The sequence below is a fragment of the Galendromus occidentalis genome, unplaced genomic scaffold (genome assembly GCF_000255335.2).
Source record: "Galendromus occidentalis unplaced genomic scaffold, Mocc_1.1 scf7180000077470, whole genome shotgun sequence".
Classification (NCBI taxonomy): Eukaryota; Metazoa; Arthropoda; class Arachnida; order Mesostigmata; family Phytoseiidae; genus Galendromus; species Galendromus occidentalis.
In genome coordinates this window covers 34,845-105,791 of record NW_003805458.1, presented here as the reverse complement: position 1 = coordinate 105,791, position 70,947 = coordinate 34,845, and the positions used below count along the sequence as shown (strand labels likewise).

Here is a 70,947-nt window from a genome sequence, read left to right as displayed (position 1 = left end):
TCACCAAGTGTGGTCGAAAATTCTAGCTCCGCTAGCCCGAGGGAAATAGGCACTCTTTGTCGCTGGGAAGGTTCCCCAAAAGATTGCGGGATAACTGCCCGCTTCGAGAGACAGAGAGTGGACTAAACGTCAGCCATCATTAGATGGGTAGGCGAGGGGGCTCAAACACACTTTGTCGTATGACAGTCGGGCCGCGGGTCTTCTCGTTAGTCCAGACTAACGACTCGGAACAGTCTTGCCGTCTCCGCGGAGCACTTTATCCATAAACGACAGCTCAGAGCTCAATCTTCAGCCAAGAACGAGCGCAATGCATTCTTCTCTCCTCATAGCGTTTGTCTCGTTATTGCATTTTGATGCCCAACTCGAGGCACACGGGCTGCAGTAGGCTTTCGAAGCGTGGCCGCGTGAAACTCGGAACTTCCATTCGCCTCAGAGTTCTGCCGTCACTTACGGAGACGTGAAGGAGAAGGGATGTTCGCGCCGGAAAACCTTGTTTCCGGTCTAACGGAGTTGGTCGGAGACAAAGGTAACCTGCCAGCACGGGTCTAAGTAAGAGGTTTTTGTCGTCTGCATCTTTTCACCAAGAGAAAAAAACACGAAACTGTCGGGAAGACACGGTGGGACGGAGTTTACCAGATTTGGAATGCAGATAAATAAGCTGCAAGGTCCTGCGGTCGGTCAGGATGTCCCAGCAGAGTCGGTGTGTTGTGATGGGAGACGCCTCATGGTTAGGAAATAATAGATCCTTTTATCCTGAGTCGCACTTCGTACATTATCCGGCTTCCGTTCGTATTGAATTTGTGACCGCCACCGCCACGTGCGGGAACTTAGCCCACCCCGATATGCCCCGGGAGGGGAATTCCTTCTGGCTATCTATGGCGTTCTATCCCTCCATGAGAGTTCGAAAACAGACCAGAACAGCACTTCGCAGTTGACCCACAACGGCGGATAGGTCAGTCGGTGCGCACTTGCGGTAGACCGCTCGAGAGTCGGACGGATGCCCGTAAATGAACTCCCCGATGAGAGGATAATGAATTAATAGATAAGATTAGGCAGCAGCTACATGAATTTTTCTGGCGGCATATAGTCCTACAGCATCACGGAATTACGCACTCTTGTGTGCTGAGGGATTTAGGGGCCTCTTCGATGACGATGCTCCATGGGTGAATCGCCACAAGGGGATTCACAGAGCGAAGTCGAACACGCGCACTTGTCCTCCGCCGCTCATACTGTTTGTTCGCCGGCTCCTGGGGCGCGCACCGTTCATGATAATAATAAAGTTTTCGGCGAGAAAGAATATGTATTCTCGTATAGCGTATTTATGTGCCGACTACAAAAAGCACGGTCCGACGAATCAGCGGAAGGTTGGCGAGCCGGCCCAGCAGCAAGAACTCGAGCGAATCGCAACGGTAATCATACTCATAAACATAAGCTGGGCGAGTCGGCACACGGTGTTTATAGCAAATAGTTCCGTTCAGGTTAATTCACACCGAGATACGGCGGAAGTGGAGTTCCCAGCCGAGACGGAGAAGCTGAGCAGAGGAGCGAGGGAATGTGAGAACTTTAGTGCTCGGCGGGCTCTATACTCCTTGTTCTCGAGCTCAGACGCTTTCTTGTTTACTGCAATGCTTGTCGCTTCCTCGCTTTCTCCAGAGCGTCGTAGAGAAAGTCAGCTGTGAGAGAGCTCCTCAGCCTGATGGAGGTCCTTTTGTTACTGTGACCGAACAGGGCCGCTGCGGCCCTTCGCTTTCTTCACGGATCCCTTACCTGCCCTCACCGAACGCTCCTTCTGCGTGTCCTGGTTTTGCCTCCCGCTCATATACGTCGAAATATATATAGTCCGACGATTCCGCGATAAGAGTCCGTCGTCGACATGAGCGAGCGGAGAACAAGCCACAGTGGTCTGGGCAGATCCGATAAGGTTGGAACGGACGCTCAGCAGCTCACCAATTCGTTTACTGACCCTTACTCTATTTCTACGACTCCCTGGCTCACCACACTTGGATCAGCAGGCCAAGATGATTTAGTGCCATGCGTCGACTTCTTCAGTGAACAACTTCTGCATCAGATAAGCCCGGAGCAAGAATCACACGGTTTTCAGCGAGAGAGCGTCCGCCCCTTCGTCCGGGGGATTCTATCCAATCGGAATTCGATCTGAGGGCTGTGAGGAGTCAGAAACCACCTCCGTGGATGGACTGGGAATCAGAACATTCAGATCCGGGCTTCTCCGACGGTCGATCGTTCATATGGCTCTATCTGGCCTCCGGCCCGAAATCGACAGCGGACGTCCAAGATTTCTCCATGCTCGACACACCGGAGCCGGGCAGGCTCTGATCTTATCATGAGCAATGCACGGAACCGTTCGCAACGTATCGACATATCTGTCACTCACTCAGCCGTAGGGGGAGAATAAGAATGATTATTATCTCAGAAGGATCGGCTTCCCGATGCAACTCGCCTCCGCAGCTCCTGTTCAGGGCGTTGGAGAGGGAAGACTCAAGGAGGAAGAGCCGGAGAATTCACTGATTAGATTTTCTCACCGGATTCATCTCGTTTGTTGCTTCGCATTCGATTCGCGAGAACTTCGCTGCATAATATGTCGATTACCCGATGCCCCCGCGGCAACAATTGGATCGCCGGGACCCCTTAATCATCCATACCAGAATAGTTGCAGGGAGACTTCTGGAAGACATTCGGTCTCAATTACCTCAATTCTCCGTTCTCTTTCTCTTGGTCTCTTCGGGGACTCGCCAAATGAACAGGGATCCCGACCCAAATAAGTTAGACTCGAAGAGGTAGACTCGACCCGAGCTTGAAGCAGGCAATTTTCGTGGGCCCTAGCTTGCAGGGCCCTTTGTGCTGGGACGACTTCTGATAGAGGTTTCCCCAGCGATATCCAAGCACTAAGCACCGAATGGGAAGTTCGCGAGATCAAAGCGATTCGCCGCAGAGCACAACTCCGAAGTCATAGCAGTCGGAGGAACAACTTCGATAAAATGCAAATTCCCTGAGGCTTCATCCAACTCATACGCTAGACGGTGGGCTACAAAGGAAAGTACCTTCAAAAAATTGTAAATGTGAGCAAAGTTCAGCGTTTCGAGTCGCGCGGGCTTCGATTTTGATTCGTCGCGATATTGGAAATGGTGCCGGCGCGGCGAAAGCCGCGAGAACAGCGACTGGCGGAATTCTTCTCCGATACATAAACGGATCCCTGGAAAATACAGCTGGTGCGAGTTTGCGTCCGTGATGACAGTCTGATCTCCGTGTTCTCCGGGGAATTATTCTCGAATGTGGAGAAAAAGATCAGAGAGAACTTACGGAAGTTTGAGCCGACAAACCAAGAGGGAATACGAGCGGATCGATTACAGCGAATACAGCACTGACGCCACGCCGCTGTCTCCATCCAGCAATCGACAGCTGTGAGACGTGGTAGTGCGGGATCTTAGACCGCTGACTCGGAACTTCGATCTGCCGTAATTCTGCGGAATCCGATCCTTGGAAATCACTCTGACGAGGGTGTCCGTCTGAGGAATGGAGTCGATTCTTCGTAGTTCCCCCAGGTTTCTCCTTACGAAAACTCATCTGAAGCATGCTCTCTGTAGTATCCCTGAAATCAGAAACCTCCGAGTTTCTGGAAACTGTGAAGGTCTGTCTCAAGTGACCCCAGAGGAGCACTCAGAGAATAAACTACGCAACGAATATGGAGATCTCTGGGCTCTTATTCCGGATCCATTGACTGGGGAGACGACGAGCAGAGGTCGAATCAGCGTTTGAGGTATTTGCCCGCCGACCATGCGAAGCCAGAATTCTCCCCAGACTCGAGCTGACGTTGCGTATTATGCAAATGCGTACAATCTGTTGTCTTTGTCTTCCCGGTTGTACTGCTTGATGGTTCCGAGAGTCTGCATGGAGTCTCATCCCCGTTCCGTGAGTCCGCCCCGAGCTCAACTACCTCGACTCTTGATCATTAATCATTACTGAGGAGATTCCGTGTTTCTCGCGGAGATTCAGAGTCCTCCTTCGCGCTGCTTGACGGGCAGGATAAGCTGCAGTGAATAAGAGGCTCTCGGGTTTCACCCGAGAGTGTCAGGGCCCCGGATTCATGCAATCGTCCAAATAGGAGCATGGAGCGTGATTCTGCGAAATGCGCAGTCTAGCTTCGGAAACCCTGGAGCAACAGGTCATTCTTGCTCCGATCGAGGAAGCCCTTGGATACGCCTGAGCGGAGTCGAGCTGTCAGACCATTTGGACTCGGGCCGAGAATTGCTCAACGGCCGACGTGACTCAGAGAACTACTGTCGTCAACTGCGAAAGCTGTTCGGCTAATATAGCAATCCGTCGATGCAGCTATCCGTCCTCGACGAGTGTTTGCTCGCGACATAACTCAGCTGGATCCGGAGAGGACTCGAGTCCGCGCCTCCAGTCTTGGTCAAGTGTCAGATGTACGATCTATGTACGTCCGAACTCTTCCAGAGCAACTCGGTCAGAATGCCCAGAATAATTGGATGCCCAAATACAATGAGCCTGTCTCGTGGGGGCCGCTCGACGAGCTGTCAAACAGCCGCTTTGGGCACATGCAAGATGGAGCCGGTCGGTTCGTCCGTGCCCCCCGCTGGGGATTCGAAGAGGTATATTTGAACGACTGACAAACGATCCACGTCCAGCTGTCAGGAAGCCCGTTCCTGCTGAAATAGAGAGCCAATGTTCCGAGCGTTAGCACAGAGAATTCGACGGAGTGAAATGCCGGCAAGCTCTTTACCAAAAGCTCATTGCTTCTATCGCGTTCGTTGCTGGGATAATCTGACGCTCTGATTTTCAGTTTGCTGATGATAATGTCGTTCTGAATTTCCGCTTCCGCAATAAATAAGCGAGAGTGATGTCAGGGGTGCGACTTCCGGAAGGATCTCGGGACTGGCTAGCGGACATCATAACGGCCAGCTCGGGGATGTTTCGAGGATCGGCTTGCCGAACCGAATGGTCCCTCGTAGCTTCCGACATTCTGTTCCTGTCGGAGAGGCTCGGCGGTTGTCCTCGACGATTCTCGGCAGCAGTGGCGCGGCGGACCCGGGGACTGGAAATCGGCCGATCGGCCTTCCTCATGGCTTTTCCATTTCCCAAGAGCTCCCATGTTGGAGGAGCACGTAGAGAACTATTCGCCCCCTGCCTCCTGAGGGATCCTAGATCCTCGATGCTGTGCCCTGCTTCGTTCTTCCCCTTGCCTCTCCAGGTCCGTCTCGTTCTCGTTGGGACTGCCAACATCTCCCTACTCGGAAGTCCTCTGCCGCGGCCTCGAAATGTAGGCTACAGATGTTGTCTATCTTTGATGTAGTCGTGAGCACAAACTCAATGACTTGCGGTGCGGTGTGGGGTAAAAGGACAGCCTTCACGCAGAGAGGGACTTTACAACGGAACTGAGCTCCCCCAGACCGCAGGAGAAAAGTTCCGCACAACAAAAGACATCAACCAAAGGACCAGCCAACGGCGTCTACGCTCCCCCCGACAGCGCACGACTGGCTTGAGTCAGCAAGAAGGAGACGCTGTGAGGAGAGGAAATAGGAAAAAACGATTTGCGACTCGGAACGATTTTAGCTGAGGCCAGAGGAAGACGAGACTCGTGAGGAAATTAGATCGTACAAAAAATTGCGTTCTGGGAAGATTGACTTTCTATCCGACACCAGCCGCGTCGGTTCTACGATAGGTCTCTTCCCGATCTCCTATGGACAAGCGACAGTTTTGCGTCGTCACCACGGCCGTCATCGGAATCGTTAGTCTGCCTCCCTAGTGGCTTGTTTGTGTTCGTGGTTATCCACTTCTCGAGTGTGTTCGGCTGGAACGTGGAGCCCGATACAATCGAAATCGGCTCGAGAGCGGGCGGAAAAGGGAAAGGGCAGGGGGGAGGCTCAAGGAGCACTGCTCGACTCCTTACAGGGAACATTCAAGATACGAGAGTTCCTACGTGGTCCATTCAGCGAGTGCCTATCATATTCGGACTACATGGTCCGAACAAAGATACCTGACCATTCCACAACCTTCGACCTTTGGAATAATGGTCAATCAGAGGCCGAAGGTTGCCGCTAGTGCGTCAAAGCCCTGGCTCGACTCACTTCATGCTAGTTCGAGGATGCGGGCACCGAGCTCTTTCCAGAAACGCGGACAACAAGGCTTCTACGTCATGAGGGCTACAATTCTATTTCTGATGTTGGGAGGCGCTTGAGCCGTCGAGGCATTTCTCGTCACGTTTCGGAAGTTTACTCGCGCCGCATTCCGGCATTAATTCCGAATTCCTCTCGGCGTGATATCAAGTCTGAGCCTCCCCGTCCCCCGATAATATTGATGATTACGAGCCGACGCTCTTGCCGTCATTCGGGGAAACATGGAATCTGAATTTATTATCATCGATCCTCCGTCTCCTCCGATGAATCAATAAAAATTCTCCGAGAGAACGCGTCGTATCCCGCGCCCGCCTGCCACAAAAACTCAATGGAGAGACAGCGGCAACGTGACAGCGATTCAACTGATTTCTAGGGGAAATTGCTCCGTACCAGATCAGATGAGAGGAGGGAGGCGAATGAATCTCACGCGACTGTCTGCACATTCGAGTATCACTTTGTTCGAGAGCGTTGCGATGATATCAATCATTCCATGTATGAAGAACAGGTGAGCCGTACGCTTGATGTTTAGGGGCGGAGACTAAAAAGCTCTCAAATCAATTATCCCTCCCGACTCTTGTTCCACGGCAGCGTTCCAATACGGAAGAACTCTTCCGCTGGGAATTAGTTTACGGGGAGGGATCGACCCTCGTTACCACTGCTCGTCGGCAGTATTGTCATTACGCAAAGCCCATCCGGGAGACCGCGTGATCGATATCTGTAAATACGAACGCAAACAAAACAGCTCAACTTTCCTCGGCGCAATTGTTCAGTGGCTGTCGAGTCTCACGACGAATACTCACAACAACGCCAAGCAATGCATGGGTATTTCGAGAGATCAGTATTCAACGAGAATCGAATGAGCGATTGGTCCCCAGACTCCCCGGATATCCGAACTTCTTCCACACCGATCGTACGCAGCTCCACAGATCGTAGAGAGACATTCTCCCTCTCGAGAATTCACCGTCTCGATGGATATCTGCGGCCGGTGACAAATGTTGACAGGAGCAAGAGACGCGACCGCTTACCAGGATAGTACATTGAAGCTACCCTTCCGAAGCACCACGAGACGCTCTGTAACGTTGTGTTCACGTAACGTGAAGCCCTCGCTGAACAATGCCACTCCGATCGGAGGCTTTAGGCGTCCGTCCGCGTTTTCGACTTACCGCTTACCCTGATGGGCGGGTGAACACTCGGATCAGCATACAAATGAACGAGAGTAAGAACATACGAATGCACAAATGAACGAACGACGTTTGCCGCTTCGGCCGCCTGGGAACCAACATCGGTGCTGGCCAGCTCGGCCAAGTCCTGTTTACGAGTTTACTCAGCGAGATCGTGTCAACACAAGCGGCACGACGATTAGAACAAGCGTCGCTCATTTGTTTCACGATGTTTGCCTGATCAGCCATCAAACATCGGATTCAGCGTCGTTCCGATCACGCTAGAGTGTCGCGAATCGTCCAATGGTCGCCGGGAATTTCCGCTCAGTCATACGACACTGTCAGAGCGTAATGGCCCGAGCTTTCGCACCGGAATGAAAGAAAAAACTGATCGGGATCCGACGCGGAGCACCGAGCCGGAAAAATGGGATCCATATGGCCTTAAATTGAAATTCGTCGCTCCGACTCCAGAATAAGGGACGAAACGGAATTTTCTCGCGAAAAGCCAGCTCTCGGAAGGCGCATTCAAATATCGGATTATGCTGTAACGGAAAGCTTGCTTGACACTGAATGTTTTTATTTGTTCGCGAGAAGGAACAGAACCAAGATGAGAAGCAAACGAAAACAGGATTTAGGGATTCATCTCGGACTGGGAACGATTCTATCGCAGCTTCCGGCTCATGAGCACGCAGCCCTTTCGCATCTGAAGAGTCCGGTGGTCGTTGAATATCTGCTCTCGAACGAATATGTAAAACCATTTCTCTGCAAAAAAAGGCTGCGGCGCTCTAGCTCCAAGACTAACTAAGTCGAGTGCTCCTGCGGGAGGGCGCCGCGAGTCCGAACCGAATACCTACAAATAGTTCTCCAAATCTCAGTCAGAGATGAGAGCCCTCATAGAGTTCATCACAGACTGAGTGACGAAGAGATCTCGGAAACAGCGCAGGAGAAGAAAGCGTTTCGGCCATCCCAGCGCGGACCACGCTGAGGTTCAAGGACGAGCGGATGTCCTAGCTAGCACGGGTCTCGAGAGCTTTGCACACTTTCCAACATGAACGAGTCGACCCTCCCCTCCGTGTTGAAAGACCCCATCGACTCCGCTGAAAGCGAAAAACGTAGAGGACCCAATATAGCGCGCCGTTGCTAGGAAAGAACTCTTCGTCGGTCGCTGAGAAATCCCTATAGTTGAGAGCGAGCCGGCAGCGGGGTCCCTGAAAATCACGATCAATGTGTACGAAACAATTTTCCCTATGGACGGAGGAGGGAAAGCCCACCAAGTGTTCACTGAGTTGCTCGGATCGAAGTGATTCGGGACGCACATTGTCCGCGTCTGTGGAGAGAAACCCCCGGATTTGAATGAATGGGAGTTGCTCGTGAGATCACGAAACGTTCTGTCGAGCGGGAAAACTGTCGCTGCGATTCCACCGAATGAGCATTCTTCAGGTCGGAGCGATGCGAGGCCGACGCCCCAATCATTTCATGCGGAGGATTTTCCGTCAAGGAACAATCGCTCCAGATTGTCGCGATTCCAGACTTCGGCGTCGCAACGCTTCCGATCGACGAGACTCGATGATGGAACCCTTCTCTTTTTCCACGGAGTTCGTAGCGAAGCGCCGTACACTCATGCCGCTGCTCATCGAAAACCCAGAGCGACGATTTCGACAACCTAACGCTATCGAGGACCGATTACTGTCCTCGGAAGCAGAAGCTATCGAGCGTCGACCCGAATCTCTTCAACTCGCACCCCTCACGGGACGACTTGTGGTGAGGCCCGGACAGCTCTTGGCTGAATTCGGAGCCTGAGTCAGAGTCCAAATTGATTCCCATCGGGAGAATCCCCAAAGAGTATCGACGTAAATCTTCATTAAGCATGAACTTGATCTCCGCTGTCTTCATCCAAGTCTGTGGAGAGTCTTTCCACGCCGTATCGATGTCCGAGGTCGTCGTTCCAATGGAGGATGATATAACGCTAAATCAAAGGAAATCATCCGCCTATGCACTCACAATGGGAGATCTCATCCCGAATATGAAAAAATCGAGTAGCCTTGAGGAACGAGACGGATGAGCATTGAGGGAAACGATGCACATCTCATTCTTTCTCAGAGGCTTTCATTACCCGGTACTTCCACAAGCCCCCTGGTTACCCGGCTGGTTTTCTGCTTCGAAGTCGGAGTCATTGTCCGTCCGAAGTCCATTTCCTCCCGATAATGGTCTCGATTCGGTGCGTCTGGAAAAACGAGGACTCGGTGCTCGCGAATCATTCCCCGTCAGGGGCCAACGAAACAAGCTATGTCTGAGATTCCGTAGGTCCCTCCCCGATGAAACCGCTTCCGAGGGCGCATTCTGATCGCTCGATTAGAATGATCGATTTGTTCTCCGGAGAGAAATCCAGTCATACTCTACACCCGAATGACATCCTTCGGAAACGCTATGGAAATCTCGTATATGGTCGCGAGCAAGGCTTCTGAGCCGACGTCAGTTTTAAGCCTACGGCTCCGCGAGAGAAAGCGACGCATCGATCAAGGCCTCCGTCATGTTGGTCACGTTCAGAATAATTCGGACTCTGGGTTGCGTAGAGCAATAATTTGAGCGTCAGTCGTCGAGGACTGAAATATAAACTAGAGCTAGAGGCGGACTGGTCCGCCATCCTGGAGCAGACCAATGCTGGGATTTACTCTCTCGAGGTCGCCTCGGCTTTGTCCTCCAACAAATAGATCAACTCTCACCAAACACTGAACTCCGGATCCTATAGAGAGAATACACATTCCGCTGTCTCTGGAAACGAGTGGAGCTTGCTTCTACCTCTTCTGTGGCACAACTTCTTCAGAAAACTTCAAGCACCGGCGAGTCCTTGAGCGCCAAGATTAACTTTTGGTTCCCTTCGGAGCCGTCTTCCTCAGCTGGATGGAGGCCGCCTCGGAGGTGAAATACCGGACGAGTATCGAATCAAGGAAAACCCCACGTTCCATGGGAGGTGTTCGGTGGGTCCATCAGTCATTATTAGTTGATACGATACGCTTGGCCCCTCTCTCCTCGTCCCGTCTGATTGGATTTTTGCAGTATAAGTCGCCTAATTATTATTGATGCGATTAGTGTTGATTCCATTCGATGATTGGTCGGGCGGCGGATCCGGTGAGACCCGAATGATAAGGAGGGAATGTCGCCGGAGACCTAGGAAGGTACGATGGGAATGAAGGCGGCTGGGAAAAATAGACCCGGTCCATGAGACAGAAGATGAATCTGTCCACCACCCGAAGAAGAGAGAGGTGGACAAACCCTCGCTTGGCTCTGAGGTGTGGCCAGGGAGAGCAGAGTCAATCTTGCGAACACCTCTTTCGTCTTCTCTTTTCTTCTCGCGAAGCTCAGGGATTCAACAGCTGTCCGGATCCCACGCTTCGGTTTCAGCTCTACCGCGAGTTGCTGCCACTTGTTCACATATAACTCTTTCGTTGCTATGCCTCATTTGCGATGGGAGTCGGAAGAAACTTCGACTCGACTGATTCCCTCCATTACTTGCCGAACTCTCCGCGCGTGTCTGTTCGCTCGTTCGACTCGCTTGCGATGTTTCCTTGACCTTTTTGCCGCGAGTCGACTTTCACTGCTAGCCGAGCTCAATTTTGTGTATTCCAGAACTTTTGTTCTAGACCATTACAACGAGGATTGCAGTTCTTTGCAAATGACGCCCGTGCCACTCTCCGGACGCGAACCCTGCTCTTGAACTCCCTGCTCCCTCCGGTAGTTCTTGACGGAGAGCGAGGGGCTGCTCTGGCCCTGATGCTCGGAGCTGGGAAATCCGGCGGAACGATCGGCTTCCGATGACAGGTGTGAAATTCAATTTTGAGACTATCGAAGACTTTGTCGGATTCGCCGTGGGCGTCTCCACAGTTTTAAGAGACCCACCCCGTCGTGCGGAAGATCGTGTCCGAGTTGAAAGCTCAATCCGATGAGGTCTGATGGTATCCGTATCATCTAGCGGATTCTTTGGGGAGCCATGCTGCGGCGGGAGCGAGGATCATTTTCGCCTCAACGATCTTTCTGCCCGTCTTATGATCATGAGTCTATGAGAGAGGAGTCTTGGGATCGATTCTCGATCTTTCGTCGTAAAAACACGGATGACTGCACGTTGTGCCCTCGGAAGAAGGAAAAGTCGCGTTCTCTGGATATTGCAGCAGTTCTTTAAGATTTTATTTCATACTTCACAGATTTTCACATTCTCGGAGCACGTATGAACATATTCAGGATCTACACCCGAAAATTTCCGATCCTGCGTTTGATATCACGGTCCCCTTCCTCCAGAATCTGCAGCGAGCTTGGCTACGATTCTCGGAAACCATTCCTCGCGACTCCTGCATTCACTCTTTATCAAACCCGTACAGCAACTCGCCAAATATATATCTGTAGCTTTTCCCACTCTCGTTCCAGCCCACAGATTCTCTATGTCGCGAAAATCCCCTCGGATTATGTACACTCGGTCGGAGAGCCAGCATCCCGAAATCGATTCTCCCTCGAGCGAGGCGGAAGAACGAACTTCGCCAGCCGAGAATTTTTCTTACATGTATAGAACTATTATTTACAGTAAGGTAATCATTTGCGCGAGACAGTTGTCGTCGACGATACAACGGGTGATAAACTTCGGAAGCAATGTCGCTCTCAATTATTACGTTCGGCCAGCCGATCCTCGAAGACTTCCAGTCAGTCGGTCCGTCGATCCGTCGGTGCGCTGTTCGGTCTTTTCCCTCTCGGGTGGTAGGCCCAGTTAATCCCCGAGGGAAATCCATGGATCATTCCTGATATTTTTACAGATGAACCGCCAACAAGCCAACTGACCAACGGGACGGCCGGATCTTGCGATTTAGAGCTGTTCGTAGCCGGAATCAACTTTCTCTCTCTGAGACATACCCGGATCATCACGCTCACTGCCGAAGGGGATTCGCTCCAGCAGATAGCTCCGAGCAAATAGGAACGGTAATCGAGGAGATCCGTGTCGGTAGAAGCGGAGCAAAGCGCCATCGAGGATCCAAGTTGAGAGCGGCGATAGGGAGGAAAGTCTCGATGAAGAGAAACATGTTGTTTGGGACCGGCTATTGGGAAGGAATTCAGTCGTGGAGCTTCCGTGAGATAATGGCGTTGATTTACATTGTTTCAGGAGTGTACATTTCAACAGGATGCATAAAATATCTTATATCTTCTTCGTCAACCGTACATATTCCACCATTTTTATCTCTTGAAACCTATGCCCTGCGATCTTTTATGATCCCCTTGATTCAACGACCTCGGTGTGTGTCTCTCAGCAAACACCCATCCTTCATGACGATTGGAGCCTTGATTCCATGGAAGAAAGACCGATTCGACCATTTTCCTCCAGCTATAGCGGAGACAATCATCTCTTCCAGATCAATCGAGAATTACCGCCCTCCAATCGATCCGATGATAGATTCCGAGGCTCAATCTTCGACTTTTCCTCAACTCCGAAGTCCCCCTGGCAATCCGTTGCCCGCAGCAATCCCTTCACTGGGGTGAATCGGAGTCTGTTTGCGCGCTTTTATACACCGTATCATCCGAACAAAAGGTCTCTGCGTTCACCGTCTGGAACTTCTCTAAACTCAACATTCCGGGAAACGATCCCAACAGCGAACCTAGCATTTCGTAAACAAACTCACAGACATTCGTAATACATGATTTGTTGATATTCACACAGGACTCCCGTCACTGTGCTCAATGGCTGGCACCGAGGAAACTTTTGGCTTTGAGTCGGGCGAGGTCACGTCTTGGACGAGGGCCGTGTTCACTTTACTTATCTGATCCTTTCGCATCCTTGTGTCGTCGGTTGTCGTGTTCCGAACGGCACTCTGCATCTTGTGGCTCCCGAAACATTTCCCGAGAATTTCCTTGAATTCTTTACGGAAATTGTCGTTTAGCCAGCCGTAGAGGAACGGATTCGAACAGGCGGAGCTCATACCGCACATATGGCAGCACGCGAACAGTATCCTGAAAGCAATTTGATAATTATCGCTCAATTGGTGGTCTCCAGCTTGGGTGAATCTCTCTCTCCGCCCTTGGGTGATCAATAGTTTGCTATCTTCTATAGTCCTATAGCCTGTAGGATGACAGCGTCGGCCAGAAGCGGCTTCCGAGGTGCAGAAGACCTCCAACCGCATCCTTCGATACGGAAGGGCAGGTGGCAGGCTCTCGTTCGAGTGTATGAGTTCTCGGGGGAATATTTGCGTGTATGGAATATGGATCCCGCGCCGCCAGAAATGCTCCGATAGAGACTGAGAAAAAGTTCCAAGAGCTGCGACGAAGAAGAGTCGGCGAACGTTCAGGACTCATCTACCGTATTCGGACGCTTTTGCACACCGCGAGGCGGGATGTACAGCCGCGTACGAGAGAAGTAGACCTTGGATCGAGTGTGCTGACGTCGAACCACCTCGATACTTTTAATAGAACATGGAATATGAGTCGGAAGACGGGAATTATTCAGGCCGATAATAGTCCGCTCACACGGCTCAGGGACCGATGAACACGAGCCTTGTACTGCAGAAAATGAAATTTCCGCAAGAATAGAAATGATGCAGGATGCCTACTTGTGGGACAGACGATCTCTGCGGTTCAATGACAAACCGCTCTCGGCTCGCAGCATATCCCGACATGAGTCCATTCCCACGCAAAACGATTGGTTCTATTTGGTCATAGCTTCGTGTACACCTCCCCCGTGATTAATTCTCATCAGGACACCGCGGGGAGCGCTTCTTTTCCGTGTCGCTTTCGCGCCTGCTCCCTCGAACGGATTAGCAAGAAGCATTTCTATCCGAGCGCGTTCGTTCTTCAGGGATTCTGCAGACGGGGATCAGCGGCGGCGACTCTGCCTGGGTTGGCCAGCGAGTCACGCCATGCTGGACAGCGTCGTGAGCGTTTAACCGATCCGGATAGCCGGAAGATGCCGCGACCCATTTCCTCGAGACCCATCCTTTCTCTCTATCGCCACTCGCCACGCAAGTCCGGCCTGGTATGTGGGAGGCAAATTCTCCAGTTATGGGGCTTTCATGCCAATGAGTCTTGTGAGCCATTATACGCAAGGCTCATCTGCTTCTTATACGTATAATATCTCCGTGTACCTTTGTTATGCCTGAGTTGTATTCACGCACGACCGACGCACGTGATTCCGCCATGGAGGGGGCTCATGAGCTTGTATCACTATCATTACCACTTGTTCTCAAAGGCTCGTGGTCTCGCTGGGTAAATACATCCATTCACGCACAAAGATCAAGCTTACTTGTTCGAGGCTGGGTCGCTCTCGGTCACAAAATAGTCGAGGTACGCATTCAGAGTATTGAGTGGCAACCAGCTCAAGATGTAGATGACCGTGATCGATATGAGCAGTTTATTGGTGCGCTGAACCCGTTTCTGCTCCTGCAGAAGTTTCTCCTCGAGCTTGGTGCCTTTACTCAGCATGCGAGAGTGAAGTTTCTTACAGATACGTGCGTACGCCCAGCTGACGATTACGATGGGTAGCACGTATTGAATCACGAGTACGAAGATCGAATAGTAGAACCTGTCAATTTGGAGACAAAATTCAAATTACACTGTGAGCCGTGGAAAATGCGGATTATTCCGATTCGGGGATCGAGCGAATCAAGTCGTGGGATACTGAGCGGAGATCGAACTTCTCCACGACGAGTCTGAGACACAGAATAGTCGAGCGCAGTGGAGCACGCAGCGAGTTCGGGGAGAAGATCCACACGGGATTTTTCCCAGACGGGATTAGGCTGATCCCTGACGGGCCGAGCTCCCGGATGAGAACATCCGACACAATCGAGAGAGCAATGGGAACGAAAGACACGAACCTTCCTCGGGGATGATCCCAATTTTCCACGCAGTAATCGAAGGACGTCATTTCGCTCTGGAAGCCGTGCTGACGTAGGATGTTGCGCGTGTTCGCTGGGATCACTTTGTGTTCGACGTCCTTCGAATAGAACAGAGGGATGGCGAGCACCAGTGCGAAAAGCCATATCGACGAAATCGTCAAGAACAACACTTTTGGTCTGAATTGCTCACGTGACGGATGAACGATAACTTGATATCTGTCGATCGCTATGGCTGTGATCGATATGGTAGACACAAAAATACTGATCGCTTCTAGGCCCGCCACCAGCTTGCATGTACTCTTTCCTAAGGGCCAAAAGCGCAACACTATCTCGACAAGAGTGAAGGGCATCGTGAACAAGCACAGGATGAGATCGCTAACTGCCAGATTGATGATATAAACGTTGCGTGCTGTGCGCATTGCCGCCTTCCGAAAGACCGCCAAACAGACGAGCCCGTTGCCACAGGCACCGGTCATGATGAGAATCGAGTATGCGACCAGTAGGCAGATGAGCGAGCTTTCGTCGATGGCAACAATATTCATCTTCAGAAGGATATTGTTCAGAAGTTCCTGCTGTCGTGCCGTCAACTCGATCGGATGATTGGTGTCGTTCGTCGGGAACGTCTCGTTCTGATCCACGGAGGAGAAGGTCGGCAGCAGAGCGACATGTTGCTGTTCGCCGACAGGATCGTAAGGCGAGATCTGGAATAGAAAACTGAAACCTGAGTGATCCGAAGACCCACGGTCGAGCCGCCGTAAGGTATCGTCCAGCGAGCACCGCGACTACGCCGCTTCGCAGGAGTCTTACATATGAACGGTGATAGATTCGAAATGGCGCCCTATTCGCGTTGAACTTTGTCTCCAGTGAATTTGGACGCATGGGTGTATTCCATTGGAAATGTGACATATGGAAATTCCAGATTGCGCCGTGTCTATGGGTCGATTCGTCAAGATCAATTATTGTGAATCGGGAACCCGCCTCTCCCATTTTAAAGTTGAGCCATAATCAGAGGTCTTAAACGGCGATCAAATCCCGAGATCATTGAATGATTCCCGGGGCATTTTGATTCGATTCCGGTATCCGAACTCCAAGTGAGGTTTTGCGACAGCTGTGGGAGCCCCTTGGAAAAAGCGACTGTACTTCATTCTAGGGAAAGGTAGTCGATTCGCCGCGCAGGATGACCGCAGGTGTCGCCGCCATCAAAACAACGCTCGGGACTCGCTGCTCCCGAAACACGCGCGTTTTCCCTTCTTGCGTCGCCGCCAAAGGGCTCGCAAGGACTCACCAATCTAGCGGGCGGACCAAGATCTGGAATCTCGTCCCTTTTCCACCTCTCCTTGGAAAAAAGAACGCGTGAAGCAGGCTCTCGGAGCTGCGGCGGAAGGAGGCGAGGTGGCGGAAGCAACTGAACGGAGAGTGCAGAGCAGCGGGGAAAGGAACTTCAGAAACAATAAGAGCATCTGGGCAAACAACCGGGGAGCTAGCGAACGCGCAATAACGACAACAAGTTCCTCCAAGGGTCAACGCTTCTGCTCCGGAGAGTGGAGGCGCAGGCCATCGCTCAATTTCATTCCCATCATAGTTGCAGGCGGGACGAAGATTAGTTTCACCCATGTCGACGTATTACACACAACCGGAAAGTCCTGTTCCCCCTTTAGCGAGGGGGAAATTAAAGTCAGATTCGAGTCGGCGAGACGGCAAGCATTACACATGTTGCAGACGAAGTTGAACACAAAAAGCTCCCCGACTCGACCTACTAAAACAACCCACGGTTACGCTGATCGTCGACAGCGGGGAACGGCCGCGCCTAATTTCCTTCCCACGCGATTTAGCGTTGTTTTCCGAACGGAAGCTTCCCGAGAGAGGAAGAAGGTGGTCGGAGCTAGCTGCGCACAGATGCGGACACTGTCGGCCTGTGTCCGCTTACAGAGTGTATTTACCCGAAGCTCTCGCGGACCTACGCTCGATTCAGGGTCGAGTGAACATCGATGGCCGAGCGACTGGAATATCCGAGCCGCCACGAGTAGTCCTTGATACAATCAATCATCCTGTCGAGTGACTCGCGTATCTAATTATCTGACCGGAGTCGGCTCACTACACGCATCCGTCCTACCTTTCGACGCTATTCCCCTCATCAGGAATTCAGGGTACTTCCATCGGAAAAGCGAAATCAGATCCCGCGGAATCGCTTCCAGTGGCCCGAGAGAATTTTCGAGAAAACGAATTCACGGCACCGTGGCAGTCGACGAATCAAATGCAGCAGACATTCGAGGCTATGGATTCTTCGCGAACGATTCCACGCGTGATTCGCGGGCTCTAGTGTATCTCGACGAGGAATCGCTCCGGAAGGAATTCCGGATCGTACGAAAGCCGCATCGTTCAAGCAAGATTTGATATCTCTCTAGCCGACGGTCGTGGGGATTGCAGTGCATAGAATTCTATCCCGACATCCCCTTCCCGGCACCCTCGGAAACATCAGAAAATTCTACAGCTAGATATGTACGTGCTCACTGAGTGGCCCGATGGGTGTGAAATACTCAGACTCCACTAGACCATGGCACTGTAGGAGCATTCCTGCTCCCAAGTATCGCATTAGGGTTATCTTTGACCTTTATCACAGAACAGACGGGGGAATCGAGTCCGCCCGGGAGAATCCTTCAATCCAGATTTTCTGCTGATCTGCACCGTATCATCGCGACTCTCGACACACTGAGTGAGCTAGGTCAACATCGAGGAGCAGAACGCATCGCCGGATGACGCGCGTGCGGAACTGATAGCAAATGAACAACCTCTCGGAAGCCAGTAGGATAGTATTGGAATGCCGTCACTCGCAATCGCTGACGCGCTGAGTGTGCAATGTCTACACCCATCGATGTCATGGTGAACAGGGACAGGTGGTACATCGAGAAATCGCGAATAGGCGACACGGAACCGTGGTGTTACAAGCCGACTCAATAGCTCTTCCCCGATCTTCGGGATCGTCGTCACCTGTGATCAGATAGAGCGAATCCCCCGCAGCGGATTGTATTCGTCTGCTGATGGAAGGAATCTCGGATCCGGAAAGAGCAGCAAGCTCCGAGTCGGGCCCGCTGTTTCACCGGAACTCGTGCGCCTGCTCAACGAGATGCGGAGATCCGATTGTAATCCGAGGCACGTTTAGCAAGCCCTGTGAACCTGCACGATAAGGACACTTTTTCCTGGACTGGCCCACTGATTTCGACATTTGGGTCGCGAGTGCGCGAACGTACCCCCACAAAAAGCGAATTCGGATGTGATCAAAGCCGGGGCTTGCGGCTCTTCGCGGCAGCTCACATCGGAAACTCCTCCAGAATTTCCTCCTGAGACCCATTCCAGGACCATTTCGAAATTTCATCCGAAAACTCCCACGGGAAGCCCGACAGGAACTTCGACGAGAAGCCCGGTCGGGAGTCCCGACTAGGGATTCGAAGCTCTCGTTTAAGAGGGTCATTGTATCGGGTCTGGAGGGTCGAGTATCTAAGTCAGTTGGGAGTGATTTCCGTGCGATCAGGTTTTTGAAATAGCTTCGACTCGTCAAGGATGCGACTCGAAGCTGCGCCGACTGCTCTGCTGAAGTAAGTCCCCGCTGGACTAAAGCATGATGCTGTCAATTAGTATATACAGTACCTATTATTATGAGTTATGAGCTACATACAACGAGAAGGCAAGAGATGAAATTCCTATGGAATGAGCACGATCACGGCTCCGAGCTCGGAAGTATTCCCATTTGAGTCGACGCCGACGAATTCTCGAGGGAAGTCAAGGGCAGTTCGCTGTCATCGATGTACCTATGTGCCTATGTAAAGAGAATACGAGGATATCGAGAAAAAATTCTTTTAGCGAAACAGAGGCCCCTCTTAAGAGGGAGTTCAACCAGAGCAGGGATATCGACTCGGATGGATCACTGTCGGTGGAGACCGAAAGACGGCCTTTGTCAGAATGCGCGAAGGACTCCCTACAAAGGACGTCGACGGAAGCACCCCAATCCACTCGAGACATTCGGAAGAGTGTAGCGAAACATATTGTGAATCGAGTCCTAGAAAAGGTTCCACGTCGGAACGACAATTTGAAAACACGTCAAGTGCCTGAAATCTAGGCAACTCCACAATGAGAGAAGTCTTCTGCTTCTCCATGCTCCATGTCGTGAGCATGTAACGGGTTCAGAATATACATGTCTACATGACATGTATTTGGGGGCGAGTAGGGATGCCGATGCGATAAGCCCCTATCCCCTCCCTTTCGAATGAATCCTTGATTCGCTCTGAACTCCAGGAGATTGGGAGAAATTTTCCTTGATTTTCTGAACTTCTACCGGGGCTCGCCCCCGGAGTGCGTTCTAGTTCGTTCAGAAGCCCCCCGTGGTCCTTCGCGAAACCTAGGGACTGGAGACTGACGCCTCCCGACGAGTAGTTGGTCTTGTCCATAAGTCAAGGAGAAATCTGCGGATACGGTGGTTTTAGAGAGGAGAATCCCCGGAACAGAGCCTAGATCATCAGGGTTCAAGGTCCGAGCTCGGTAGTGCTCACTCAGCCAGCAAAGTCCACCATGATGGAAAACTAGAGGCCACTATTCCAGAACTATTCAGGCGAGTGTAGGGGCGTGCATCACGGGTTCGACCTGTGATGTCCGAGTGCATTTCAAAGGTTGATGAGCTCGTTGAACGACAGCTGCGGAGTCCGATCCCAATACCCGAGTGAGTCTAGAGTAACGGGAAGTCACTGCCCGGGAATGCCAACTCCGTAAACGTTCGCTTCGAGCCTTGAGCTTACCTCGATCAGCTACTGACTCGTTTGAGGAAGATGTGATGGGGACGCGAGCGAAAACGGCGAATTTTCGAACGCGGATAGAGGTTAATGACGGTCTATAAGATTCAAACCCCGAACAATAGATCCGTCAAAACTTCGCGAGATTTCAACCCCACAGCTCCTCGGTTACTCTTTCTCCATCAGGCATGCGACTGGGCCGCAAAGATTCATACTGGACGCCTACCGCGTCACAAATTCGTTTATGTCTTGAGCTTCCTCGAAGGGCTAAGGCCTTTCTCAAGGCGTTTCTCTAGCGTCGACTCGAGCCGCGTAATGAGATGAAGAAGCCTCACTTGTTGGCCTGTCCAAGCCTTTCTCCAGAGTTCGTCAACTTCATTGTGAGAGATTTCCGGAAGTTTTTGCATTCGAGACGCGGCTCTCGAGCGCCAACGGTTTCACGCTCTGCTTGATACATATCCCAATTATTCTTGAAAGCGCGAGCTTCCAGCTCCTCGTTTAACGGCTTGATATTCAAGTCCACACAGGTGGTGGTGTGATTACCTCCTCCCTCTAAAAGGATATTGACGCTGACTGGTAGCCGCGCGAACAAAAGGAGGCGTCTGAATGGGTTTGTAGCTCTGCGTGTAGATAATCAAGACGCGCACTGACGCCGACGCAAAGCGTCTAGTCAGAATCTCGACAGACGTTTCCCAGTCGAGTTCCTAGTCTGAGGCCGAACTTCGGGGGAGCGATGCACGATGCGCAGGAATCGACTCTCGGTAGACTCTTCATGACCGATTTCCAGGATTCCCGGGTCACTGCACCGCTCTTATCTGGGCTTACAATCATATCACTCATGCTTCCCGCTAATGTTTCCGATCAATCGATAGTCTTCAACGCGTGTGGTCTACACCTGTCAACGAGTGCGATTCCTCGCTTGGACTCGACGACTTGCAACAAAAGTGCTTATCCGGGAACGAATGACCTTGCAAGAGGAATCGTCCCAGAAGAATTTGAGATGGACCAGCGACGAGACGGTGGAACGGCGCACAGGGGAGCCCCGATTTCTGCACTCCTGCCCAATCAAATCTCACAATCAGCTTTCGAAAGAAAACGATCGGAACTTGCTCAACACATACGACATACGCCAAGATCTCTCGGAAGAAAGCTCCAGAATGACTCCTCCGACTTTCACCCTTTGAGCGAGTGTTGATCGCCCTCAATCTTTGGAGTACGCAGTATACCCTCGTTGCGAAAGATATCACAACAAGCATCGAATTCGGCTTGGAACTCGATACTAATCATACAGACACCCGAGGAGTTTGATGTATTGATGGGAGAACACGAGAGTTCCAGGTTTGAAATTCTCGCAGCGTTTGCGTAGGCGGGAACCTCGGATTAGTTGCCCGTATCGAGAGCAGATGAGATTATGTTGTCGCGCGGTTGTAGTCGGGAGACGAGCAGATCTGCGGAGCAAACAATCTAACAAACTTCTCCGCAGTCGGACAACTTCGGCAATCACTACTGCGAACTTGTTCAATCTTGTTCGAGTGAACAAATAAGAGGAAGGTCGACGAGACCGAAACTCCGAACGTCCTGGATGCAGTGGATTAAAGAAGTCCCGCCCGAAAGGATTCGGGCCCCCGAACTTTGAAGTATACAGAATTCGAAACTCGAGGTTATCCTGTAGCGTTATCCTGCATCGGAGCCACGGGCTCGTCACGGCGGGTTCCAATACAGCAGACCCCGCAGACCCTAGAGGTGCGCAACGTACCTATACGTACGCTACAGCTTTCGGAGCTCCTTGCGGAAAGTTCCGTACAACATTTCAGACGTCCGGAGAGATCTCTGAAGTCAATTATGTTATCTTCGATGTTCAAAAAAGCTGGAGCATTGATATTTTTCCATGTTTTCTTCGCCCTAATGAGCCATCCGGAGCTCTACGAAGAGCAAATTAGATTTTCTCTGCTTCCGAAAACGACGACCATCAGACGGCGGTCTCTCGGAAGAAGTTGACAGATCCACAGCCAGGAAACTCGGTTAGCCTCATCAGACAAGAGACATCGAGACGCTGACGAGTAAGACAGGGGACAGAAACGAGAACGACGAGCTCTGCGATGAGAAGGCTGAATCACCAAGAGCTCCGAATGCAGTCTACCAGGTGAGAGTCTGGGGCCTCGTCTTGCACCATGGGCAAAGCTTCCATCTTCTCGGGAGCAGCGGTTTTCCGCAAGAAGCCGAGCCCATGTGATGGTCGTCGTGCATGGGCTCTTAGCCGTTCCAAAGGTTATCGGGAAGCTCGTAGATATTCGCGCGTTATGACCGGTGGGCTCGGGTGAAAGATCATGATTCCGCGCTGAATTCGAGGTTGTAGCGGCTGAACAAACGGCTAGCGGCGGAGCCGGGGCTCAATGATCGCATCCATTTTCTCTCGCTGGGAATCCTCGCTCGCGGCGATTCCATCGGGCGCAATAAGAGCCGCGGCCTGGAGCCCGCAAGCTAGAATCTGGTGCAAGGAGGGACGCGTCGTGGGCGAAGAAGCGTCTGACAGTAACGACTCGATTCCTCAGGGAATTCAAGATTGTACCCGGCGCACATGCCGAGATCAATCGAGAGGAGACAATGCCCCATTCCGATTGTCACTCTGCGTGGGTATTCCCCACCGAGCAGCGAAAGGGGAGCGTGGCAGCAAAACTCCTCTCGAACCCTGTCCCAACTGGGGAGGATATCCAAGAGATCTCTGTCTGATGTGGAGAAGAGAACGTACCGAATCGTGTTGGACTTCTTTCCGCAATTTCGCACGTTAATTTGCGGCTGCGGAATACATATCCATGAAGTAAATCCTTCCATCATATATTGACGAAATGATGTTCCGAGCGGCAGCCCAGGCGATGAAATCGTGCGGTCCTCGCCATATGCTCCGGAATGGTGCGTTCGACTAATCGAGAGTCTGATGGAGAACTGTCCAGCTGACACGCGTTGAGACCGAATCGGCTTGCAGTGAATTTTTAACGCGCACGTTTGCACTTACCAGCGCACGTATATCTATCCGAACACTTACTCTCTCTCTGTGTTCTCATCAGTCGCTCTCGGTCCCCTTTTCCACCGTAAGTTCCATGCTGGCTCGCTCGCTTGCTTGCCAGTCTCACGGACACACTTGAACGGATCTTCATGGCAATAATAGGAGATCGCACACTCGATATCGGCTCGCCCCGCTCGCTTCACTTCGTTAGACGGAGGAATTTCAATTAGAGCGTGTCAGCATTCCTCTCGATAAAGTCTGCGGAAGCGAACGAAAAACCGGTAACTGCTGTTCATATGTATTTGTTCGGTCGTTCGCGTGCCGCATTTTTCTTACCTTCAGATTCCAATCTCTCTGTACGTCGGTGCATCGACCGACGAGTCGAACGGCTCAATATCAAACTCTTGCTGCTTCACGCTCGATTCGAATTCTGAAGCAGCGACGCACGGCGAGCAAGTGCAGCGGGGAATAGCTCGTCAAAGGGTCTGTCATCCAATCGGTCAGTCAGTCTCCTATCCATTCAAAATATCCGAGGGGATGGGTGGAACGGGTCAGTAAAAAATCTATCAGCCAAACTTGAACCTCGCGAAATCTTCAGCAAAGGGAATCTAGGCTCGGTGTCAATTCGGACTTCGATCGACGGTATCGAGGATCCGGCTCGAAATCAAGCCGATGGGCTCGATAGAGTCTTCAAACGCGACTTGGATTCTGTTACCACCGCCCGCGAAACTTGCTGGCTCAATCATTCTCTCCTTGATTTCTTTCGTGTTCCGATGTAAATAACTTCCATATGTCGCATCGCTGTCGATGTGCGAGAGAAAGCAAATGGTTTCACCGCCGCTAGTCCAACGGCGTTCCGCCCTCGATCACGCGGTCGTTCGCGCTCGATTCTCCGGCTCTCTCTATTGGATTCGATTCTGCATCGATTCCATCCGATGATTCACAATCATCTGAATTGATTCTTCATCGATCGAATCACCGAACGAATGAGTCTCCGCTTGGAGTCAAGCTTTCCGCATCGATTCAGCAATGTGTATTCGCCGCGCTCGATGGTGGACAGGAGTCACTCACCGGAGTCGAAAGTAGAGGCTGCATATCTGAACGAACGGATCACAACAACGTTCTCTGAATGCGTCAACACTTTCTAAACTACAAAGGTTTAGGAGTTCACTGATATGTTGAGGTCATCACAGGAATTCCTGTCGCTTACAAGGCTTCAACAACAGACTTTGATACAAGAGTGGAGTTTTGCCGCGGGTCGTCAACTTGTTTGGTCGATGGGCGAGGGAGTTTCGCCACTCTCCCATGGGCGAAGGGTAGGACAACCCAGGAGGAGGTGCCAGACCTCTATCAGGATGGTCGTGCACTATTCTGATGAGTCCGAGAGTTTAGTTTTTCTCTTGTTTCGTCTCGCGTTCCTTATTTTTTACCACTAGCCTTTTTCATCCATCCTTCATTTGTACCACCTCGCCAGAGACTCATCCCTCTCTTGTTCCGCAGCCTGCTTGACGAAGGGATCAACGAGAACACGCCAAGCGTGCCACCGCCCTGGCGCTCTCAGAGGAATAGAAAAGGATCCCGGGAGCTGAGCATACGTCTCAATAATCTTCATATTGCACGGGATTCCTGAGCTTCAGAGAACGAGAAATGTCGGTGGCAGTTCCAAGACCTCTTCAGCGCTGGCCTCGCTTTCTCATTCGGGATCGCCTTCGCGAAGCAGTCATAGCGACTTCAGGTACCGCACAGTACGTATCATATTCGTCGTTTCATTGGTCTTCGGGGAGCAATGACACAGATTTTCCTTCTCGTTGATGCCAGGATCTTCGGGGGGAAGGTCGGGTGCTCGAGGGGCTAGGATCCTACCTCATCGAGCTGCCACGAACTTAAGCATGATCGGGAATTCTCCGCGACCGGGAACGGAAACGAGGACAAGCAAATCCAGTCCTGAATGCCCGGGCCTCTCTGGAGCTTATCTGACTGGAAGCTCATGGACGCCTTCCCGAAGGTTGCCCTTCTTCGATGTCTTCTTCCCGAAGGAAAGCTCGCCTTGAATATTAGCGTATCATTTCGTTCAATTTCTCGCAAAGTTACTCGAGCAACGAGGCAAGAGCGAAAAGACAGCGGCTCGCTGGTGCTCTCAGGTCGTGATTTGCAGGTATGCTACGGAAAATCCGCGCGACGATTTTCAAGATACTTTCCGCCCTCGGCTTTCCCGTGACAAGCGAGCTGCTAACGTACGAATGTCTCAGCTATGCGAGACACGTCGGACAATGCTTACGTGCAACGCTTTGCTCAACAGGGGACAAAGCTCGTCAGGCTGGCATAGCACGAGGTGGAATTTCGCCCCTTCAGATCGCCTGCAACACGACGAAGAATCATAATTGTGCTTATGAAATAAGGCTCAAAAAAATTTTCGTGTCTGACTAGAGTTCCTTGAGTCCGCAGCCTGTTCCGCTCAGCCAGAAAGACTAGGTGGGTATAACTTTCACTTTCCTGGAGGAAGGCTTGAGCGTCAAAAGACAATGAATCGAGGAGTCTGCTGATAGCGATAAAATGGTATCGCAACGCTCGTGCGGCGCCCGCCGCGGAACTACTCCCGTGCACGGGTGAGGCTCAGCTCCCGTCTGAGCCCCACAGTGATTGCGGCGACGACATGCGAGTTGTTGCTCAAAAAGTTGCTCTACTGGAAAATGTTCTGAACTCCTCGAGTATGGAGAACGGAAACCCTCCCAGTAGTCGCTTTCACTGCAAAGTTCCGGAGACGCCTACCGGAAACAGCTTGCCCTGACATTGCGGAGAACCCATCAACCGGCACAGGCAAGGGAGACGAAAAGCGCTTGTTGCTGCTGCGACGTGCTCGAGTTGCTTATCTATGTATCGCTGGTTGCAGTCGGAAGGCGCTCCCGACGGGACTTCGAGCTGTAGACAATAGCTGAGATGAAGTCACACTTCCCGAGACAGCAGACGATTTCTATGAGTCAATTCTGAGGGGTCGGGCGAGGGGGTCGGGCGAGGGGGTCGTAAAGGCACGACAACTCGCTTATGGAATCGAGAAACAGGGAGAGGCAAGACGATTTTCAGACGTCTCCGGTCGGATGATGGAGACGTATCCAGTCGGAATGGTGAAACGTCCTTCTGGCGATTTCCGGGGGTGTTGCGGCCAGTGCATCTGCTGCTCACGAATATCTCCGAGCCCGTAACTTTCCGCTGAGAGATAACAACAAAACTGCGACGTGCCTTTGCGTTGGATGTCAGTGTCGGAGGCGTCGACGAATTCGGAAAATGCATATTCTCTTTTCCTTTGAGTCGCAATGGCGGAATAAGCAACACGCCTTGCCTCTAATGAGATTCGCCAGGGAAACTTCAGGTGTCGGTACGCATAAATGAAACTTGCTCCTTTCATGAAATTCAAACTAAGTTCGCAGAGCCCAGAGTTCGCGGTCCGAATTAGACACTGCGGAGGCACGCTGGTCAGCTCCCAGCACCTAGTCGGACTGATTTTTGGTGGAAACAGCGTATTCATGTACATATGAGTGACCGTATTCATGAGGGCGGCTACCCGATGAACTCAGAGGACAGGACTGCTTCCGCCTCTTCAGGTCTTGGGCACATGCTCTCAGAATTCGGCAGATGCTCGTTGGGAAGTGTAACCGAACCGATGTTACCGATCACGAATGGAAAACAACCTGGATCACGATACATTGCGATGTGGTGACAGGAATAACCTATTCATTCGTCGGAAATAAGACTTCGACAAATCCATTTCTGTCGTCCCACACGACGATACCCCTCCTGGTGATTGGCCGAGGATAATGTTGTGCCTCCTCGCGGATTCTCCCCTCACTCCTACCCCGAATACAGAATCACACGGAGCGCCCGTTCGTGGACAGAGGCGTGGCGGGCGGATCCGCGGTCTCTCCGGGAGGGAGAATGTCGCGTTCAGCTCTAATATGGGAGCTCTGGCGCTTTCTGGCAGCGTGCGCGATCAGTTCGCTGTCAAGGGATTACTTTATGAGTTTACTCGCAGCCCGCAAGAGTCCATCACAGCTCCGCAAGTCTCTTTATCTCGCCCCGCCTGGTCGCGCTGCTCTCTACTTCGCAGAGGCTGCAGAGTGAATTTTAAATATCTAGTTTTATGATGTTCATTAGGGCAGTCTGAGCCCACGACTCCCTGATGGTTCGAGAATTAGCCGAGAGCGATACTGTCCACCACGCGGAGGCACAATAAGCGCAGGTGAATAGTCTCCTTTGGATTATTCTTGTATCGCGAAACATGGGAGAGGATCAGGAATCCCCGGCAGGAGCTAATCTGAGGTAAATTAGCACGGAAAGTCTTCAGACGAAACCGATGATCGACATGCGACCATTTTCGCCCCCATATAATACCATGGAAGGGGGGACGTGGCGGGGCGCAGGTCAATATCGAGGTGAGACCTGGCGGTCCATCTGATGAGGCTATATCATCGTGTTTCATTTCATAATATCTGAATGTAACATTAGTCCCTCATCTCGCGGGGAATGTGCCAACGGACGGGGTCCCCTGTCACCCTGCTCGATCAATCTCTATTATGGAGCTTCCCTTGTGAACCTACGCCGAGTGCGCGGGGAGAGCCCCTCCAGGCAAATACATAGCTCAACGCTAAACGTCTACGTTAATGCAGAACAACAGACGGAGCTAATGAAAAAGTCATTCCACGCACATGATGCTCCCCAGCCAGCTCTTCGCTAGAACACGGTAGCCCCCGCGGGATCCATCTCGGAGTGACCGTATTTTTTCGAGAGTTTCTGAGTGGTCCTCTATGGGTATCCACGATTCGCAACATGTTTCGCTGTCTCTTTGAAACTGCTCCTCCGCTGCACCAGCATACGGCGAGGTGTCTTCCAGAGAGCTAGATATCAGATAGTCGAATTGGATATTCGGGCCTTCGGAATAGTCCCCCTATGCAAGCGGCGTTCCTGCATCCATTCCTTCCGTTGACAAAACTGCGCTTTGGCACTTTCTTGCGCGATTCGCCCGCCGTATAGGAAATCGATTTGGCTCTGGTTCTGACTGCAGGCCAACTGGCCGAAAGCTTAGCGCTCCCGCTCGCCTGTTTGCGAGCGCGCGCCGTGCCTTCTGCATAGCTGCCTGCTCAGCCGACTGCGTCGGGCCCAGATGCACGTGGATGGGGGCAGGGGGGCAGCGTGTCGACGAGCCGGCTCCCCCTCAACGAAACAGGTTCACGGGATATTACAAATGGATTCACAAGAAAGATTCCTGGAACCTAGAAGGGGAGAGAATATCGCAGTATCGACATCGCCTGATGGCGGGAAAAGGTGGTTCTTGGATCCGAAAAAATCTGAGATTTTCCAATGTTCCGATGAGCGATGCACCATAGGCATCACCGTGACAAGGGAGACGCAGGATTCGAATCGCAATTACCGATGAATGGAAAGGAATCCAGACCTCCCGCGACAGACTTGTCCCGGGGTAGATGTGCGTACATGTACTACACATGTCCGTGTGTCATCCCCGAGTGTCAGAGCTAACTCGTTTCTGTACCCCAGGTATCTGACGGCGCGCAAGATCTTATCTGGACAGAAGTTGCTTCCGAGGCGTGCTCTCTGCCAGATTCGACGGAAGTGATCGCCGTACAGACAGTAGCAGGCTGATGTTCCTCTGTGGCACCGCGTCCAATCTCCTCAACGCGACCTATACAAATGAGAATCTTCCCCCCTGTTGACGGAGGGACATTGGGGAAGCGGGAGAAAATCGTGCAGGGAGTCGGAGACGGGAGACCGAAATGGATTACGCTCCCCGAGGGTCAGCGGCTTCCCTTCAAAACGTCTACGGAATACCTCCCTCACGGTGGGAAAGCTCCCCCTTCCCCCGTTCAGAGGAGTCCCGTCGCGTCCGCTCCTGCACCTGTTTTCGCTCCCTCGTCGTATTCCGTTTCCCAAGGCGTTTTCGGGATCGCTCTTGTCGGCATTCTATCTCTTGTCCCACAGATGCCAGGCAAGGGTTCTGCATAAAGCCCCGTCGACGTAAAACCTCCCAACATGACTAACGATACCTCTCTCACTGCGGATGTTCCGGGAGGAGGCAGGACCTTCGGGAGGTTTTCCGTTTCCCATTCCGCCTCGTTTTCGGAAATGAGAACAGAGTGGAAATTTCCAATCCGAGATCGCAAAGTCTTCGCGCGGGAGTCTCTCGCGTCTACAGCGGATGAGAAAAACAACCCAGTTGAATCCGTCGCAGTCCGGACTGGATTGGTGTACTTCAACGCTTGCTCCGGTGGCTTTCATCGGTTTATCCTAGTCGGTCTCATGCTACTATAGTTGACCGATCTCGACAGTGAGGCCCAAAAGATGGGTTTGAAGAATCGCCGCCGATATTCGAGCCCCGTTTTCAATGAACCGAATGACCGAACGACTTGCTGATCGGAATATCCCCTCTCGGCACAACCGTTCGTTCGGGTCGCTGTGAATCCGTTCACAGGCAAGAGGAGAAAGCGAGTCAGCGTTCCGGCGATCCGCGTCCTCGCAGGTCAATCTTGACGAATGGCCCGAATCTCTTACCGAACAGATGAAAGAAGTCACGCTCACTCCAGGCGGTGCGAAACTCGATGCAACTTCCTCTGGCTGTTCCATCGACAAAGCCCACGCTGAGCATTAAGCTAATCCATTACTATCCTAGGAAATAATTCACGACTCGCCATGGAGATGATGAGTAGAGGGAAAAAGGAGTATCGATGAATCGGCTTCCGTGGAGAGCTGCTTCAGTCGTAGAGGCACTAGGAAGCTTATCCTCGGCTACAGTTTGTACACGGAAATTCGATGGAGTGGCGAAGATTATTACTTTTGGGTGGGAGTCCTTCTCTTCAAAATCAGCTCCGGAATGAAGCGACAAAACGTCGAGTGCCCCGATGCCGAGGATCCCGGCAATAACGTCTTTCGCCTATTGATCGTTACATTTATACATCGATGCTTTGCGCGAAAAGCCTCACGATTCTATCGGCGTTACCAACCGAGTATGTACATTCCGACGGCTGCTCCTCGCCGTGGATACTCCTCGCCGAATCAAGAACCGAACAGCAGATTCTCATTGATACGAGCAGGCAATTGAAGTTCGGACGCGGAATTCATATTCTACAACTTTTCGGCAAGCGGTGGAGAGTCTCTACAGAGCTGCCGAATCATCACTGCCACCAATCCACGTAAAACCGAGCTTCCCCCGCAGCACCGAGCGGATCCCTGAGTTCAAGAGGGCTCCTCGGAGCGATCGACAAAACAAGTGCTACCGACGTTCCGTCTTCCTCCCGGACATGACGTACAGAACCTGGATGGCACGTCGTTCTGTGAGCTTTTTCGCTCATCTTGCGCGTATCTGGGAGATGTTTAAATTTTCGGTCAGCGAACGATGACTGGTATAATACCCTAACGGGAATTCTCCCGGGGACCTCCGGGTTCCCTGATCTGGTGAGGAAAAATTCGCGCCTCGGCAAAAGGCAACCTCCGGAATCAGGAACAACCAGGAGACTCGTCTCGTTCGGATGTGAGTGCGATAGATCGTATCGGCTCGAAAATATATTTTTTGCCTCGAAACGAATACGCCCTTCCAGTCGCGTCAGCCGTTCTTGCGGATCTCGTCTTGCTTCGTCGCACCACACAAAGCGTTTCCAGTTCCCCATCTCGCTTATCGTGCCCTCTCCTCGATCCGTGTATTCTTGAAGTATCCATGTATATTCGTGCAGCGTATTTCTGAGCGGGAGGATGTATTTAGGGAAATCCGAAACGCTCACTGAACTGCGTCGGTCCGCCTTCTTTTGCGGATCGCTCTACGTATTACCGACGATAGAGAAAAATAGTTTTGTCTTGAATGGTGAAGTTGTTCCCGTCTGAGGATTTCCGGTCGCTCCTCAGAATAGCTCTTGATCAGTTCCAGCAAACTCTCGTATTTGCACTCTTTCCCATCGCCCCGAACATCCGCCCACGCCGACGATTCATTCCGCCAGACTGCGATGTGGCTTTGTTCCCGCAGATCATCAAGGGAAGGGTTATTTTTCTCGTCGCTTGAGCCCCAGCCCGGCCTGGATTACCCGCAGTCATCTTGAGATCTCCCTCCCAGTTCCTATAAATCTCCTCGTCCTCTGTACAGTCAGCAGAGAAGATTCATCATGACGCACCCGAGTCCAAAATCTACGCTTTCAATCAGCCTGCGGTTTTTTTTCTCTCACCCTGGTGTCAGCGGAATCTCGGAAGACGCCGCGCCGTTGATTCGGCGAGCAGAAAAATCAAGATTCAAGGTGGATGTCTGCTTCCATTACGCTCACTCATACGACGTGCAGAGGACGCTGATAGAACTTTCAAAGGCTTATTACTCGGCAGCAGCAGTTTGTGAAATACGGCGGGCGGGTCGGAGAACGTTTTCGACAGCACTTATGAAGGTTCAAATTACGTCAATTGATGCCTTGGTCTCTGGTCTACGCCTCGGGATCGGTCCTCTTTGGCAAATCATTATCCCGACGGTCTTTGGATATCATGTCATTATTGCAACACTGAGAAGCGCCGGCTATTCTTCCAACAGCTCCAGTGGCTCGGGAATCCAGGCTAAGTATTAACTTCACAGCTCGGCCGGCCGAGCCAGCCAGCCGCCCGCTCCGAAACTGTGAATGGAGATCACTGGGCGTGGGTACAGAATCTTATAATGGGATTCCGTGATTGGTCCTATACGAGTTCCTCCTGTTTCCCCCATTCCCGCGACTATCGCTGTTGTTATTTTCCCGTCTCATGCTCCGGTCTCGATCAGCTCCGATCTGCTTCCTCCGCGACTTCAGATCGAACAGACCACATTTCTCCAGCCGACAGGAGAAGACGCTAAACAGATGGAGAAAATCGCCGACTTTTTTTCCCGTTCAATTTATGGTTTTCCTCTCTCGGCCTTGAAGTCGCTCGAATGAGCTCTCTCGATACGAAGGGAACGAGGAGCGACGCGAGCAGAGCTCGGGAGATGATCGTAAATAACTGAATTGATCGGCATGGGGAATCTCCGGCTTGAATCTAAGATCCGAGAATATCTCTGTGTTAGGTCCAGAGCGGAAGGCTGTATTCATGAGCGTTATCGAGCCGTGGGACGTGATTGTGGTCGAGGTGACTGGCTTGAACTTACGTCAGGCCATGGACAGACCGCCATTGTCGCCCGAGTCCGTTGAGGAGTATTGTGGTAAGCGTGGAGTTTGCTATCGACAATGGAGACGGCAGAATGGAAGGACTCCAACTTCTTCAGGTGGGTATCTCACCGTGGCCGCGGCGGACGGACTAGTGGACGTAGGCTCACTCATCCACCCTTGGAGAGTAACTCAAGCCAATAATGCACGACACGGTCAAGGTTTGTTGTATGCCACTGCGGGTGTTTTCCTCTTCGCCTCTCTGATATCCGCCCGAACCGCCGACCGTGGTGTGTCAAATGCAAGTCCGAGTTCGTCCGGACGTTGGGACTATTCGACCGTGGTCTTTCGAAATGGGGCAGCTGCTGGTCGAGCGACCACCACTTTCACCACCACCGGCTCACCTACATATCCACCGACACCGTACGTCGCCAACCAGCTCACCGTGGAACCAACCAGAGACGGACAAACCAGATCGGTACAGGACTCGTGGGTTTATTCCATCCGATTGGATCCGGCATCATACGGACAAATAATGAAGACAGACATACCCACTCTGAGTGATTTGATCAGACGTCTGCTCACGGATTCAGGAAGCTCGCGGGATCTCGTTTTCCTTTCAGCCGTTTGCTCGATCGGTCGATTCCTCCGTCCACATATGCATGCGTTCATTCATCCCATCTTATTCATCCCATATTTATCTATGAGGCTGCCTCCATCGACCTGAATATTCGGCGTATACGTTCGGCATAGATTCGTGCAGCATATCTCCTCGATCTTGGCGTGTCGGGATCCCACGGTATCTGACTCGGCTCCGTACGGATGACGGATCTGCTGCTGCGTGTGAGGAGACGAGAATCTGGTCGACCCTCAAATCTCGCAGTGAAAAAAAATTGATTCGAGAGGATTTGGTGCGGAAGCGAATCTTCTCTCTATAGACCTTGACCTCCGGACTTTACGGGCTCGACGCGCAGAATGAACAGGGCGAAGAAGATTCGGAGTAAGAGCTCGCTCACTTGTCAGTGAACGGATGGGTTGTTGCAGCAGAGCCTGCGAAAAATGCAAAATCGAAGCTAGAAGCCTACTGAACATCGGAGAGGGGATGAGCGCTCCTGATGCAACCACAACGGTGGGCGGCAACGGCTGCGTGCCCTCTACACGACCTGGCATGTCACGAGACGTTCAATCCGACAGAACACGCCTACACACAAAAGTCTACTCGACGACAATGCCGAAGGCAAGCAAGCCGTCCGCGCTCAAGCTCCCTCCGCCGAGCGCTCAGTCAGCTGCTCATTGATTCTCCCAGCGCAGCCTAAGACGGAAGGAAAAGGAATAACAATATATCGTAGTCAGACTTTCATTTCAACCCGGAGGAGGGTTCTGGTGGCTCAATACAGTTCAATTACCTAAATTGACGGAGGGGATTCAAGGCGAAAACTATGATATTATTGTTGGACCGACGCGGATACCAGGGTGATTGTGCCAAGGAAGGAGACACTATTTGTTCAATTGACCGGACCGCGTTGACGACTCATGCGAAACAAGAGAATCTCTCGCAGAACTTATAATAAGCCTAATGGACCCTCGCTCACGGGGATCAAGGGTGGGGACTCGCAACAATCAGCCGTCCGCCCACGCGTTCGCCCGATCGTTTTCCGGGCTCTGGCTATACCGACCAGAGGGCTTGTCTTTATGCTCTCTGGTGGCTACGATGCGAGTATCCTGCGCTTGATGATTTCTAGACACTCGCCTAATGCAACATTAGCCTCGATATCTGGAGCCGGCATCGTGTACGAAGCGCCAGACCGACTCCGGGAGTACTGCGATACCGAGGAGTGTGGTTTCGAATATGGCTTTACTTCGCTCGGCGCGATAACTCCGAAGAGGAAGCAGTTGCCCGTGAACATATTGAGAGAGACCTGTGAGTCTCCCTGAGATTTTGGGAATCCTCTGCGAACAGGGCTTGAACGAAGTTTGAAACTAATTCACTCGAAAGCTTGAGGGTCCGTGATGTAGGGAGCCTCGCTTGAGACACCAGATATGTGGGAACAGAGAGAGGGAGGGAGCAAGTCAAGTCCATTATTCTGCAACGATACGACAGACTGAGGAGACTCATGGATAGTTTTTACTTTGAGTGGCTCAACCCACAGCGACTTTCCTCAAGGCTCCATAAAACTCCGCTCTGGAGGACTCTCCCCGATCGATAAAGGGATGGGAAATATCGGATTATCAAGAGAGGGAAGAACAAGGGACGAAACCAAGTAACCAACTTTCTCGACTCGCTGGTTTCGTCGGGGGAAGGAGAACTCCTCGCTTATCGAAAAACTCCGACAAGTGCAAAGGAGAATCGCAAGAGCTCCGGAAGGAGAAGCGTCTTACAATCGAACGAATTGAATGACGAGCTTGTTTGAAGCGAAGAAGCTCGATTGAGTCCCTTGCATGATTCGGAGTCGATATAAATATCTTTCCATCCAGGAAACGAATTGTACCTAGTTCCTTCACGATGGATAAGGCCTCGTTAGAGAAATTCTCAATCTATGAGCAATCATTATCATCATCATTATGAGATTTTACAATTCGCTTTTCACTGCAAATCGTGAACTCGCAGGATAATCCTGATTTTTTCCCCGGAGGAATTTTCAGGGAAAAAGAGACACGGAGATATATTGTCATTCGAACTCAATTCTGCTCTCTTCGGACCGAACGCACTGAATCACGCAAGCGAAAGAGGTGAACTGGGTTTTCTTGGTCCAAATTTTTTGCGTAGAGTGTGGAAACGAGTCTCCTCGTGCTACTTTATTGGCAGGGACCGTAAAGCGATACCGGATTTCTCGGGACTTCGGTAAATCTTCTCGTGCGGTGCGGTGTCGATCGTTTCCCGGACTAAGGTATGCCGGAAACATCATAGTATCATACCGAACCGGACCGTGGAACGCTCCCGATGCTATCAGCGACACATCACATACTCGAAACTAGGGAAAGCAGTTCGTCAACTGAAGGTTCCCACTTCATTCACAACAGTCGCGGAGGAGTCGGCTCGATTCTGCCCGCGCCGGTGGATTTCTCCTCATTCTTTCTGTGTCCTGATATATCCACGGCTCCTCCATGCTCACCGCGTGCACGAAGCAACGCAGCCAATGTTCTTCTGGTGCCTGACAGCGCTCAAATTAAAACATGAATACCGAATATTACCGATTCGCTTGCACGAATGTTCTCTAGGATTCGGTCGGCCCGCCGCGAAAGCTCCGAGTCGCATCCGAGGAACGAAATTCGAACTTTCCGCACGATCGTCGTGAAACTTTGTGTTTCGGCGCCGGCTTCGGAGTCTCCTCGGGGAACAAGCGATGCCGAGAGAGCTCGGGGAGAGTTGCTGCGTGATGACCCATCAAAACCACGATCGGATGCTTCCGGACCCGTCGCACTTCCAGTCCTCCTCAAGATCGTGGGTTCTTCACTGCCGAGGGCAATGATCTCGAGAGGCGAAATGGAAGGGTCTCGTGGAATTTCGGCGAGAAGATTGTCTGATGTTTTGCATTCATGTCGAAACCTAAATTTGATGCTCCCCGTTTTCTTCTGGAGAGCCGTCATCAAACTGAGGGGCATTACCGAAAAAATCTTCAACCTCTAGTAAGGGATTATTGACTTGAGATCTCATAGGTAAACTATTTGAGCGATTGTGATTAGGTTTCTATTGATGGATTGCAAATGTCTCTCAAGAAATTCTGTGGCACACATGTCGCAAATATGCGCCAAATCTTACCTCCCATAGAGGGATCCGAAAAACCGTTGGGATAACGGATCTTTTAGGCATTAGGTGGCCTCACCGCTGCGGCAAGATGATTTTCCGCGATGGATGCTCAAGTCATTCCAAATAATTTTCACGGGATCCAACAGGATCACATGCACGGAAAAACGCGGCACATCCTATCGTCCATCATTCATGATTCGTAATTCAGACGATGAGATAACTTGTGAGATGAGATCCGTCATGAGACCGACCACCCAGAGTCTTCTGGGGAGGGAGCGCCGTGAAAAATTCCGCAGACAACTGTCGTCCGCTAAACCGTGTTCAGACCCATGACTTGCCACGAGGCAATCACCTTCCGATTGCGTTATCCGAGTGCCGTTCGCCATATACAAAGGCGCAAAACACACAAGAATAGAAATCCTTGCTCGCATCCTTCGAAAAATGAGGGTCTTGAAGAGAGGAGTGGAACCATCGCTCGACACCGGGACGGGAAAACGAAGACGAGGAATTCCAGCGATTAAAGTGGTTCCGAATGAATTCTCTGAATCAGCTAGAGACGATCTCGAGCGGATGTTTCCCCTCTAGGAGCCTCTGGAACAGCGCAAACGCCGCCGTCTAACGGATCGCTTGCCGAATAAATATTTTCGAGAGAAGAAGTGGTAGCTCTTTCTCTCCCCAAACATCATCTAGCCGACATGCCTAGTTTCTTGACACGTATCCTCAGGGCAACCGTAGCTCAGTAAATGAGCTCGAAGTCCCCGGTAGCTATGAGCTCGAGACTCTACCACTCGTGTCTCTCAGCTTTCGGGGAACCTACCGCCTCGTTCCCTTCACTGAGAGGAATAAGATCGTGAGTCCATAAAGCTCCGAGGTGACCTCGGCACTGGAGGGAATCGGGTATAACTTCCATGGTGATCGATAAATACGAACTTCCTGAAGAAGCAGCCAATTCGGAGCACTGTATCCGAAATCTGTCCGCGGTGCCTCTCAGTCCGGTCACGCTACTGCGCAAGAGATCACCGAACAAGCCCTGGACGGGACGATTTCTGGATCTGCCAACTGGACACACTTCTTCGGAAAGATCAATGATCGCGTTCTAGTACTCGTGGTGAAGACTAGAAGAATTTAGACTTTCATGCTCGTCTCCGTACAGTGTCCTGTGTAGTTTCCATTCAGTCGTATGCCGACGCGTCTCACTCTCGTTTCATCCTTCGGTACCATCTGAGCCCGCGATTCATCACAATCCATTCCCGGTTATTGATGCTGAATGCTGAGTACATGTAAGACTGACGATATTCATTGTTAGGTTACGCTAAAACTGGCCTGCGCTCGAAAATGCTGGCTACAGGCAATCCGGGGACGAGTAATATGCACTGGAACGGAATCACGAGCGATCGTTGTTCGACTGTCCGTACATTCAGCCGGATATTCCACGAAGAGCTCGGACGTAGGAGTATGCGTCGATGAGAGCATCGATGGACCAGTATCAACCTCTTCTTTCCATTGACGGGTTCCTTTTCCATTTTTAGCAGAAAACGGGCTCCGCTGTTCGGATCTCGCCCCCAGAGACTCAAGCGGAAGAGCGATTTCAATGAATCTGCCTGAGACCACCGCGAAATGAAGGCTCATCCCCTTTACCCGGGCAGTGTCAGCCAGGCGGAGTGGTCTGCGAGATATTTGAGGGAGCTCGGAGCGAACTCGGGAGGTCCCAGGAAGCTCTGTTTTGCAAGCGAAAAAAGGCTGACCTTGACCTTCGGGAGGTCGGGTTGCTCAGAGCTAGCACGTTGCAGAGCGGTGACCGCCTACTTGCGGCAGATCTCGGCGTCCGCCTTTGTGACGGATTACGCGAGGTGCGACTTCGCACAGGGCAGCGAAATCCCAAGGAAAAAGCTCCTACGCCGCGAGCATTGTATGCCTCAATCTCCTTGGAATAGCATTGTATCAGGGACGAGAAAGAGCCCGATGTGTCGACAATTCAAAGCATGGAATGACACGGCGAAATCTCGTTACAAGGAGAACCGTCACATATCCAGGACTGCGAACACTTTTTTCCGTCCATGGGACGCCATCGAGATGGAGCTGAAGATCATTTGTCATAGCGAATTTTCAGGACAACGAACAGATTCCGCCTGTCCCGCGAAGTCCGCCGGGATGAGATTCTACTGTATTTCGCTTGGTGCCCTGTCGAATTTTTCGGGAAGCCATATGGACTCCCGCGGTGGGATCGCTGATTGAAACACTGTTGTTCCTCGAGTCAGAGAATCGGAACTCTTCCCTCAAAACTTCCAAGGGATTTTCTCCCTCGTTTCCGGCGCGCCTCGAAGCTCTTAAAAGAGGATGGATCGCAGAAAATATGCGAGGTCGGTGTATGGGTGTGAGTCGGAGATCAGGGATGGGTTCACGCTAGACGTTCCCGAGCACTATATTCCGAAGGATTTATTATTTATTCAGGATTCCGATCTCTGAGCTATCATACGGAGAGACGGAGGCCTCGAAGAGAGATGAGTAATAAATCCCGCTGATTCGAACCACTGTGTTAACAGAGATGATGATCGAGCGAAGAGACAGAGTTTCTGATCTCAATGTCGGAAGGCAAACATTTTCCCCTCACGCTTCGCCTACATCGCAGAGCGAGCTGTTGGAGAGGATGTATCGAATGTACCTACCGAGATTCAGCACTCACTTGAATGAGACTGAGAGAGGTCAGAAAATAATGTTCTTCGGGTTTTAGGTAGCTTCTGCCACACTAGGAGGACACGGAAAACGTCGTGTCAGAATAGTTGTCTCCGATGATCAATGCGGGATACGAGATCGTCGATCTATTCCGGAGCCACGAGGCAAAATCCCTCCCAGGCAAAGGAGTCCCCCCTCCGTGTCGGGCAGGGCAACGACGAGGGAGGGAATTTCGAGTGCAGCAGAATCCGGTACGCTGTCGGAGCTTTTCTTTCGAATTCGAAACGACGTCTCCGAGACGATATGAATGAATAACAGGAGCCCTCCGAACTGTTGACTCACAAAGCCTCGCCCCTTCTGATTGTACGCGACGGAGGAGCCGAGATCTCGAGAGGAGGTATTCGAGTACAGGTGCCTTTCCGATTCCTCTCCGACCCGAGCACCGGTTATTCTCTCCGTGGAGCGCAGTTGAAAATGCCGAGCTGAAAGAGACTACGAGCGAGAACTCCCTTCATCCGCTCGATTGAGTCGAATCACAAAAATGTTCGATTCCTGGTCTCTCTAATGATCAGAAATCGATGATATCGAAATGTACAAGCATGCTCTGTGGCAAGGATGGCTCCGATGGAAGGATGGGGACAGGTTTCCGTGGCACGGCTTTGTCCGGAACGAAGAACCCCGAAGGTCTTTCCTGCTGAGCGCGAGTTCTGATCGGTGGTTTTCATGAAGATTGATGGAGCAAAGGCTAACTTCGGACGTAATTCGGAGCCCAAACAAAGACAAGACGTCCCGCAGTCCACCTTAAACGGAACACGGGACCTTCCGCCCGACGGGAATTCTCGGAATCCCTCCGGTACAACTCGAAGACTGTCCGAAGGGAAGGAACTTCTATTAGGAGCTAATAAAATTCTTTGTGTTCCGAACGAATTCAGTCCGCCGCCGTCGTCGTCCTCGAGGAGAATGAACTCTTTCCAGATCGTTCCGATGATGTAACGCAAATCAATTCGGTCCCATAGTCCATGTGTCGTGTGTGGTGCGTAAAGGACTGTGATGGACATCTTGTGCTCGCTCGAATGTCGTCGGGGGCCCGCGGGCTCGTCTAGCACGAGCGTTCACTCGGACGAATGTAATTTGTTCCGCTCCGTCATTCCGCTCGTCGAGAAGTTACACAGGCTTCGTTGCTTCAATTTCCAACACGTGATTTAGATCCTCTCCGCGAACCAAGAGGCTGCGTAAATTCGATAAAGCTTGCCAGATGTACGTCCGACGGAACGATCAAGATGCGAGAATTCGAGGTAGCCCGGAAGGAGTCCCTGATTGCAGAACTGGATTCGGAACTCCAAATCAACTCGGAACATTGTTCCCCACTAGTCGAGATTTTTCCTGGACAAGGCAACATTTCTCGAATGCCATCCGGGCCGACTACTCGGCCCACATTCTGTACGATGGCTCGCGATGATGCATTCTACTGCTCGATTCCCCCACTTTTCCGAAAGTCGTGGGAGGGTGGAAGAGGTGGCGAAAATACGACTTGCTCCCGGATGCACAGATTGCCCCGTGGCCGAGCTGATATTGAGAGGAAGCAGTCGAATCGGAGCGCTGGAAGAGAGCTCTCATAATTTCGACGATGCGCCCGGTCGCTCATTCGAGAATCGCTCGCTGAGCGGATTAGCTGTTCGAGTTCTCAAACAATGCATGAAGACCCGGGTCACATGGTACCATTTGAGAAGCCAGAATCGTGAACGCCTGAATCACGAGAGCCAGAATCGCGAGAGCCGGGAATCATTAAAGCCGGAAGCTCCCTGGCAGTTCCTCTCCAAGCGAGGATACAGACTGGACTCTCCGAGGTCTCAATATCGTAAGTGGAATTTATCTCCGGAAATGAAGATGGATCCCATCGAGCACCACTCTGAACATATATCCCGAGCAGCCTGGTTTATTTGTACGATGAGGGCAAGGGAGCCGCTGAATTGCGAGAAGGTCCGTAGGAGGAACTCCTTGGATTACTCGAGTGCCGATCTCACCCGACAGACTGGGCTGTCGAATGAGTCACGGGGGGACGGAAATTCTTCCTGGCTAACTGAGCACTTCCGCCTCTCTTGGAGGGATCCAGGCTCGAGGCCTGGATTCCTGTATCCGAAGCTTATGCAATCGAAACACCGAGCGCCAGACAATCTCCATGGACATTGAGCTCATCGTGGAACCAGAGGGGAATGCTCAAAGGATTTAGAAGAGCATAAGACGCACCTCATTTGACGATTCTCAAGATTGACGTCGTCCTAATTTCACCTTAGATCAGTGGTTATCGAACAAAAGAGTAGGACGTTTCCGAGTTTTGTTGGTTTAAGAATTAATCGGCAGAATCAGGGGTTCATTGGATACGATTCGAAGTCCGTGTATTTCAGCGGCTGAAATCAATTATTCGAGAAACATCGGGTCTCGGAATCCAACACAAAACCACAAGCATGCCCATAAATCCACAGCACGCGATCAGTCATCACTCCTTCGCGTCGACTAGGGGGTCCGCGGCTTCGTTTCACCTGCTCAGGGGAGCCGCGGAGGTCCGGAGCCTGAGACCCTGTGCCCTGGATAATTAGGGCCGTACCTCTCGCTCGGGTTTAGAAGCTGATCGAAGCCACTCTGCCACCCTATTCCTCCGCTGTGAAACCATTCTTCCAGAGGAATAAGCATGAATGAAAAGATTCTGAACACGCAGAAAAGGGTTAATCGCCGTCCCTGGTCCGCAGTCTCGTCTGTTACAGGGTCTCCTCGGCAATCGCCTGCCCTGCCCGAGGCGTTCTTCCATAAGACCCAGAACAGACCCTGCGGCGGTGATGTGACATGGCAATTGGGGGCATCTGTCACTGACTATCAGAGCCACGTCCTTGATGGGGAGTTGTGACAACTTCTGCTGGACAGATTGCCTGCCGAGCGTTTACAGATGCATTCGGGTTGAGTTCATTTCTGCTGAGCTCCTGCATAATCGAAGCGTCTGACTCTGTCGAGGCCAATCGGGGATGCCGCAATCAAGGTGTGCGACGCGGAATCCAGGGTCCTCATGAGAGTATTGCACACGAGGAATCAACCGCCATGCTTTCGCTACGATCTCGACTCATCCATTTGCCCAGTATGAGCTGAATGTTGGATAGCCAACATCTAGCATCAGACCCTGAAACAGATTTTCTTCCTCGAGAATGAGAATATTTTTTCCGTCGAGAAAATTCTCTCGAGTCCGAGCAGGTGAACTCACCGAGGATCTGTCGGACTCGTCGGCGAACAATCTCTCCGGGGATTATTGGCGAGAGATTTCCTCAAGCCTGCGCGACGATGAGTCTCGTAGGTCAACAGTGGATTCTGACTTCCCGGATCAGCGGAGTCGTCCCGGAGGGTGTCTGGCCGAGCTCTCTTGTCCGCTCCATGAGGGCCTAGTTGCTCACCCGAAGCTCAACTGTTGTTTGAGCGAATTCCATCAGGATCTGATGCTCGATGATTGAATGCGACACGTTTGATTCGTTTTCTCGTCAGACTTCCGGAATTTTCAGATCACGGGCAACCGAGAATCGAGATCACCTACTTACACGAGCCATCGTTTGAGTAGAATTTCATTCCTGTTGGGGCAACGCTGACCCCGGATTTTCTTGGAAGCTGCCTTCATCGGCTTGCAGAAATCCCAGTCGTCTATCTCACAATAAGTCCAGCCTTTCGAGAGCGCTGAAGGAATTACTCAACGAACTCCATACCCTCCACCAGAACATAAGAGCCAGACTTGACTGAAGAGCTGTCTGAAAAGTGAGCGATTCGGTCGAGTTTCGAAACTCGCTGAGCATTAATTTTCAGCCAGATGGCGGCCTAGAAAGCGGCAATGCCTCCTGAAGATTGACTCCCGAGGCATCGACCTTAGCGAGTCCTATTTGAGCCGATGTGCCATAATTCATCATGTGCTCGAAACCTTCTTTATCGATAACGCAGAGCTCTCCACTTTCAAGAGGAAAACACCGTGAGCAAATTCGCCTCCTCTTCCGAACGCGCCAATCGAGTCGTTGTTCTCTTTTTCTTCTTTCCAACGCTTCAGCCACGTTCTCAGAACTCCATAGGCGATGCAGCGCGCCACCCACCCCCAATGGGCATATACAACATACACAGCTACTGACCAATGACCGGGCATAGCCGGCGATATTGTTGCCCCTTTTTTTTTAGATCCCGTTTTCAATGGAAGCTGAGCACCAATCAGGAGAAAACCCTCATCCTCGTATTTTTTGTATCTCTTGAGCGAGTAAACAGATCGGCGATGCGGCGAGATCCGCGGAAAATCTTCCCACCCACCGAGTGTATGTCGCTCCAATGATTTTTGCCTTTCCTCAAAGCGATTGTCTTATGAATATCCAAGCGAGCCTGCTCCCGGAGTTGTTTATGCATAATCAGAGCTCTCTTCCATGGGGAGACATCTCGTTTGGTTATATATTTAACCGAAATCTCTTATTACGCAAACCATACTCGGAAACTCGTTGGAGCATGGTAACACGTGTTCCTGATTGAGCCCAGCACTTGAACCGTAGAACAACGTTCACCACGGCGGATTTGTGCTGGAAAGCCCGCGCATCTGTCCCGCTCGGAGACTTATTTCTCCGTGAGCTCGTTATAGAGCATTTGAACGGTAATTAAGGCTTCATTTCCCTGGAAAAAAGTCTCCGTCCAATTTTTTGGTGCACGCCGTCGTTGACGCACATGGGGACTCGGACCTACCCAGCGCGGCGCTGCTCATTGAAAAGAATCGCTTCCCACTGGGCCATTCGTATTCTAATCATCCCTTTCCTTTCACGCCGCATCGTGGAGTTCGCCGAAAGTTGGTTTCCGTCGGGCAGCCATGCAGCACCCCCAGCTCTTGCGCTGCTTCCGTTTCTCCGATTGGCCCCCGGGAGCGATCAGGATTCTTGCGCCTCAATTGTCCGTAGACACCTGGATGGGGGATATGTCGATCCTCACGAGCCGTCCTGGCTGACTGGTCTCCGTACTCATGACGTGTGCGGGGGAACTTCATCAGGAAACCGCACTCGAGCCAATAAGCGTACCGGAATTCAGCGCAGAACGGAGTGATGGGTATGGCTGTTGCTATGGATAGATAGCAAGTAGAAGTGTCTTGTATCCGGCCGGAGACTCTCTCCGGAGTTGGAGAAGCGACCACAATTGCCGATTGGTTTTAGCCCAATCACAGGGACGCCCTTCGAAGTGACCCAATCAGCTCCACGGCCAGTGGTCATCAACAATGAGAGATTTATTCCACGAAAACGGGGGACCGAACGCACCTAGATTGTCCGAATGCTTTCTCGGGCGTTGCCGAGACTTCTCGCGAATCATTCCGAGAAGTGATGACTGACGCTTCTCGCGAAGACCGTCAGAAATTTCAGACCTTGGGAGGGAGCAGAACTAAAATTTTCATTCCGAAGCACTCCCCGATGTTGTATTGTAATACAATGCCGCACAGCGCGATTCCACTTCGAAGACCCGCGCTGCTCCGAGGACGGAACGAAGGAAATGGCAGGATGCTTCTGATAGCGGAAAACACCATCATTTGGCGCGGCAGTCTGATTGAGTCGATGGCCACCAAGCGTCTCATGTAATGATCGCGATGTCGATTGGGGAAGATTACGATTGACCTAAGCTACGTTCTCATCCCAGCAAACGATGCTACTTATCGGTGTCCACCCACCTCGAGGCGTATCCGAATTAGTCGCTTGCACGATGGAGAATGCTGCGGGCCCGGTATCGGTTCCGTTTGGGCTCTCGGAAATCAAAATCAGATACTGTTTGGAGAGCTCGGTCTTAATCTCCATTTATATGAATCCCTCACGGCAATCGTAAGAGACGGAGGGTTATTGAGGAGCCGCGAGGAGTAGGACAGCTCCCGCTGTCAACGGTGCTGGAGCTCCCAAGATGAATTTCTGTGAAGAAATTTCCCTTCCGAATATCTGGGACTCGGCTTGATCCGCGCGAGTTAATCTCGCGTTCGTCCGGGGCCGGATCTCCCAAGAGAAGGTTTTATTCCGACCGGGATCCCTGTTCTCCACACTAACGCGAGATTTTTAATTTTCCTGGTCGGTTTGAATTCATATGAAAACCTGGTAGCCTGAGGGCGGTCCCTCAAATGAATTCTTCGGAACGATTTGACGGGGCCCCGTGACATTTTATTCACCTTGGGCCCCCGAGTAAGGACCAAGAGAGAAGCATCCGCTAAGAACCGTGCAGCCATAAAAACTCAGAATTTCCCGGAGTGAAGATTTCGCTCTTGTTGTTCCGCATCGTGGTCCGCAGGAAATTATCCCCCTATAGAATAAAGCAGTAGTGTCGGTCTGTCACCGTACCAAAAATCGGAGTTATTAGCGTGTGAAAGGACCTGTAATCACTTCGTGCCGATGCAGAATCATTCCTGTTAGCGTAAGAAGCAATTTCCCTCTCGATCAATCGCATCGTTCTCAATTTATTCCGGAAAATGACGAGTTTTTCTCCGGGGGTCGCTGGATGTTTCTATTCTCCTTTAGCTCTCTTCGAATGATGCCCCGACCATTCCGCCAAGGTGCGATTCGATACACAACGCAGCAGCCTACTAAGTGGGCATGATCGGGGTGATCAGAGGATCGAGAGCGTACCAATAAGTTTCATTCCCTCCAGCCTCAGAAGCTCATCTTACTCCCGGAGTTTGCGAGTCAGCATCGCGTGAGAGTCATGTTGTCATTCATGGTATACCGACCGCCCGAGTCTGCGAAACTGTGAGGACCGCTAGCTTTGCATCACCCAATGAGCCGATAGCTCCGAGACCGAACTCAGAGCTCTCCACAATATCTTCAAATGGTACTAGGACTGCTCCGGCGACAATCGCCTAGTTCGAATGACGGCACAGCAGTCTACCGAGCGAGCTTCCCTGAACCCCCGCGAAGGCTCGGGAATCGCCTCGGGACCATGATCGGGGTGATCAGTGATCAGAGGATCGAGGGTTCCAATAGATTTCATTCCTGCCAGCCTCAGGAGCTCATCGTCCTCCAGAGCTTGCGTATCAGCATCGCATGAGCCGCATGTTCTTTCGCATCCCATCAAGTCAAGCCGAGCGCCCGACTCTCTGCAATTATGAGGGCAGCTCCCTCGAGCCACGAAATCGAATTTAATGCTCCCCAAAATTATTCCACCAGGAGATTATGTTTCCCATAATTCTTTAGTGTATCCGATAGACGATGCCCATATATTCCACCTGTTTTCATTTTCCCTGCTCCAAGCCAGCGATGGGAGAGTTCGACCCTGCGTCCATGTATCTCTCCGAAGTCCAATCGGAGTTCCTCCGTTTCCGTTGCGAGCGAGTCTGAATTTGTTTGGGGATTATTCGTGCTCATGACTGAGCCCTAGCCACGACTCGGGATGGTATGCCGTGGGAAGCCCGAGATATTGTCCCGGGAGACTTCGCAAGTCTCTATCCGGAAACTTGGGAGAAAAACGAGGAAAAGTTGCGACCTTTGGGCTCCATCGCACAGACGGTGAGAGATTATGATTCCCATTCTCCCTGAACACGGAAAGATCGATTTCTCTGCTCCGTTCGCCATTCCTCCGGATGAATTTGAATGGATGTTCAATCCATCGCATTCTCCGCGTCAAGAGGGTCGAGAGGAAACTCCTAGTCGATTCAGCCCATATCATCGACGCGTGGGTACTGCGAGCGCTGTCTCAGCGATTTCGTCTCTTCAAAGCACAGAACATGAAGAATCTGTCGGAATATGTTTATGTTCAGGTCTGTTATGAATCCATGCCTCTCAGCGATACCATGGATGGATTATTTGTACTTTGCTTCGCAAAGAGGGCTGAGCTCATCAGATGCGGATCAACAACTCTCCATTTGGAAGCGAAGATTCTCTCGAATTCAACAAAATCGACTGCGTGGCAAATTATTCAGCCGCGTGTCGAGTGCTCCCTATCCCTGGGTAGGCATGAGGCAGACTAAGAGCATCATTTCAGGCTCTTGACGTCACGGACTCAAATCCTTGGACTCCCTACGCATCGCCCTGAGCTTGGAATTAACACCTCTTAGAGGAGAGTCTCAACGGGAGCTTCCTCGACCGTGTATGGACCTTATGTAGGTGGCTCGCTAACTCAGCTCGAACTTCTTTCGAACGTAATTATCTCAAACATGAACCTCATCCTAGCCATTGTCTCATCTCCAGCGAGACGAAAAGGCGAAATTCTGAACTATTCTTGCGGCATCCGGATATCATTCGGTCTTGCGGGTCATACTACGGGATGTGGATCAGAAGCTTCTCGATAAAGGTGGGGGTTTTCTGTTCCGCGGACGAGTCTTGCCGAATTCAAAAAGCGGCGAGTCTTGTAAAATTTGGAACTAGAATCGAATTACATCGCTGATCGAAGTGCTACGCGCAGGGAATTCCGAAGCGATTTTCTGTCTGCAAGGCTCCTGGGGTTTTCGAACTGGGCTTTGCGTGTCTGCAACATTCTGAAGCAGGCTTTCCTGAATTTCGACCTCGTATGCTTTCATGAAGCGAGATACCATTCACGCATCTGAGGCGCGGGGAGTACATTTTATGGAAAGTCAGACGCGACAGAAGGATCCTTTCAACAAATACGGTCGTATTACGAGACTGGCTCTCCTGACAGTTACTACGAAAATGTTTGCTAGTCCTTCGAAAGCTCGGGAGCTACCCCAAATATACGGAACGGCGGAATTCAAAACCGACTATTGGATCTGAAACTCATCCGTCTCAATGTTCAGGGGGTCGCCGAAGCAGCCTTTGAAAGCTGGATAAATCCACGACTGGATCGGGGGACCACGGCATTCCAGGACGATTATACATGTCAGAGGACTCAAACATGTCCCGAGGGACATTCGAATTCTTCTCTGGCATTCGCAGTCTGTTACGGCAGGCGGTATTCGGAGCTCATCTCGGAGAACTCTTTGAGCAGCGTGGGATGCATGTAGGCGCGGAGCAATGTCCGGAACCTGCGATGTTTGCGATTCTCTTTCCGAGTCATATCACTTATTTCAGTCAGGCTCTAATCCTGGACGTTTTCTGCACAGCTCTTCCGATATACGTACATACGCCAAGAGCGTGATCCTACGGAGCACGAATTTCTGGTGGAACCAAGGTCCTCGCTTTCGTGGAGCTCGTGACGTCTGGCGGCCAGGTGCCCGAAGCGGACGAAGATCGACTTAATACTTCAATTGCCCCAACGTTCATATTTCGAGAGCTCGGCTAGAGCCAACGCATTTTGACTGGAGATAATGGTTTACGACTGCTAAGTTCATCCACGACTGTAGTTGAATTAGCGCCATTCTACTACTTTATCTTTCTCTTCTTTCTCCCGGGAGCGAGATGAGTCGCAAGTCTCAAAAGTCGCAAGGACCCTCGCAATTAGCCCTTTCTTGGCTTGCTCTTGCGTCAGGAGCCCCCCTCCCTCATCAGGATATCCCGCCCGCGCGAGAGAGTGGCTGGCTTGCCGATGGAGTGAGCTGCTCCTACGGTATGTAGTGCGCGGTGGTGGCGGCGCGGCGCAGCAGCGGCGACAAGAGCAGAACAGCGCATGCGTTGTGGCGGATATCTCTTACACATGAACGAAAATTTCTCTTTCTCTTTTGGCGAGACAACAACTGCACCCTTGATGAGCACAGGTTAGAAAACAGTCGAACAGCCATACAGCAGTGGTTGTTTACTCTGTCAGCGACACTGAATTATTCATCGTAGGTGCCTTGTTCCAATAAGTTCTGTGAGTTTCATCATCCCTGCGTTCGTTCTTCAGGGGATTATTCGTGAATTTCGGTAAGTATCGTGTAGTTAGCGAATTTCTGGAGTTCTTCCCTCGTATGGTGGCGCGACTCATGATCGATAAGTCGCTGACATTGCTGGAAAGCAGTAGCATGCCCCTGTACGTTGGATTAATTCTTGAGTGGTTCGGTGATTCCGGGACACGCGACGCTCCTAGAAAACCGAACGTGCAGTGATCGCGCTTGCTTGTTGGCGGACGGAATAGACTAACAGAAAATTTTCGGCCTTCGACGACAAGTGTTTATGCTCTTATGAGGAAGTCTCGGAACATCGGCGAGCTTCTCGATAGGGTTGGAATCCACCGAGCTCGATTATTGTAATCATTCCGACTCCGCTCTGCTAATTATTCGATCTCGCTGAAAATCGATTCCGATCAATTTGCTTTGAAGTTCCTGCAATCCGCCTCGGAGCGAACAGGTTCGCGAGTGAGACAGAGCCAATTAAGTTCTCCTCGCCTGATCATGTTTGCCGATTTTTTTTAAAGCGGAAAATGAGGGCGTCTCCCGATAATTATTTTTGACGGTATGGCTAGTGATCTTCGTTTCCTCTCTAGCGACTCGAATCTCGCGATGTCGTACAGTTGCGTTCCCGCACTCGCGGCTCTCGCTCGCCGAATTCATGAACTGCAGGACCGCGTAAATCTCATTGGCTCTCCTCGCAGTATTCTATCTCGTATAATTATCCGGGTCACCGACATCTATCCGAAGTGGTAGTTTTCCCCTTTCTGGGACACCATCGTCCGCTAGAACAGGTTGATCTCGATCTTGGAGCGCTGGTCATGGTGGTGGCCTCTCGACGCCTCTGGGTTTGTGAGACTCTCCATTATTCCGGCAAATGATTCAAGCGTTGGGTATCTGGCATCGACGGGTACGAACAGGCGGGAAACGACCCGATATTCCACTTATAATCATCATGGAGTGTCGTCGAACTCGAACAAATCCATCGGGACATCGCATTCGAAGTTTCTACTCAATGGTGAATGTCAAGAATTCCAAATCCTATTGGACCCTCCCAACCCCCGAACGCTAATTCGCCGGAGATGACCATCGTCAACGCACTCCAGCCCCGCCCCTGTCTCGATGTTTACTTCCCGTAGGAGAACATGTGGTCTCGCCCAGACAATTCCATCACGCTTCGTTCGGACGGGTGAGGGCTCGGAATAGAGCGCAGTCGCGCCGATATTCGTGAGAATCATCGTCGCCAATCACCTCAGAGTTTCTGTGTAGGCTAGGTAATCGCGCAAGGTTTCGGTTGAGGTCCCGCGAGAGAAAAACATGATTATCTCTATCCGGAGCGAAGACGGATTTCTCTCGATCCGGGATAGTGGGTCCGAAAACACTGTTAGCTCGGCCTGATGTATTCGCCCAGGTGAAGCGTCGGAACCTCCGGCAATCAGAAAGAGAAGCTGTTTGGAGAGCAGGAATCGTAAAACTCTTTGTCGAGCGAAACGCGGTCGGAAGTGGCGGGGACCGCAATGAGTTTCCGAAATCAAGTCCATTCGATTGTTGACCGCTCTTATCGCGAACCGCTATCGTTGGCCATCGCTCTGTCGAAAGATCCGCGACAGCAGAGTTTTCTTTTGAGTCTCGTTGAAAAATATCCCCCCCCCCAAAATGAGGAGACAAACTTATCTCGGGTACGGCGTCGGAAGCATGAAAATGTTTCATCAGAACGACCTCGTTGCGAGCGAGATAGGTTTTCGCATCAGTCCGAGAATCACTCCAGAAGTCTCGCAAAGCGAGGAGTTTCGAGAGATCTGCGAGAGGCGTCGCTATCGATCGAACGGAATTCCTAATCATGCGACTCAGGACCAAGCTTTAGAGGGCGAATCAAGAGGTTGAGTCACCCCGCGGCTCTGAGAGCATTTAGAAATTCGTGGTGAAAAGCACTCGAGATCGCCGAGAAGCTTCCGCCCGAGAAGCCCCTCTCAATCACGATTCTCAATCGGATGGGTTTTCTCTTCCCTAATTCCATCCTTTCGAATCGGAAATTCATAGAATCATTCGGAACGTTGCAATCATGGCGACGACCTCCGTTGTCATATAGCGGGGGAACCATCCGCGGGACGTGGAGGGAGAGAAACAGCAAAGACAGCTTGAAGGACGGAGACGGAAATGTCTTTCGTGCCCCTCGCTTTACCAGCCCAAAACCTGCATTGAATTCCATCAATCGGCGAAGAGTCACTGCGGTCAGACATGATTTCTAGGAAGAATTTCTTCGTGCTCTTGCCCGCCCTCTCCGAAGAGGTTCGGTCCGAGCTTACGCCAAAAAATGAGATGGAACCCCGATAAATGCATCCAGGGGCGTTCCAAATCGAGATCGGATCTAGACTTCGGCCTTCACTCCTCCGGGTTTCGCTTCCGAGGAATATTGCGTTCAGGGAGAGCATACGAGCAGCGGCCCCTCTGAATCCCAATAGGCGCCTTGAGAAAATTCCGGAAGTCATCGATAAATCGGAAATTTCGTCGTGAATCGAGTAAGGTTAGCGGGTGACGAGCGGAAATCGAGTCGTTCAAGCATTGGAGTCCCGAAGCGACCTTTCCTCCTCCACTCGAATCGGCGTCTAAACTTGGATTTTCGCCAGGTTTCGGAGCCTCAGGCAACTTTCCGAGAGAACCTCTATACACGCACCCTCTGGCAGTCAGTTGACATCCGTGCAAGTCCTGAAAGCATCCCGCATGAAAACGCACGGCCGAAGACACTGCTCTAGGACCTCTCTCCGAAGTTTGCTGAAGACTGGATGACATTCTGAATTGATATCCGAGAATCGTTGCAGGTTGGCGGTGTGCCCAAAGGAGGGCATGCAATGCTCTCTGCAGTTCAGAATTCCTTGAGATTTCAATTTTCGGTTTTCTATTCGGAAACATTCCCCGTCGCGCCGTTAGCCGAAGTCACGCCGAATTCAAAGCGGATGATTTCCGTCTGTATTTCAAGATATACACAACAGTTCGGTGTCTTTCGCTGGCTCGCTGACGGGCGGCGGCGTTGCTTGGCTGATTTGCCGCTAGACGACGATCCAGCGATTTCTTCATACCCTTGAGCCGTCGCGTTGCGATTACGTCTGCGCGTTTCGCCAATGAACCTGAGACGTCACCTTCGACGACAGACAGGATTGGTTCCCTCGACCCTCTTCATCAGCGACTTCGAGCTTGTCAATCCTGTCGACCAGTGATTCAGTCAAATTTTCATGTGTTGCGCCAGAGTGTCGGAGGCGTGGGAATTCAATCCGGATGACCATTCTGGAAATCGTCACGGATAATTGACCTCTCGGAATCACGAATTCCGCAGTCCTGACTGCGCAGACCTCCCTCGAGGAACAAATTTTTAAGTCGGAATTCTACAAGTCATTCAGGCTCATATGAAGACGTTCTGCTGACCTGATTTCGAACTACGATCCATCGGATCTGCGTCAACGACTTCTTTCTTAACACGCGAGAAATCATTTGGACCAAGCCTAACATCGGAATATTCATTGATGATAATTAGCACAACTACTCATTGTCAAATCGTTATATGTGACACAACTCAGCGGGAGCGCTGTGCTCATGAATCGATTAGTTCTCTGGAAGCTCGCAACAATCACAATGTTATCGGTCCCGTTTCAAGTAGAGCTGATAAACTCGTTGCCCGTAGGAAGGCACTGTCTCCGCTGTGGAACTTCCTTGTTCCGTCCGCGTCCCTAGGAAACCACATTGTTCAATTCAATGACTGGATCGATAACCTTTGTCGTTCGACCGTTAGATGGAATCTCCCATTTCTCTCTTCCTTCGCTCGAACACTCCTCCAAGATTCAGTACTGGCAAGAAACGAGGCGGTATTCTCTGTTACCCCTTCTCGCCGAATTGGTCCCCGTACCGAGTAAATATGTGGCTTCGGAGCTCGATTTTTCTTGATCCAATCGAAGCGGCAGGTAGAAGATTTCCCGGGAAGAGAAAATATCGTGTCCCTATCATCAGTCGAGACAAGACTAAACGATTCTTTACGCCTGCTACTCGAGGAGGTGTCTTTCAGCGCCAAACAATTTCGTTCCAAGACACCTCTCGACGACGCGTCGTTTCCGCATAATGCAGTCATAATCAAGACAGATTCAGCAGGGTCTTAGATACTGGCTCCCGTAAAGAGCATCCTCGACTCGGTGAGAGATTCAGCCGACAACTGAGCCCAATCACCCTTAATTGACTGACTTCCAGGGCTTGCGTCCAAGCCCGGGAGGCCAAAAGGAACCGTAAAAATTCCACTCGAGGGATGAGTCGTTCACGTACTTCACGTTTAGACTCAATTTCATTACGTCACATGCTCGTTACCTCATTCTGCTCAAGTTATCGCGATTCTCTGTCCATGTCCATCTTTGGAGAATTGAGAGTCATGACCCGGTTCGAGATCGCATGACATCTATTCCGAATCCGATTCGCGGAGTCGAAAAATCCTTAGGAAGTCAGAAAATCAGCGAGGAGAACGCTCTTCTCGCATCGCAGGCTGACTCTATCGGATAGTCTCCCGACTCCGACAGATCGGCCGCTTCTCCTTGAACGGCAGTCGCTGAACGGGATTTGGCACGTTGTCCGCTCGAGCTAGCCACTCTCAACAAAGAATGAGTTTAGGGGAGGTGATTCCGTCAAGAGCATTCTCGAAGTTGCGCTCATGGGACTGAATCCGTGAAAACAATAGCTCGGGCGTGGTTCACTGGCCGCTCTTGCTATACAAGGCAAGAGCACAGGTCCGTGATCCGTCATTCCAGATGATAGAGATTAGGGCACTTGGCGCAGGGTCGACTCTCATCACAGGATCTCCCGGAAAGGGAAACTTGTGACGGAAAACGGTCTATACGACGTAAGAGCTTGGACACTTCGGGAGCCTCACCACCTCCCTCACGGCATGGCGCATTCTTCCCGCGCTGATCGAGGCTAGCATCTGTGACTATTCCGCATTGCACCACGCTTGACATGGGGAACCAGTCCGATACCACCGCCGAGTTTCACCGAATACCGGTTCCAGCGTCGGCTTTGAAGCGCAGAACGTATTTTACTGAATAGAGTACCAAGGCGACTGCGCAAGTGCGATCACGTCAGATGAGGTGGGCTTCCGCGAAGGCCGGCTGCTTTCTACACTAGAGACTCGTTTTCTAAAGTTTAGGGCCGACGACTATGTTGTACAGATTTAAATAGCTCAGCAGAATCCCTGGAGTCAGCAGAGCAGAAATTGTGGATGACGGATCCAATCAGTGTTTCCTTTAGCCGCACTAACCGTGAACAGCTGCTCATGGATTACGTTCTCATTACCTCACACGGGAGCGCCAACGCCCTATGCACAGGGAGAACGGGCGTGAAGCAAAAATGTCAGCCTTGACATTGACATGAGGCCAGAGACTCTGGAGAGATGATGAGTTCGTACGGAACATCTTTTCAATCCTCTCACCGCTCGGACATGAATCTTCTGACGGACGACGACGTATCACTTTCTTTTTCCGCAAGGGAACACCTTTACTCGGAATCCGGATTTCGTGTCATGGCATTATTCAGCTCAGCACCTGATTCAATGTTTCGATTCCGTTTAGCTGACTCAGCGCTCCTCGAACGGGTTGAAGTTATTTCAAGGGTTGCGAGGAACTTACTCGTTGGGCTCATTTAGGTAGGCACAAGGCGATCAAGCTCGAGCGGCGGATCTGAAGCTTGTAATGACGTTTCTACCGCATACGATCATTTCTTTATGGAACCTCCCGAAACGATGCGTGGCGGGAAGTAATTCCGGAAACTCTAGCTGGCCAGGCCATCACAGAGTCGGAGCAGAGGAGTGCAGTTTAACCGTCACCGTGTTCCTTTTCCCTGTGAATGCCCGTTAGCGCTGCTGATCTCGCCGGTGCAGGTCTGTTGAACCCAGGAGGAATTCGTTCATCATCTTCCGGTCGTCAATACACTGAATCTGACAGCTCATTTCAGTTCATATTAGACGATCCCTTACGCTGAATGAGGAAGTCCCATCAGATTCGTTCCTGTGAAAAACGACTTTCCTCATCAGTATCGATCCGGAGATCCGGTGTACAGGATCGGACCATGAGTCGAGATATGCACAAGAGTTCCGCGGACTGATGAGCCCTAGAGAGTTTGGAGCCACTGCGTCATTCGTTGCCGAAATATTTCCGGACGGGGTGCCGATCTGGTCTGCGGCGGAAATCAGATGATTCGCGACGCTTCTTCGAAAAACTTCATTTGTTTCCTCAATCGCCCTGGCAGTAGCGTATCTGTCTGATTGAACGCTCTTCTGGAGTCTTCGGGAAACTCCATTCATCTCAGAAATAACAGCAGCAGCAGCAGTCTCGATCTCACGAGAGCCGCTCGTTGGGTATGGCCTTTTACGTGACGGAGAATAAGTTCTGAGAAAGGGTGTCAGTGTCACAAGTCGACTAGCTCTTACTGCCCGCAGGATCCGCGAGGCCATCGGAAACAGTTATCAACAATTCATGCGCAAGCTGACCTCGAATGCAAACGCACACCGTGTTTCACGGACAAGCTAAGGTATCTCCTCTTCTCTTCGAAGTCACGATGGAATGAACCTATTCACGCTTGGTGCGGGTAGATGTCGAGATTGAGTCCAGGGATCGTGAATCCATTCATGAAAACGTCCGACTGAGAGCTCCACTCGACTGTTGACTTCCACGCCGGAATGTCGATTTCGTGAATGAATAGATCGATACGGCAATCGTGCTCAAAACACTCCGCCGCCGTGACTGGGAGTAGGTAATCGATTACGAAGTAAAACGCTACAAAGCGCATTCGGACATCCTCGGATGCTCCGACGGCGCGAATTCGATGACGTTCATGGCTGGATCCGTGAGAAAGTCGCGCCGAGAAGTGGGAAAAATATCTTGATCGACTGCGTGGACAAGAATGGAGTGTGTAGCCAGGAATCCAGAATTCGAAGACTTCCTTGTTTTCCGAACAACGAGAATCGATTGAAGGCACTCTCTAGCATTTTGGAGAGCTTCACGTTTGCAAATCTTTTCTTAAAGTCCGGGACTATGCTCTTTCTCGCTTCAGCTCCTCAACTTGGTGATCTCGTTTGGTGGAACAACTTTTGTTCAAATCCCACGCGGAATCTGGGAGTCACTTCTTTTTTTCTTCCAGGCTCTCCCAGCTCTCTCCTTCAATCCCAAGATCGGAGCTCTCGGAAGCGCGATGGAAAAATGGTTCGTTCTTGTCCTCGTCGCCTCAATGATGGGATCAAGCGGTGCCTGTAAGTCCAGTCTGCTCGCACCCCGAATTTCTCCCATGCAAACATTGACACCGGAATGATTGTGTATCACGAGTAAATAATTCATCTCCTTCTATTCGAGAAGTTATAGAAGACTTCGATAAATACGTCGAAGAATTGGAGAACGATCCCGTGAAGAAGCAAATATCACAGTTCAACGATTACGCCGTCAGATGTTTCGGCGAGGCTCGTAGGAACCAGACTCAGAATCAAATGGGAGAACTGGAGTTCGTATGTTGGTAAGTGTCGGTTGAGAATCGCCTTGATTCCGACCTCATCGGAGCGAATTATCCAAGGAGAAATCTCTCGTTCTGAGCTCCCCTTGCGAATAGTCTTAGGGATCCAGTAGACAACGAGCTTGTGTATTGCTGTGTAAGCATACGGTAATATCCCACAGTCTGTGATTAGCGTGATGCCCATCGAGAATGTCGTTTATTTGATCGGGAGTATCTGGGACGTTCCGAGTGCGATAGCGGAAACGACGGGCGTTCATACTCTATTTGTCCCGGGGATAACGCGCTGTGTCAGAGGCCTCGTAGGAGAGACACTCTCACTAACACGCTCAAACACGCACGCACTCACTCACTCACTCACTCTTGTCCAGCTCCATGCTTCAGCTCATAGATCAGTCAAAGAGAGCTCATATTACAATACTCTCAGTGACGTTGTAAGTCACTCGGCTAACTTCCCTCGTTTTCGTATCATGGTATCACTACGCCAACTCGCTCGGTTTAGTACGTCATGCCTACGGAGGGCATCGAGTGACCCGAAACACAGTATTGGAGCAATGTCATCGAAATGACCGCGAGAGTAGAAGCGATTATAGGGCCGCGGCGAATTCGCTCCGCTTTGTCGATAGCTGATTGTGAGCTAGACACACCCGGAGAGTTCATTTAGATGACACCCATGCTTCGCCGGCTCAGGGACGCTTTATAGTCGCTGGACCGTGACTGTGTGAGAGCTTGCCGAAATATTATTACTCGAAATAATAGAAACCAGACGAGAGAATTCGATTCAATCACGGCCGGCTCTCACTCTCCGAGTTGCGAATACGAACTTCTGAGAAGGGGGATACTTCTGAAGAGGATAGTTTCGCCCGTTCGGCTCTCCCCGGGCCAAGGAAGGGTTCCGTACGATATGAGCTCTCGGTTCCTTCCGAGGATCCATGGAAACTCCTATAAGTCTCTGAAAGGACCCGCGTGATGATGATGGGACATCTTGGTACGGTCCACCGGACAGCCCGTGCGAAGTGTCCTAAAACCTCGACCGGTCGGCCCGACGGATTGGTAGCTGTCTTCTCTTTGATCTCTAGGAGGAAACCTTAAGAAGGTCTACGCCTGAAAAAACATCCTCTCTAACAAGCGTCATCTTTCTCCCTTCATGTGCACGAGAAAGGAGAAAAAAAGAGGCAATTCAATTCAATCATCGCCTTCTCGTAGAGACGAGCCCGACGTACTCCTATGGAGGGAAATAGACTGATGTCGAAAAAGGATCCAAGGTCGAGAAGGACGCTTCAGCTCACCACGCGAGTTTCTCGGTCAAGCGCAGAGTTTTTGCGAATACCCTAAGCCCTCGCGACAGGAATCCGATAAATCGCACAAAGGGGTGCCGAGCATATGGGGAGCCAAATCTCGCGTCGAGAGAACGAGGCGTATGAGTTACCTGCCTAGCGAGGGGGGGGAAATCGGCTCCGGGAATTTTCCGTTGTGTCACCACAGAAGAAGTATGGGGAGGTTGAGGTTCCGTATGAACGAGGCTCCATATGTGGGATGTTCCTCACACGCGAGGTCCTCCACGAGGAGCGTTCACAAATGCGAAATTCCCAATTGGGGAAAATTCCTCAAACGGGGCGTTTTTCGAGCGCGGAATTTCAGAACGGTTTAGAGAAACTGGCCACCGGAATTTTCCACAAAGTTGCTCCCGAAACTCAACGGAAGGGGCCGACCTAGATCCGTGCTCTGCAGAGGAATCATTGACCAGGATTTCATCCTCCCCATAACCCAAACTGGAATATGGGTGATTTGCGTCAGGGTTTAGTCTTTTTTGAGGAACCCCTCTACAAAGAGATAAGGGCTGTTTGCTTCTGTGTTGAAGGTGAACAAAACGAGGTCTTGGTGGCATCGGTAGCTTTGGGTTTGCTTTCTCAAGGCTCTCCCACAAATGAGGGTCGGGCTCTTGTGTCGGAATCGGTATCAGCATCTAAACATTGAGCACAGCGGAGAACTTAGGATAGTTTTGCTCTTTTGCTTTTGCGTCCGATCATGGACTCGAGAGAACTCGAAAAACAGGTTTATTGCTCTGTGGGGTACAGATATGTATTTCTTCACTCGTATCGCTGATCGCGGAAATGCTCGATGGCTGCATCGAGACTATGATCGAAAACTTTCCGGGGAGGACTGGCAGGGACCGGAGGCGGGACTGGGAATGCCTTCGAAGTCACAGACCTTACCGCTCACCGACAGGGAGCGAATTCTCGAGTTGGAGTCGTGAATGGAGGTCTTCCTCTCGTTCGGCTCAGGCTCTGCTCCGCCATCCGTGGTCCTACTGCGAAAGGTCGAGTGGTGTCGAAGCGCAGGCTCTCCGAACGTAACGCATGGGGGACTACGTTCATTCTCCATGAGAACCGTATCCCGCTGTCGGCATTGGATGTTGTTTCTTATCAGATCGCTTGTGATCGCTCGCTATCGAATAGAATGGTCGCACAATTCGAGTGAGCCATTGTGGACAGTGGACATGTTCCCTGGCGACATGATTCACCGCTGAGAATGGGACCGTGGACAGACTTCCCATCGGGAAAAGCATGCGGCTTCCTCGGTCGTATGGATTGTCTTAGAGGCGTCCCCGACAGAGGCGCTATGGGTTCTTCGAATGAATCATTCACCCAGCTATAATATGACCGGGGAGTCGCGGCCCTCGTTCCGGATCTTGTGGGTGGGGTGAGCGAAATTCGGAAGTACGAAGTCGATCTCTCATAAGTTTTCGTTCGATCAAGAGAGAGTCTGCGCGGGTATGAGAGCCGTGGGTTGACTTTGCTTTCCAGTAGACTGCTCTATGCTCTTTCGTCTCAGTCAATCATGTCAGTGTGTGGTACAAACTGGGAGCTTCAGGCCATTCAAATTTGGTTTTTCTGTTACAGTTTACAGGACTTCTGGATGGAGTGCATGAAACAGGTTCCGCTCATCAAAGAATGCAGTTCACTGACGGAGAATCAGCTAAGGAAATTTGAACAAGATCTAGTGAGCGGGGTCGATTGTTCGCTGGCCGACCTACGGTCGTGCGCTCACCGGGAGGGGCATGACCATTTCGGTAGGTGAAATCCATCATTCTCACTCGTGTCGGATTAATTTTTTTTTTTCGTCTGGGGCTCTTCATTCGACAAGAGCTTCGTCCCATCCAGAATGGAATCCTCATCCTCTCTGAACATTTTCACCGCATTATGTCAGCGAATCGAGTGATTACTTGCTTAAGACCAATTGTCTGTTACGAAACATAAATAAATGAACAAAGTCGAGAACAATTATCATAAACAGTCGGACTGCGCTGAATCCTGCCGTGTCATCGGATCTCTCATGCCTCGTGTAGTGACTTGGATTTTTTCCCGAATTTCAGTTAACTCGAACAGAGAACGGAGTGCGAGATTCACATCGGCGGCTGCTCCGCGGGAAGCTTCGATAGTGCTCGCCATCACCCCGATAGTTTTACGCTCCATCTTCAGACATTTGTGAGACCATGAGAGACTAATGTTTTTGTTGAAAGTTGAGAAGATTTTCCCATCCGTTCCCACGAACAACGCGGATCGTATCGCGCCAAATGAAACAAAACAAAAGATCCGCACTGTTCTGTGGATCCACGATCGGAAAGCTTCGCTATCACCTTGAAGGCTTTAAGGAGGGAGATTGTGGAGAGTCCCCGGAGAAAATCCGATTAGAAAGATCATAATCACAGTAGTTCAGGACGTGACGGGATTGTTCCTCGTCGCAAGGAGACTCCGCAAAGCCTCGTTTTGTGATTTCGATTCGAGCCCGCTTGTCCGAAATCATCGGGCAGGATTCGATCGGTGGGTGAAATGGAATGAGTGATACCTGAGCAGGGGGAAAACCTGTCACATCATTGATTCACTCGTGCAAGAGCGGAGATGGCCCCGGTGCGCATCGAGTCCCACATCGGTGAACTGCGAATCTGGTCGGAGCGCTCGACGCGGTGCGGGTGTTCCCCTTATTGCGCGGCATTCATTAAAGTTTAACATCATTCTGTACATCACGGGAGTCCGGGAAAGGTTCCTGCTACCATAAAGTTAAAGATTAAATTAAACTCGAGAAGCACCAGGAGCGTCAAATTAAGGAGAGCGATCGAATCTTTCTTAGGCCCCGCTCAGGTAGACTAGGTCAAGTATCCCGGAGCCTTGCTTCGTATTGGACTCCATCGGATTCAGTAAGATTTCATGCTCCGACAGGCCGTCCGTTGCACGCGAAATGTTGTTATAGCGTTGTAAACTCACAACCGATTGAAAGTCAGAGGTACAGAATGCAGCGGCGGGAGCTCTCTCGGGACCAACCCGGCATCTGATAGGTATTAGTTTATTTTTTCACCTCATCTTGTAAAGGGAGGAGAACGCTAAATAAAGTCGGCGAGTTGAGCGAAACCTCTTGTATTGAATCGTAGAAAGCCGTACCCCTCTGGGTTTCTTGCGGAGAATCGATTCCAGACTTCCGGGAGAGGTCGCGGACTTCAAGGGAGAAAGCCGGTCGATTGGTTCGAAGAACGAGGATCCCACGGGATATCGCTTGATATGATCTAGGGTTGACTTCCGACGGCATATTCTGCCTCATGGAGAGCACTCCGCGCCTCCGCAATCGTCTCTCCTCGTTTCTGGCGCGAGGACTAATCAGCACGAGGCCTTGAAGCCGGAGTATCGGATCAGATTCATCCTATTTCCGATATTGCTCCTCTAATTCGCAATTATCTTCACGCGGACGAGCATTCCGGCTTTCTCCGGAAGGTGAATTTCTAGCGCCGGCGATCTCATATCGAGTAGACCTCCGGAAGGAAATGAGGAAGAGCCTGCCAGGAGCATGTTTTATTATCGCTTTAAAGTCATGGGATAGGATAGCGAGCACAAGCCATCCGTTCAATCGGAATTGTCGCTCGGGACGACAAGGGATGGTTGGAGGCTTCAAACTGGAGACCCTTCGCGCGGATAAGAGACTTCGGGAAGACGCCCGGCCCGAACCTATCAGCTCCAGCAGCTGTACATCGAACACCCGACGTCGCTCTTCCGAAACGTCGCGATCTCTCAAAAGGCATTCAGTTCGCAGGCTGACATACGGTGAGTGTTTTCTTCGATTGTATCCCTATCATCTGGATGATTTCCCGTACGCGCGGCGCCGCGTTATCGATAATCGCAGATCAGCCAGGATGAGCGCCGACGGAGTCTGTCCGGACGAGTGCACTTATCCGAAAACTTCCGGCGGATATTCCAGCCTCAATAGATGATTATAGCCGTGGAATAAGCTCCGAGCTTGCCCTAGGTGTAGGACGAGAGAGCTCGTGGAGCTCTCGACGCAATCGTGTACAGTCTGATGTGTGAAATGGATTCCATGCTTGAATTGTGTATTTTCGACCGTCACAGCAGAGGAATGGCGCCTACACGTTGGGGTATCTGCTCTGCAGGGAAGCAGGGAGTGATTTTGTGCTCTTCATGAGGCATACGGTGGAGAGGGATTCTCATTGAATTGCTGCCTGGGAGCATTCCAAGAAATGCTCAACGTTCTCGATCACGGTTGAGGATGAAGTATACTCTACAGCGGGTGTTCTCAAAGGGTCCCAACGGAGCCCCGCTAGTCTATGACCTTATTCGGGTCGTCATAGGCTCTTTTGGGAGGGGGTCCACCGGGTTCCAGGATCTTATGCTAAGAATCCACAGGTGGGTCCGCGGGGATCCTCGGCTTGGGGGACTTATAGATCCCATTCTCCAGAGGGTAAGCTCGCTATAATGTCGCAGGGCGTGCTGAACACTCATCACTATGAAGTCGTCAAGTACTTCCTCGAGGCTGGAAAGTCAGTTTTATGCGGGAAACCCATGACCATGTGCTCTCAAGCTCTAAACAAACCGAAGTACCCGGCTCGCGCGAAGAAAGAGAGTTTTCCTCATGGAGGTGAGAGGATCTTAGCGGTCCAAACTCATTATCGTATATCGCATCAATAGGAGACGATCTGTGATTATCGGCATCGCTCCCGATCTGACTTCTGTTTCTGTTTAGACTTTTTTGTCGCGCTCTCTCAATTTTTTCTCCTTATTTTTTCTTTTAATTTCGTAATCCACCTCAATCTAACTTCTGTGTCTATGGCCAGGCCATCTGCATACCGTTCCTGACTTACTACGAGGATTTGATGATGAGTCTGAAAGACATCGGGCATGTCAAACAAATGATTACCCTCTTGAGTTCGAGAGAGCTCAGTCGGTAAAATTGCATCGTGGATTTCGAGCTCGGCGGCAGTCTCATCCTCGGCTCATGTCAGTTATTTACTCCTTGAACATGGCTTCGGATGTGTTCGGTAGGGAACCTCGTCAAGTGGCCGCGGTCGGCAGCGTGAACAAAGCAGGCAAGATCGCGGATTCCCAAGTACCCTTTCCTGATTGTGCTACAATTTTTTCTATCGGTAGACAGAATCTCATCTAGATCCATCGTCGCTCATCGCCTTTCCTCGGGAACATGAGTCGGAGAGAATGCTGAGGGCGGTACGCCGCATTCTTCCAGGCGTAGACGTCCATTCAAGCATCGTTCTCAAATTCGAAGATGATTCGATGTGTACGATGACATCGTCGGCGATTCGTGATATTCCGAGGTTGATTCAGATCATTGGACCATCGGGGAGGATAGAGATAAGCGCTTCCACGAGCACGTAGCGGAATCCGGACATTAAAGAACGTACAAGTCGAACCTGGCGATCAAGCACGAGCTCGTGACCGATGACTCGTAGGTATCGAGTGGAAAATTACGGACATATGGAATAAGCTTCTGTTTTCCATTCGCATCCGACCGCGCAGGTTGGACGAGGACGGGACGAAACTCAGGGTCAAGGGGACGATTCGACGTTTATCGAGTCCTCCACAAATCAAGGGACTTAACCACCACAGTCAGCTCGGCGGCGAAATCGAGCACGTGAGACACTGTCTCGAGAAAGGTCTGGAAGAGAGTTCTTCGGTCCTGCTCGATCGTTCTATCACGCTGGCGCTCTCGATGGAAGATGCTACTGGGCAAGTCGGGGGGAGGGTCAGAATAATGGATGACCCATTCCTCGCGTGTCATTAAGAGCCCGGGACCCGATGCAAAACCGTGGTGGAGTTGCAAAGACGGGAATCACGAATCTAATGTAAGTAGCTTATTTTTATTGAATTCTCGATGAGACCGAGGAGACTCCTCGGGACGGACAGACTCGCACTATGGTCTTGGTCCTACTGTCGAGCGAATAAAATCCTTATCTATTAGATCGAAACACCATGGGATTTTTATCAAGTTTCCAACCAATTTCCTCTCCGACTCCGGAGAACCTCCATCAGCCCCTTTAGTGTCGACCGACTTCCTGCTCAAATGCTCTTTAAATCTCGATCAGTAGGCTAGCTTTTCCCCGCTGCAGAATGCGCGCATTACGACCAGAATCATGTTTTCCTTTTCTCGAAGAATCATAGATGATCCCCTAGATCAGGCACACGCTCACTCGGTGCAAGCTGAAACAAAAGATTTGAGCTCGGCGGTACTGTGTCGCCAGTCAGAAAATGAAGGGAGGAGAATAAGCCGGAGACTTCATGCGAGAAGACGAACGAGGGGTGGGCCCCTCGGCGGGTTTCCATGTCCACGAACTCGAAACGGAAAACTCACCTCGATCGAGCAGACTCGTCCAGCTGAAGCATGGATGAAGTTCGAGGCACTCACGTGTCAGGAGACGTTGAGAAATCCGTAGGTTATACGCCGATTCAGGGATAGCGCCTCTTATTCTCCTGATATACGTTGTGTTCTCCTAGGGGCCTTCCCCTCATAACCGCGTTATGTGCATGGGTACCGCCAGCCGCGTGGACGTGCATGTCAGGCAGGCAAGTCTCTCGGTGGCCAGGTGAGTGGCCGCATCGGCGCGGCAGTCCGGAGTCGGAAACTATTTGAAATAAATTGTGCGGCGCCGAAATCGCGGAGTAGTCACTGAGAGGAGAGGGGATCTCTAACACACGAATGCCAGATATGGTCGCCGGACTGGTCACGCAATGTCGTAGACTACTCCTGTGAGTCTCCACGCAACCCGTTTTCGGCAGGTTGATCATCGGCGAGGAACGTAGCATTAATTTCCTTGAGGTTTGAGGCTGGTAAAAGCTGCGGTATTCTCATCTTATTCAGGCTTTCCATCATACCGTCGCGCATGTTCCTGAAAGCAAGGTTCGTATCCTCAGCGAAGCTCCCCTATCGAGTACCATCGTCTCTTCGCACCGGAGCTCCATTGAGGCGACTGCTCCACCCCGCAATCGCCGAGTATCGACTCACTTGCTCGTGAACGTATATATGAAGGGGTTGACGCATCCTGAAGTCTTCGCGCAGATTGAGGGTGCAAGGATCATGGACGTAGGAACTGAGGCGGGGTCAGCGAATACGCAATAAACGCACAAGACAGCGTATGGAGTCCACGTCACAACGAAAGTGATCACGGTCAGGACCGCGAGCTGAAGGGAAAATGGAACCGAATGATTTTTGACCGAACGCTTCGAAGCATCCATTATGAAGGGCAGAAGAATCTGCAGGGGGATCAAGGGGAGAGCTGAGTATCACGTACGAGAGTCAGATCCTCTTCGCGATTTTCTTTCAGAGTTCCTATGATATCTGCCTTGATGGAGAGCTGTCTTCCGTGCAGGATTCTGTAGGCTCTTTTCATCAACACAATTCGAGTGTACGAGTATATCATCAGCCCGAAAGGGAAAACATATCCACCGATGAAGTAGGCTATTATATAAGTTCTGTATCGGAAGTCGTTCGTCTGCCAGTCGATTGTGCATGCTGTTCCATACGGCTCGTAGTAATACCTGGAATATTCTCGGACTTCTCAATCCTCAGCAGTATTTGAGCGGACTGTTCGGAAGCACGCTGCATCTGTGCTTCGATTCATACGGCTTGCGAGCGGTCTAACATGGATGGATGAGGACCACTTTGATTCGAGTGGGAATTGGAATCGCATACGATTCTATGGACAATCAAGATCCTCTTTTCTCGGTAGCGATCGCTGAAATCGACTCATTGGGTTTCGCACCTGCTCCACCCGACGAGAGGTAACGAAGCCCAGAAAAGCGAAAAACACCAGATCAGTATGACGTAGGTCCTGTAGCGATGATGGAGTCGATCTGGAAGGGGTTCAAAACTTCACTTCCTTCCGTGAGATTCATGGGAGATCATGGAAATCCGACTTAGCTTCTATTCTCACCCAAATACTTTTGGGTGGGACACGAGTCGGGCTTCATTTCAGAGATCATCCTGTATTGCTCGTATGAAAGGATGGATAGAGATCCGATGTGTGCCGTTCCGAAGAAAAAGCCGAAAAAACCGTACAGGGCACACCCGAGGTCGCCGTAAATCCATCTGGAGTGGGAAAAACAAAAAACACACACGGTAGCAATCAATGTATAATTTTCCCGTGGTTTCTACTGCGGTCGGTGCCGGAAGGCTCCGAGCTGCAATACTGGGGAAACACGTGATTACCTTCCGGCGAAATTGGCCAGCGTATGTGTAGGAAAACCACAGAAGAGTATGAAAATGTCAGTCACAGTCAGGTTGAGGAGCACCATCGACGAAGGGGACAGGCGACCCTTCGTTCTTATGAACATTGCAAGCACGAGAAAATTCGCGATAAGACCGCATGTACCTGCAATATCCGCTTCCGATAACCCGACGAAAACAAAGTCTACTCGGAGCTCTGGGTGAAGTATCGGAGAGTAAATCTGCAGAGTCGAGAGGAACGGAGAGACCTTTCTCATTCCGATACTGCGATGGAGAGAGACTCTGGAGCGATCTTACCCGTGATCGACAAGTAGATTCCGAGGAGAGTTTGGGTGGTTTGCGAAACGAACCGATTTGCGAAGACACCTGTGAGGTGTGTGTCGTTCGTCCGATACTTCCACCAATTCGACTGCTCCCAGTCAAAACTCCAGGAGCTGGCCATGTTGACAGCACTGAGACAAGGGCCGTCCGCACAGCATGGATCCCGAGACGGAATGAGAACGATAAATACGAGCTTCTGAGCTACTTCGGAAGAGGCCGTACATTTTTTCCATACTCTCATCCGTTCGCGACAGAGGAACGATATCTTATTCGGGAAGGATATTGTTTTTTGCCCCATCAGAAGGAGAGCAATTCGCGGAGTAAAAGGGTAATCCGATTACCCCAGATCAGTCAGTCCGCACATGACCCCCAAAGGCAAGCATCATTCACGAGCCATTCATCCAGGGAAAATTGAAGAGGTGACTCGACTCAAGTTCCCTCCCTTGCTTGGTACTCTGGGACAGAGGGGGCCAACCTTTCTGGTCGCGCGGACCACAGAGGCCTTGGCGACGCGACGGGGCCCGCGGACCACCAAGCTGTAGGTCATATGTTTTTGAATCGGAATACGAGAACGAACTCATCCAGGACGCCGCCTCGCATCCACTGAGCCTTAAGCAGCACGTTCGGCTGTCGCATCACTGGCTGAGCGGGCAACGGAGTTCTCGTTGCGAAGGTCATGGGCCGCGTTCAGATATCATCGACGTCTCGTCCGGAAAGTGCTTGGGGTGCTCCGCGGACCACCGGAATCCCAGCGGCGGACCCTAGCTGGTCCGGGGACCACCAATTGGCCACCCCTGCTCTAGAAGCCCTGCGGTACTCCCTTCGGGCTGACGTAAGAACCAGGCTCGCGGTGTCGAGTAGGTTTACGACCAGAAATTTCAGGCCGATCTCATTTGTGAAGCCCTCCGAGAGTTCTCAGTTTGGGTCGTTTAGGGGGGTTGTCACTGGGATTCTGAAGGGAATCCCCAGGCAATCATTCGCGGGCCGCTCTTGTGCCCGTCCTATGCACATCATACGGAGCTTACTCCTGCCGCGAATGAATCCATCCGAAATGATACTCGTCGGCAGCGAGAATCTGATATCTGACGATTCTCGACATACGCAGGTCCTCTTAGAGACTCCGGATTCTGAAGCTACGCGGGATTCTTACCCAGGCTCCAAAACGATGCAGTGAAGTCGCTACCTGATACAAGTATAGCAGTATCACTTCGTCACAGCTCTTCTGAAGAAGCTCCTGTTTGCTCGTACGGTATCCGGCGAGAAGCTATACAGGGGCGGGCAGTTAAAAGCTGAGCGATGATATCCGGCTTAGAACCGCTTCCTCGCTTCGAAGGTTCAGGACTCTACTCGATCCTCTCATCAATCATTGTCAAAAAACTTTATAATTATTCTATTTTTATTTCCTTCACATATCTATACGAGCGTTGTGGAGACTGGGTCTATGGCCAGGTACAATCTGTTAATATTCTGCTGACCTCTCATTCTTGCTAGAGAGACAATACTATATAGCCCCTCTCGTCAGGCCGCCGCCTGATTAAAACTCTTTCATGGTTTGTACGCTTGAGAAGGTCGCATCCGACTCAATCTGGATGCTTCCACAAATTGTATAACGTATGACCGTAGTCACCTCCATTCATGACTAGAGAAAATGGGGATGAGCACCGGTCGGCTCGTCGACATGGTTAAGCATCGAGAAGACGACAATGCGTAGCGCCTTCGTGACGCAATGATAGTAGGAGGGTCATCCAGGAATATCGCTTCAATTGTCCTCTTCGGTTCAACTTTCTTTATCACATCGAGGAAGGAGGTTTTTCCGAACAAATAATTCGACATGGCGTTCCTCCCTGAATGAGTCCCAGGCGTGTATGGCCCTTCTCGAGGCAATACGACTGTGTGGCAGCCTAGGGCACGTTAGAGGAAGTGAAGCTATCTCGCTCTATCTGCATGGAGGAATTCTCCCGAGCACACGACGGATTTGCGGAGCTCATCACGAGGTGGGATCAGCGAGGGTGGTCTTCATATGCAGCCGCACTCTTTCACCACCACATTTTTGAATAAGCGAAGTTCCATCACGTTGTTGACGCGGCTGAAGAATATTATCTGAAGCGGGCCGAAACCCGTCGGGAGGCAGGCAGGCTTCAGTACCTGGAAACCGTGCATTGTTCATTCGACATTTGGATGATCTCCGCGGAGTGAGGGATCGGAACAGGTTTCTGCAGTCCCGGAGCGATTTTCTTCACAGCGTCAATTTACCTCGTGGTTATAAACAGTGTGATTCCGATTGAGCTCAATATTCTCACGGAGAACCGAGCGCAGAAGCGCGTGCGGTGTCAATTGGCTCAACACGCAACGATTGCCACAAGTTCCGATGTCGTATTTCAGTGGGGTATAGATAAACTCATCTGCATCCTCATCGTCAGCTCTCCGAATATCCCTGAGGTCGACTTCGAAGGGGATCCTTGCGCAACCGGTCCTCACACCTCTCTTCCCGATGGGGTGTTTCGTGACGGTGCTTTTCTTGGAGCGTGCGTTTCTGTGGTCACGGAACTCTCTCCAGGCCTCGCAACTCTCATCGATATCCGTCATGAGGAAGATCTGCGGAGTAACTCTTACTTCTCACACATGTGTGATGGTTATGTTCGGTGACGCCCCCATTCCCCCGGATGAATCAGAAGAGCGTCGACGGATTATGAGATAATGAAAATAAGCACAAAGACTTACGTTATCGAGCGTCAGATTCAGCTCAGTCAAATCGTTCGTGTTCAAAGTTAGGTTGGCGATGCCCTCCAGGTTCGAGTGATCTATCGACGCTATCGAGGAGTTCCGCACATTTTCCAGTTCGAGGTTCAGCCGTTTTCCGTCAATATGCACCTCAAGGGTCTTATTGAGCGCAGAGTGCGGCAATCTTTCTCCATCGAATACTAGATGAAACAATCTGACCGGTTTCAAGAGCGTCAAGTTGAATGTCAGATGCGAGTTGGGGACCCCTGCGGCAGAAATGAAAATGATTCATCCGAATTTCGGCGTGCTCCACCATGACAGCTAGGTCACCGATTCAGGGACGATCCCCTATCGAGAGTCGGCCAATTAGAGAATTGACATCCGCTCGGGCAAGAGAGGAGAGAGGACCCTCTTCGACTGAATCGAATTCGATGTATCAGGATCGTGGACGGAAAACCGCCTCGTCGACATTGGTCGCGGGGATTGGCGCCGCTCATTCATTTAGGCACATGCCTGATGACACTATTGTCAGACTCTTTTCTCCAAGGCTCGAGGTGTGAGTTCACTCGATTGCGGGCTCTTACCGGGATTCACTTCTATTGGGGCGATTGATGAGAGCTTCTGGAAGTCACATCGCTCTATCACATCCGAGTTGTAGAGGTCGAGTAGCAAGTTCGGCGCCTGTGTCTTGACAACCTTGTAGCTTGCTGACAAGGAGAAGACAATAATGAAAAACCAGAGCATAATGCTGAAATTTTGCGCGCTGGACACCATGGAGCACCGGAGTTTCCGAATCACTCCAAATGAATCAAAGCGTCCACCTCTCGCGGCCCGTCTCAGAAAAGCATATCCCTCTTTCTCTAAGCAGAACAGGTTTCATTCAAAACCTGGAACCGCATTCGGCTCCATTGCCCTGGGATCGTAGAGTGCGGTCGTTCTGACGAAAACATCAGCTGTGTCTTCTTTTCTCCGCACGAGGCGCTTGTCGAAGCCGTGGAGTTCATGCGAGGGCGGCTTCGGAGAAGGTGTTATCGAATAAGCGGTGCAGGTAGCACATCAGATTCGACACGTGCTTTTCAGAGAGAAGTCAAACTGAGCATCGGCGGACATCATCAATGAGCAGGACCGAGTTCACGAAAGTGCCGCTGTGTGGCTGAGCTGAAGGTGCCGCACCTGTTCGAAATTCTGAGGATGGAATCGATCGGACACAACGGCGGATCTTCGGCAGCTGGCTGTTCATCCCGAGATTCTGCATCACCTTATCCGCGTGAAACCGGGACAGATCCTGTCGGTGTCCCATCATGTCCTCGCGTGTCATCACACACCTATCGCATTGTAGGATTAATGGCATAATCTGAGAAACTCAGATTATCTCTCATTAATGATCCAACTTTCTTCATGGGCTTGGAGCACATGCATCCCGTAGATGCGAGACCTCGAGGGAATTTTTCAGTACCGCTGATGTTTAGGTCTAGAAAATCCACCAGAAAATCAAAGAAGACATCCACCCCTGACCTCGTGCCGTTTCTTCAGCTGCGGAGTCAGTTTCCTCATCGTTCAGGCTTTGTTGACTTATCTCGGGGATGTTTCGCGATCAGAGAGAGCGTCTCCCTGACGATTTTGTGCGCTTTGATCTGGTCGGCAGAATGTTGACGGAACTCTCACTCCTATCCCGTCCAGCTAACCCGAGAACCTTCCATGTCTACTGTATGAGCCCCCGATCGCGAGTCGGCCCAACTCAAGCGCTCATCAATTGAGCGGGGCGCAGAATCAATCCAAGTGTATGATTGACTCTGAAGCGCTTACTTCTGATTGATTCCAGCGCAGGCTCGATCCGAGAGGAGCTCATGTGAGCGCAATCGATTCGACCGCGATTTCGAACGAGATCAATTTTCTCAAACTAGATTTCGGAGCAAGTTTCATTTGAGCGCCGAATCGATCTGGTGAGTGTGTGGGGTGCATCGTTGCACAGCGGCTGAGGATCTGGAACTGCTCGCTCGCGCTCGCCCGTCATAGCTTTCATCGACGCCGACTGATCGTGTGAACTCCACGTCTCACTGCGTGACGTGTGGAGAAAGAGGTCCCTGCGCGAGAGGGCCGTGCGGCCTGGGAAGTCCGAGACCCGCTGCCTAACGGAACGTTCAGGACACCCATCTGATCAGTACACCTGGCCGTCCGATATCAAGGACCGCTAGAGAGCTCCCCGGCTCGCGGGGTTATTCTTCGCCGGCTTCTCGAAGCGGCGAGGTGCCGACGGGCGGTCCCCGCATCTCGGATCCAATGCGAACCCCTCGCCGCTGTAGGAGGCTCCCACACGGCGCGAAATCGAGAAGGAACCCGCTTCTTGCGGCACTGGACAACTGTACTCGGCAGCTGGGCTGCGGGAGCGCAATCCACGAGCGAGATCTCGGAGTTTTGCCGTTACGCGTGCGAAACCTGCTGAAGTCTTCATCAGACTGGCGGTTTTCTCTTTTGATTCTCGATTAACCTCCGACATAGATGGGTCGCTCATCCTCGCATTCTGTGCAGCGGGAGGTTCAACAAGGAGGGCGGCTCTGCTAATC

The 70,947-nt window shown here is 51.3% G+C and overlaps 3 protein-coding genes across 3 annotated transcripts; 1 reads left to right on the top strand and 2 right to left on the bottom strand.

Annotated features, from left to right (window-relative positions):
- Positions 1 to 12,999: 12,999 nt before the first annotated feature.
- On the bottom strand, positions 13,000 to 16,161 carry LOC100899508 (neuropeptide F receptor). Its single transcript, XM_029111786.1, has 4 exons — positions 16,153 to 16,161; positions 15,154 to 15,875; positions 14,583 to 14,861; positions 13,000 to 13,297 (listed from the first exon to the last, which is right to left on the bottom strand). Exons 1-4 carry the CDS (start codon positions 16,159 to 16,161, stop codon positions 13,000 to 13,002), a joined length of 1,308 nt encoding a protein of 435 aa, XP_028967619.1.
- Positions 16,162 to 48,110: 31,949 nt separating this feature from the next.
- On the top strand, positions 48,111 to 60,225 carry LOC100906453 (uncharacterized). Its single transcript, XM_018640020.1, has 6 exons — positions 48,111 to 48,187; positions 48,261 to 48,335; positions 55,463 to 55,571; positions 55,675 to 55,828; positions 58,726 to 58,895; positions 59,199 to 60,225. Exons 3-6 carry the CDS (start codon positions 55,514 to 55,516, stop codon positions 59,312 to 59,314), a joined length of 498 nt encoding a protein of 165 aa, XP_018495536.1. The 5' UTR covers positions 48,111 to 48,187; positions 48,261 to 48,335; positions 55,463 to 55,513; the 3' UTR covers positions 59,315 to 60,225.
- Positions 60,226 to 63,856: 3,631 nt separating this feature from the next.
- LOC100899367 (visual pigment-like receptor peropsin) lies at positions 63,857 to 65,783 on the bottom strand. Its single transcript, XM_003744530.1, has 7 exons — positions 65,639 to 65,783; positions 65,324 to 65,486; positions 65,049 to 65,203; positions 64,878 to 64,968; positions 64,407 to 64,653; positions 64,121 to 64,296; positions 63,857 to 64,004 (listed from the first exon to the last, which is right to left on the bottom strand). Exons 1-7 carry the CDS (start codon positions 65,781 to 65,783, stop codon positions 63,857 to 63,859), a joined length of 1,125 nt encoding a protein of 374 aa, XP_003744578.1.
- Between the last annotated feature and the right edge of the window lie 5,164 nt (positions 65,784 to 70,947).

Bases quoted from the DNA above. Each gene is read 5' to 3' on its own strand.
- LOC100899508 (XM_029111786.1), bottom strand. The intron at 14,862-15,153 runs GTTCGTGTCTTT...CCAAATTGACAG, and splicing joins TGGGATCATCCCCGAGGAAG to GTTCTACTATTCGATCTTCG. The intron at 13,298-14,582 runs GTAAGCTTGATC...AATTGCTTTCAG, and splicing joins AGCGACCCAGCCTCGAACAA to GATACTGTTCGCGTGCTGCC.
- LOC100899367 (XM_003744530.1), bottom strand. From the start codon at position 65,783: ATGGCCAGCTCCTGGAGTTTTGACTGGGAGCAGTCGAATTGGTGGAAG. The intron at 64,654-64,877 runs GTGCGAAACCCA...AGAATATTCCAG, and splicing joins CCTCTCGTCGGGTGGAGCAG to GTATTACTACGAGCCGTATG. The intron at 64,005-64,120 runs GTGAGTCGATAC...CCTTGCTTTCAG, and splicing joins ATATATACGTTCACGAGCAA to GAACATGCGCGACGGTATGA.
- LOC100906453 (XM_018640020.1), top strand. From the start codon at position 55,514: ATGGAAAAATGGTTCGTTCTTGTCCTCGTCGCCTCAATGATGGGATCA. The intron at 55,572-55,674 runs GTAAGTCCAGTC...CTATTCGAGAAG, and splicing joins GATGGGATCAAGCGGTGCCT to TTATAGAAGACTTCGATAAA. The intron at 58,896-59,198 runs GTAGGTGAAATC...CCCGAATTTCAG, and splicing joins GGAGGGGCATGACCATTTCG to TTAACTCGAACAGAGAACGG.